We start from the raw sequence: 70322 nt of genomic DNA, 5'->3' as shown, positions 1-70322 counted from the left end.
GTCCCTGCAACCTTCCAAACAGATGAGGCAAGAGCTGAAGGAACCCCTGCAGACAAGAGAAGGTGGGTGCATTTCTCTCATGCTTCCCCTGGGACTCAGCAGCCGGGGGCTTTGGCTGCACATCTGGACACGCCGTGCCCGGCACAGCGGGAAGGAATCCATGGCAGCCTCGCTGCCCCGCTGCTGCTTTGACGCCCTGCAGAGCTGTTTCCCAGCCTGGCCTGGCTGCAATTCCTCCCCAGCCTCTGCAGGATGGAATTTGGCATTAGCTGACAGGGTGCCCCAACTGTACTGTGGGCCTGATATCCCCTGCCATTTCCCAGTCTCTGAGAAGATCAGGCGGTGCAGCTGTTTGCACAAGGGAGTGCACTGGCCTAGCCCCAATTACCTGGGCTTTTTCCTGATCTTTATCTGTGACTTAGACAAGCATTGCCTCCTGAAGGTGCCACCTCCCCAGTGGGGAATATTTCCATTTGATCCAGTTGTCCCTTTTTTCCTTTTTCAAGTGATGGACCAAAAGGCTGTTCAGGAGGAGGAACACTCAGGGAGAAGCAGTGGCTCATTGGCAGCCCCTGCTGCGGGAAGGAAGGCGATGCCAGACACGGGCACAGGCACAGCAGGTAGTTGCTGTGCCGGGCTCAGCCCTGGCCGGGGCTGTGTGGCAGCAGCTCTTCCCCCAGGGCCTGCCCTTGCCCGGCCCGGCAGCAGCCAAAGCTGGAGGCGCCTGGGCTTCCAGGCCTCTGGAGCTGGTTCAGAGCCCCGGGGAAACGGGACTGGTGCAGCAACGTCCCTGGCGCTGCAGCTACTGCGGAGCTGGCCCTAAGTGCCCAGAGGCCCAAGGCACAGGAGCAGCCCCGAGCGAGAGCCCTGCCACCAGCCCAGGGCCAGAGCCAGTCCTGGCTCCCGACTGAGCAGGGGCTGCGCTGGGTCCTGACAGGGCCTGAGCCTGTCCCCTGGGGCTGGGGGTGCTGTCCCGGGGCAGGGAGGGCCAGGGCTGGCAGTGGCTGCTCAGGGTTGGCTTTGGCCTGTGTCCCTGGCAGCAGCCACTGCCCAAGCAGCTGCGCTGCCCCCGGGCTCTCCTCCCGGCCTGCTGGGCTTTGTTGGCTGGCACAGCCTTTTCCCAGGGCCGGCAAGGTGCCTGCAGGCCCCAGCTCTGGGGGAAACAGAGAACGTCCTGCCCGTATCCACCGTGCTGCCAGCTCAGCAGTGCAGCAGAGCATGGGCTCACGCTCCCCATCACTCCCACAGATGCAGCCGGCACCACAAGACCTGTTACCGATGCCCAGGATGGCCTCGGAAGGGGTTTCTGTCAGGGAACAGTCTGCTGGCTAGGGTTACTGGGAGGCGTGCTTTCTTTGGTGCCTGTCTTCATGTTGGGCTGCTTTGGAATCGGGTATTCCTGGAATAGAAAACAGTGAGTGTTTTGTTGCTCTCCCCCTCAAACAGCTTCTTTTGAAAGTCTAACGTGGTCAGGGAACATTCCCATTGAGACTGCAGTGGGGTTGTGGCCAGTCCATGATTGTCCAAATAACTCTGCTGAGGGTTCTGCTGCTGCCCAGTGCTTCCATTGGCCTCTCAATTGCTGGGCCTTGTCCTGGGGGCCCCGCTGGGGCTGCAGCCAGAGCTGGCTCCCACTGAGGCTGCCTGGCCAAGAGCAGCCCCAGGGGCACGGGGCAGAGGCAGAGGGAGGTGGGGAGGAGAAAGAGCAGGGCCGAGGTTGCCCTTGAAAGGCAGAGGCGCTCTGGGGCCCGCTCCTGGCCAGGGAGCCTGCCCAGAGCCGTGCCCTTCTGGCCGGGGCCTTGAGGGGCAGCTGTCCAGCTGGGCCCAGCTGTGCCAGCAGCTCCAGCCGTGCTGGGGAGCCTTGCCAGCTCTGGGCCCTGCTGTGCACGAGGGTCCCTGTGTGCCACTGGCAGCTGGGGCCTCAGCCACCTCCTCTCTCCACAGGTGTTTCTGTGCATCCTCAGCAGATGGGCCAAACAACGCAGGCAGTGGGAACTTGACAGTTTATCCCAGCTATCCACTTCTGCCTGTATCTGCCCTGCCATGGCTGCAGCAGCGTCATGAGGCCGTCCCAAAACCCACCCCTCCACAACGAGACCCTCTGCCCCCGAGCCCCCTTGTCCTGTTCCCTGGCCAGGACTGAAGTTCGGCAGCCCCTGTCTGCCAGGGCAGGGCTTGGCCCACATTTTATGTTTAAGTAAAGAAATGGAGTTTTCACAGTTGTGTCCACGTGGTAGCAGCAGCAAAGCCCACCCGGCACCAGCACTGCCTGAGCTCCATGCCCAGGAGCAGCTGTGGATGGCCACGGTGTGGGCAGGCAGGAGCCAGGCAGGGGCTGCTGTGCCCAGCGGCGGGGCCCCGAGGGGATGGGGGAGCCCATGCTGAGCGTCCCTGGGCTGACGGCACATTTCCTTCTGTGGCATCATCTGGGCCTGGACCTGAAGAGGCACAAAGGGATATTTTGGGGTCCCTGCTGAGGGGTGCAGGGATCCCTCATGAAATAAATGGGCAGGAGATCTTTCTCCTTTTTAATGCCTTTATTAAGAAGAATCAGCTCAGGTGGGAAGAAATCGACGGGTTGCGCCCTCGCCGCCCCTGCTCCCAGGCGTGGCACGAAGGAGGAGGACGATGCAGTTTTGTCCGCTGGTCTGCAGACAGAACTGGGGACTCTGTCCTCACGGGAGAGTCGTTGAGTCCTTGGTTTGTTGGTTTAGAAACCCGGGGGGGTCTCTTTAATCAGTTTCTTTTCAGGTTAGGGTGAGAAATAAAAAGATACAAGCAGGTACGGGACAATGCTCCCATCCTTAGACGTCACTTTAAGTCACTTGTTGGCTCGTGATTTTAGGGGTTTTTCTTATAAAAACTGTAAAACTGTAAAAACCCAGGTTGCACTGCATTTCTCATTTGCATGTTGTCTCTGGTGTCACTGCCCATCTCTTTACCCTGGAGGGTTTCCCTTGGTATCTTCTTGGCATGCGGCCAGCATCAGGGAAACAATCAGTTAATCACCGGCCATCAATGAGTGATTAAGGGCTTTTCTTCCACAGGGAACCTAAAGGAGTCTGACTTGGTCTGGCTTGTTTTTTTTAACTCTGAAACTTAAAAAAAATACAACTTTCTATTCATAACACCTCATGAGGCACAAAGGAGTATTGATGGCCTCTCCTAAGGTGTGCAGGGATCCCTCATGCGGTGGGCAGCAGGGTTAAATTTGATAGGGTATTTTACTCTTCTCAGCAAAGCACAGGGACACTTGGCCGAGGTTTTGCCAAGCTGGGAGAAAGCCTCTTGCAAAGCCTTGGGCCCAGCCTGTGGGCACAGCGGGCGGGCGCAGCCCATCCCCTGAGCCAGTCCGGGCTGCTCAGGCCGGGCCGGGCCGGGCCAGGCTCGGGCCCCGGCAGGGAAGGGCTGCGGCCCTGGGCTCTGCTGAGGCTGCTGAGCTCCGGCCTGCCCTGTGCTGCAGCCCAGCACATTGACAGCCATGGCCGTGCCCTGGGCCACCGCAGGCACCCGGGGCTACAGCTGAGGCCGCGCCTTCTCCCACTGAAGGGAGGCTGGCTCTGTTCCCTCGGAGGGCACAGCTTAGCTCCCAGCACCTTTGGGAACCTGCCTGCCGGGGAACTGCTGGGAGCCAGAGAGTTCCAACCCTTCTCACTGGGAAGTGTGTCTGGTGGTGTAGGGATTTTAAATTTTTTTCCCTCTAAATTTGTGTCCTGGCAGAGGGTTAAGTTTGCTTGCTCTCAGTAGGGTGCTTTTCTTCTTGGCAGTCAGTGGGGCTTCAAAGCAGCCAGGGTTGAAGGAGGATCTCTGGCTGCTTGGGCTGTGGTTGTGGGACACCTTGGCTTCAACCTTCCTTTAGGTGTGATTTGCACTGGTGCTTGTGAAGGCATTTTACACTAAGTGCCTTCAGTTTGTTCCTTTTGGTACCAAAAACCGAGAATAAACCTCTTTAACACCACTGTAATATTAAGAGGCAGGCCTTACTTTCTTGACTTGCTGGATGCACAGGCCATTAGCATCACAGGGCCTTCTTGGTGGGGTCTTCAGATACCCTGGTGGTCACTGAAGAAGGAAGCTGATTTTTCTGGGAAAAAGATTGTTTTCCATGTGTGGAAAAGAATAATCTGTCACTTCCCCATCCCTTTCTATACAAAGTTATACAGGCAAGTGCATTCATCTATCTCTATCTGCCTTGTCAATCCATTTATCTATCTATCTATCTATCTATCTATCTATCTGTCTGTATATCTATCTATCTATCTATCTATCTATCATCTATCTGTCATCTATCTATCTTATTAATCTATTGTGGTGTTGCATTTTATTCAAATGATATGCTCTGTCTCAAAAATGTACCTCTTGAAAATATATGGTTTATTGCAAGCTGTGTTCCTCCCCTGAAGTCCCATGAATCTGCAATCCCATTTGCCCAAATCTTCTTTCGCACCCACTTTGAATTTCCCTCTTAAGATGTGCGAGGAAGACCAGATTCTCTCATGGCCCATCTCTCCCCTTCCTTTCCCTTTCCCCCTTCTCCCTCTGAAACCATGTTACACCCGGGGCTGGGACCCCAATAAACCCTTATCTAATCAGCACCCTCAGAAGCCGTGTGGAGTCTCCTTGCGTGCCTGCTGCTGCCAGCGAACTCACAGACCTGGGGGCCCTCTGGGGACTCCCTGGGGAGCTCCCCTCAAAGGAACTGCTACAATCTGTGAAATATTTCTACGCATGATATTTTGTTTATTTGTAAATTATGACACATCTCTTGAGAGCTGGAAAAGAATACCATCCATCTTTGATACAGCAAAGCTTGGGTGGAGGAGCAGACATGAACTGTGATTTCCTTCTTGCTAGACATATGCTGGATTATTTAGATTGACTTTGAACCAAAATCCTGCAAAGCTGGAAAATGACTGGTGGCCATCACTCTGATATCCTTAAAAGCCCTTTTTTCCTTTTAATTTTTTTCATCTATGGTGGCTGGTAAATACCTTTCTTCCTTAATCTATGTGCTGGCAATATTGGAGGTAGAAAATAACATAACACTGCATATTTTAGATACTTGATAACTTTCTTGTGAAATTTTATGGCAGTATCTCCTGCCTCAAAACTAAAGCAGCAGGTCAGCTACTGAGCACAACTTACTGCATAGCAGCAGCTCATGTTTCTACAGTGGAATTGGCTTTTTGTTCTTCTGCATGGGTATGAAACACTACCAATTGAAAGGCTGCTTACAGAGCAAAGAGCCTTGTTTAGGGTAACCTGGACTTTGGGAAGGTGGTAGCTGTTAGATCAAGACCCAGCAAACTGCTGAAATTAATTTTTGTGACTACTTTCTCATGATTTTGGCCTGGCTTCTTTAGGAGGTTCAATTTTCATTTAGAAATGGCACAGTGGAGCCAGTGCTGCCTCAGGACAGGTGGAGCTGGGACAAATGGCTCATTGATTTTGATCTCAACAAAAAGCCACCTGAGCTCCTCATGACAGCAACCCCACAGACTGGTAATGGGTCCATTAAAACTAACTCATCACAGAGGTTTTAACTCGAAGCTCTGACACATGGAGCTTGTTCAGTTCTGCCATGGAGGAAGGGAGTTTGAAGACAAAGAGGTTTAGCAAGGAGATCCATGTACAACAAAAGTGTTTGTATTTTAGCAAATGAAGTATCTTAGATGTAAAACTTCATCCGTACTCCAGTCTTATTCCTCCATTTTCCCAAATTCTTTGTCTTAATTCCTTTGTCAGTAGGAAAATATGACAGGGAAGTGTAGATCCTCCTTTCCTTCTTGAGCTGGGCAGCTTGTAATCTCGTCTTCTTCCACAAACAGGAGCAGAGAAACGGGAATCATGTCATGAAACCATACTTGGGAAAGTTTGCCCTGTGTTTGTTTTTGCCCTGAAGCAACTGAAATTCCCTGGAATATTGACAAGCCATAAAGGATGGATTTATTGGGGTTGCTAGAATCTTTCATATTTTATGACTTTTCTGCTGCACAAGAGCCTGGCACTTGCAGAATTCTTGCCCCATGCACTTCTCCAGTGCTTCTTGCAGAGAAGCTTTGGGAAGCACTCAGGAAAAGTGCCATGTTCATGTGTGGTTTATGGAGCCCACAGGACAGGGAAATGTCTTTGCAGTGGACACTGCCTTTGATTCCAAGGTGTAGAAGGATTCTTGGCTGAACAGGGCCATGATATTCCCCTGTGGGAATTGGACAGCCCTGGGCTGCAGATTACAGAGTTACTCTGAAAACCATGTAGCGTCCTCAAACAGGAACAAGATAGACCATGCACTGTCCTCAAATAGATGCAACAAGGAAGAATGAGCTTTGTGCCAGGATGAAACCAAATGCGCCAAGCTCATCGTGGGAACTGCTCATTTGGCACACCTTAGCTAAAGATGCTTATAGTGTGACAACCAATCAGTAATTAAGATGTATGTGTGAATATAGCTACTTAACCAATGAGCATTAAGCACCAGTGGTGTGAGACAGTATATAGAGAAGGATAAATATGTCAAAGTTGCTTAATAGAGGAGGATGACATGTAGCCACATTTGTTGTGAGTGTCGTTACTCAGCCGACTCTCCATGGGACCCTCCTCACCAAGGAATTGGCATTGCTGTGGGAAGTGGCTGTTATTCCAACACCCGTGTCATTTGTTCTACTGGAATCCTTGTGAGAAAGGTTGTTCTTCGCCATTGAGATTTTTAGGTGACATTTTTGATCTCAAACAGCCCAAAGTTTTCCATCTCACACGTTTCTGATGCTGGTTTTTCCTTTCCAGTCTGTTGTTGGCCAATGAAGATGCTGCTTACATTCTGCAGGACCCCATACATGGATACTGTTATAGGTAAAAATCGATCCAGCCAATTTAATAAAAATAAAATATAAATTTATTCACAACCGATATACAGTCCCGACAGCCAACAATCAAGGACAGCACCGACCCTGGGATGGAAGCTGGGTGAACACAGATCCGCCTTCTATCGCACCCAATCCCCGCTGTTCACCAATGCCGCTTGGCAGAATCCGTTCTTATACTCTTTTTCTAGCCCGTGGCAGAGTCCCTTTGTCTTTCCTCAGGGTTCTTCATATTCATGATGCCTCTATTCTCCGTCCTGTGCTGGACAGAACCTTGTCCGGGAACTGATGTGTATCCACTCTTCGGTTACCGGAATCCCGTATGCAGATGTATGTCCTTGATGGTCCCCTCTGTCTAAGATGAACATGTCCATGGGCCACCATCGCTGGGCCTCCTCCTGTTCACACCAGTGAGAACGACATTCTCCTGTGCCGGCGAGGTTCACTTCCTGTGTTAATGACACTCCTCCTACCCGACTGCCAGCTGCGGTTTCCTCACCCTGTGAAGCAATCCCCTCTTCCCTTGCTACTGTGATTTCAAGGTATGATATTTTATTCTTTTATATATATATATATTTGTGTTCTATCAGTACGAATTACCATAATATACATAACAGGAACCAAGCTGAAAGTTCTGCAGTGCTCCACAGCAGCCCAGTTATCCACAGGAGGGCCAAGAGCAGCTCCACAAGCTCCAAGGGATTCTAACAGATGAATTGCTGTCCCTCAGGAAAGCAGGGCTGTGTCTGAAGTTAAGGGTCTGACCCTGCACCCACATTTGCATAGCAGCAGCTTTCCCACTCTTTATGGAAGGCACATAATATGTGGCACTCTTAATTCAGCACTGGCTTAGTCAGTCTTATAAAGCTCTTTTAAAAAAACCAGACGGGTCAAAAAATTATTTGTATTTTAGTTGGTTGGGGTGTTTTTGGCTTTTTTTTTTCTTGGTCTTTGCTTTGGTGCTCAGAGATCATGATGTAAAAGAGATTTTCTGTTCAACTTGCCTGTGAGTGTGCAGGGGGCAAGAAAAGAAGATCAGTGTTTCACCATCTGGTTGATGAGCTCTAAAAGCAATTGTGCTGTCCCTAATCAGGGGGTGGGGGCACTGCTAACAGCCTGGATTGTCCCCACCTGTGTTCCCCTCCTTACCAAAGTGCTGTGTAGATCCAGAGCCTTGTACCTTGGCCTGATGGTGCAAAAATCCTCCCAACATCCCTCAGATTGCAAAAATAAAGGCTTCTTGCTCATTAATGTGAAAAGCTGTATTGGTGGCCTGCAGCTAATGTTCTTTTGTTGCCTGGACCCCAGTCAGTGCTCACATCTAAATGACTGACCAGCCCCAAGCTGCTCTTAAGACTGATTTGATCAAAGGCACTGAAGCTGTGTTGAGTGCAAATTCTCCAGGAAAACAAGCACAGGAACTTGGATAATGTTGGTGGCAAAAGCATATTACAGAATGGTACCAATTCCAGCCTTTATTTTGCCTTCTTTTGCTGCCATGCATCAAACTGTGTCAGACTCATCTCTGACATGGGCTCTTCCAGGATGGGGTGTGCAAGAATGATCCCTCAGCTCATGTGTAGATCTGGTGTGCACCAGGCCAGAGAGGTGACTGTCATCCATAGCCAGCCCCTGTCTGCCAAGAGAACAGGGAGCTGCAGCTCTGAGGAACTCAGGGGTTAGGCAGCAAACAGCCCAAATGCCTAGTTTATATCAGTTACTTGTCAGGAGAATTTACTGTGGAGAAATTTTTATCGTCCTACCCAGAGCTGGAAAAAAAGAACCCTGTCAGTTTGCTTTAGCTGGGAAGAGACTCTTTTCAACAGGTTCCAGCTCTGCTGCTTGTTTCAATTAAAAGCAGAGCCAAACTCTTCTGTCGGTCACATCAAACCAACATAAGTATCAGGAGTCTGTGAAAGACATAAGAGCGTCAACATTATTTTATTTTATAATACTTACAGTCTTCTAATTCAGCCATGGGATAATTAGGCCATCACTGACTATATCAAATAACTGGAAAAAGCACTGGAAAAAAGTTTTTTTACACCTAAGTTTTAAAAACTAATGAATGAATTTCATTAAGAAAACCATGTAGTAAGAATACAGTAATTTAAACTTCTCAAAGCCCTTTGATAATGGAGCCCTGAACCCCAGTCATGTGCAGTGCAGCCTCAGCTGTCCCTTTGAGGCCAGAGAACTCAGGGCTGGGATGAGCCTTTGTCCAAAAGTGGCTCCAGGACTGATTGGGAATCAATCCAGAGCAGGGCTCACACAAAGAGCAAAGTCTCAAGGCCAAAGCCGAACCTTCATCACGTTGGATTTGTTTTAACATTGATCTGGAGCAAATTTTGCTTCACTGCAACACCACTGTTACCATGAAATTTTACACAAGCTACTAAAAAAGCGCTGTCCTGTCCTGTCCTGAGCTGTGCTGCCCAAATGATGTACAGAAGTTTCTCTACCTCTGCCCTGTGCTCTTAGCCAGGCAGCCTCAGTGGGAGCTGATGTTAAAGGAAAGGGCACATGAGTGAGCTCTTGGCACATGGACCTCAATTATTTTGTCAGGAAATGCACACAGAGCATTTGCCTCCAGCATGCTGTAGAATCTTCAAACTGTCATTCACCAGCTTTCTGATATAAGCAATGTCACGATCCCAAAGCAGAAGGGAGCACAGACCAGACCCATTTTCATGGTGTGCTGGGATCCCCCTGTGTCTTGGGGAACTGGGCACTGCAAGGGGGTCAGGTAAGGCCTTGGCTGCCAGATGTCAGTGGACAAGGCCAAAGCTGCACAGGGGACTGGGGAGCTCTGGAATGGCTCTGGCCACTCTCCACCCTCTTTGCAGGCCTGTGCAACATCCTGGGAGGGGTGGCTGGAGGAACCCAGGGCCCGTGGGGGCTCTCTCCCTCCCACAGAGGAAACCCTCCCAAAAGCCCTGGGCAAAACCATCTCCAGCGCTTCCCAGGGAGCAGGGAGCGCTGTGCCAGGAAAGGGCAGCCAGGCTGCCGGCTCACCTGCTCGCCGCGCTTGCAGCGGAGCAGCCTGGGCAGCCCTGGCAGGCAGGGCCACGGCCAGGAGCAGCAGGAGGAAGAGGCACAGAGCAAGGGCCATGGTGCCTTGCCCTCTGCCAGTCCCGCAGTTCTTGCTGCCACCGCTGTCCCGACACCGCTGTCCCAACGTCAGCACCACTTGTTAAGGACGGATTTGTGGGACATTGTGGTGCTGTAGAACCACAGGGCTCTGTGACCCCAGAGCCTGCTGTGACCTCACAATCCTGCTGTGACCTCACAATCCTTCTGTCACTTCATGGCCTGGCTCGGGATGGATCTCAGGGCTGGACTTTTCCTTTCTGGGGAGGGAGCTTGTCCTGCCTGGCAGTTATGTCCAAGGGCTGGGCCAGTCCCCCCAGTCAAGCTCACTGCTCTGTGTTCTGCACACTGGCCCAGGAGATAACATCCAAGGATTTCTGAGCTCCTCAGGCACTGTCAGTCACAGCCCACAATGCTGAGGAGCAAATGATCTCTGGCTGGAGATGAGTGCCACATTCCCTCCTGTCAGCAGCTTCCCAGCTGGAAGTTTGGCACCTTGGGAGGACCCTGGCTCACACAGCCCTTTTGTTTCATAGGAAAGGTGAAGCCTTTCCTTCACCATTTGCTCTTCATGTGCTATTGAAGGCTCTGCTTCCTCTTGTGGCCCTCAAAGGACACAGTTAGTCAATAACACAGCGGGGGAAACCATCCGAGCTCTTCAATGCTTTGGTATGGCAAAGGAAACCTTGAGGAGCACACGGTGGGTCTGTGCTGCCTGACCAAGCCAGAGGCCTTCCATGATGGAGTGGCTTCCTCAGTGCACAAGGGAAGAGCTACAGATGCCACCACTCTGCACTTCTGTAATGCCCTGGACACATCAGCCCTGCCCAGCATCCTTGTCCCTCGTTTGGTGAGCTGTGGATCTGACGGAGACACTGTTTGGAGTATGAGGCATTGCCTGGCTGGTCACATCCACGGGGTTGTGGACAATGGCTCAGAGGCCCAATGGATGTCAGTGACCAGTGGTGTCCCTCAGGGCGACAGCAAAACCAGCCTGGACACTGGGAACTCAATGTCCTGATGGTGCTGCTGGACAAGAGAGCTGGAGGTGCCTCCCAAACAGAACTGTTCTCATTCCCCAAGTCTTTCAGCCTTGCTCAATTAATGAGCAGCTTTAAAAAATATATATTTTTTTATCCTTTTCCTGTGAAGTTTTGGTTAGAAAGAAATTTTATTTTACACAGTTACATTTAGCAAAGACATTAAATAGCAGATGCTTTTAAGATGCCAAATACTGGAACTGCAGCCAATTCCTCCCTGACTGACATTCATGAGTGCCTGCTCTCAGGGAGGAATCAGAAGGGCCTGTCCAGAGGGTGAGAGCAGATGTATGCCCTCTTCTCCAGGATCTGCTTTCCAGCTTTTTTAATGGAATGATCCAGGTTTTCATTGGCGTCTGTGGAGAAAGAGAGAAAAGTCAACTAAGGGACCACAAAGAACTGTTGTAAATTTCTTTCAAGAAGTGTTTTTGAACACAAATGAAAGAGTGTGAGGGCCAGGAAGAAACTGAACATTCTCTATTGAAAAAGATTGGTTATTACAGACTGAGCTTCAGAGAGCCAATGCCCAACTGGTCAGTACTTCCCAAAGAGTCCAAATCCCTCATTTCTATCAGCTACTTGTCAGGAGTATATACATGAAATATAGATATTATATTCCTCAATAAAGAACCCTGGCAGTTGGCTTTAGCTATGAAGTGAAGAGACTCTTTTCAACAGGTTCCAGCTCTGCTGCTTGTTTCAGTTAAAAACAGAGCCAAACTCTTCTGTTGGTCACATCAAACCAACGTAAGTTTCAGGAATCTGTGAAAGACCTAAGAGTGTCAACATTATTTCATTTTATAATATTTACAGTCTTTTAATTCAGCCATGGGATAATTAGGCCATCACTGACTATATCAAATAACTGGAAAAAGCACTGGAAAAGAAGTTTTATTACAACGAAGTTTTAAAAAATATTGAATGAATTTCATCAAGAAAACCATGTAGTAAGAATACAGTAATTTAAACTTCTCAAAGCTCTTTGATAATGGAGCCCTGAACCCCAGTCATGTGCAGTGCAGCCTCAGCTCTCCATTTGAGGCCAGAGAACTGCCAAGGCTCAGGGCTGGGATGAGCCTTTGTCCAAAAGCGGCTCCAAGACTGATTGGGAATCAATCCAGAGCAGGGCTCACACAAAGAGCAAAGTCTCAAGTCGAAAGCCAAACCTTCATCACATTGGATTTGTTTAACACTGATCTGGAGCAAATTTTGCTTCACTGCAACACCACTGTTACCATGAAACTTTACACAAGCTACTAACTAAGCACTGTCCTGTCCTGTCCTGAGCTGTGCTGCCCAAATACTGTTGAGAACTTGCTCTGCCCCTACACTGTGCCCCTGGAGCTGCTCTTGGCCAGGCAGCCTCAGTGGAAGCCAGCACTGGCTGCAGCCCCAGCGGGGCCCCAGGACAAGGCCCAGCAATTAAGAGGCCAGTGGAAGCACTGGGCAGCAGCAGAACCCTCAGCAGACCATTTTGAAAATCATGGAAAATCCCACAGCAGCATGATTCCCAGTCAGGCTACCAGTGCCAAGAGCAGAATTATAAGAAAACTGTGGAGAAAAATCAACAACTGACCGTCTGAGCTCGTACAGCTTGCGAATGCCAAGGTAGCAGCCTATCAGCACAAGTGGCACAGTGAACACTGTCACCACCGTGCCTAACATGCAGGACCTGCGCGCATCCTGGGGACAAATAATTCTTGGGAGGCGCACTGGATCCGGGGCATATATTCCTGTTTCATTGATAACGTCTGTGGGAGCAATGGGGAGCGTGAGCCCGTGCTGTGCTGCACTGCTGAGCTGGCAGCACGGTGGATACGGGCAGGACGTTCTCTGTTTCCCCCAGAGCTGGGGCCTGCAGGCACCTTGCCGGCCCTGGGCACAGGCTGTGCCAGCCAAGAAAGCCCAGCAGGCCGGGAGGAGAGCCCAGGGGCAGCGCAGCTGCTTGGGCAGTGGCTGCTGCCAGGGACACGGGCCAAAGCCATCCCTGAGCAGCCACTGCCACCCCTGGCCCTCCCTAACAAATTCTAGGTTACATCTGTGAATTGCATGCTACACTTTCCTTCATGTTTTTCCCAATACCAGGAAGTTTCTATATATAGTAATGCCCTTGAGAATCTCTGATTATTTTCAGGTTTTATTTTCTTTTTTTTTTTTTTTTTTTTTTAATTGAGACAGATGAAACAGCCTTATTGGTTTTAGTTTTGGCAGGTCTGGTTTTTTTCTCTGCATGATGGTTTACTTATTATCTACATTTAAGCTTCTTTTTATTTATGGGTTTTTTGTTCCCCAAGCAATTATTTTGACAGTCTTTTGTTCACTTCTTACTTAATGTTCCATAGATGAATAGTTTGGACTCTCTTTTTATAGGAATATAAAGATCTCAGAAAGCTGTATTTCTAATTTTGATAACATTCTCTCTAGTAATATGTGTCCAACCCTTTTCTTGAGTCAGTATCGCCGTGTGAGTGGTCAGCAACACCTGAAAGGGACCTTCAAACTTAGGCATTAGAAGCGTATTGTTCCATGATTTAATTAGTACGCAATCCCCAGGATGAATATCATGAACATTTATATCATGAGGAGAGGTTTGAGGTATATATCCCTTTTTTCTGAGGGCTTCTAACGTTTTCCCAATTGCTCCTAAATACTTCCATGTAGCTTCTTCTCCATCTAGATAATTTCCAGTACTGTAGGGGGACAATAAGAAGGGAAGCCCAAACATCATCTCACAGGGGGAGACCCCTATGTCTGCTCGGGGTCTTGTTCTAATACGTAATAAGGCTAAGGGCAAGCACTTTAGCCAATTTAATTTGGTCTCAGATATTAACTTTGTCAACACATTTTTAAGTGTTTTATTCATCCTTTCAACTCTGCCCGGGCTCTGGGGATGCCATGGAGTATGTAGTCTCCATTTCATCTCCAAGGCTTCAATTATTCGTTGTAAGGCCTGAGCAGCAAAGTGAGGCCCTCTATCAGAATCAATCGTGTTTACTAAACCATACCGGGGAATGATTTCTTCCAGGATTATCTTTGCAACCACTTCTGCAGTTTCCTTTTTGGTGGGGAAAGCTTCCACCCAATGGGTGAGGTGATCTACTATTACCAATAGATGCTTATATCCCTGTGCTAGGGGCATTTCAGTGAAATCTGTCTGTATGTTTTGGAATGGTCTTAAAGCCAATTCTCTTCCCCCAGGTTCTATTCTTCTCATTACTTTTTGATTAACTTTTTGACAGATTACACACCCTTTGGTTATTGTCCTAGCTAATTCATACACTCCGATGCATATGTTTTCTCTCAAGAAGTGGTTGCATAGTCCCTGGATTCCCCAATGTGTTAATTCGTGGATTTCTGTTAATACCTTCCGTGCTAATGCCTGGTTTAGAAACCTCCTCCCATCTTGAGTTAACCATTCACCACGTTCCCCTTGGTGTAATTTCAATTCCTCTATCGCCTTTCGTTCCTTCTCACTAAAGATTGGCCTTACTTCGTCTTCTTGTTGTCTGGCTTTCCTTTCTAGCTTGAAGATCTTAATTGGTTCTCCTATTTCTAAGGCTGCCTCCTTAGCCTTTTGGTCAGCAAGTTTGTTTCCTTTTATTTCAAAATTATCTCCTTTCTGGTGTCCTTTTATGTGCACTATTGCTATTTCTGTTGGCTTTTGTAAAGATTTTAATACTAACTTTATTAGTTCTGTATGTACTAGATTTTTCCCTTTAGAATTTAAATATCCACGCTCTTCCCAGATTTTGCCAAATGTGTGTACGATGCCAAATGCATATTGCGAGTCAGTATATATAGTGCCTCTATCTTTTTCTAACAGATCTAGTCCTCTTTTTAATGCAAATACTTCGCAGCACTGTGCTGACCAATTCAAAGACAGCTTCCACTTTTCTACAACTTCCATATTTTTACCATCTATTATCGCATACCCAGAAGCTCTTTTCCCAGAGACTACTCTAGAGGAGCCATCTGTGAACAAGACTCTCCCATAAGGTAAGGGTACATCCCCAAGATCTTCTCTCACCTTTGTTTGCATGTGTATTAACTCTAGGCAATCATGCTCTAAATTGTCCACGGGTTCTCCCAAAAGAAATTGGGCAGGATTAAGGCACTTAGAGGTAGCAAGGTCCAGATTCTTAGTATCTATCAGGATGATCTCATATTTTAAAATCCTAGAATCCGTGAGCCACTGTTGGGCCCTTTGGCTAAGAACAGTTCTGATATCATGCGGTGTATGCACTTTAATTTTTCCTTGTAATGTTAATTTCTGGGCCTCTTCAATCAAGACTGCTGCAGCTGCAATCACTTGCAGGCAAGTTGGCCACCCCAGGGCTACAGGATCTAGTAATTTGGACAGAAATGCTACAGGTTTTCGTGATCCTCCCCATTCTTGGGTAAGTACCCCATAGGCGATTCCTTCTTCTGCACTTACAAATAGATCAAATTCCTTACTAAGATCGGGCAAACTTAGTACAGGGGCTGAAGATAATTTATTCTTTAGGTCTTGTAATTGCCGGTCATCATCTATTGTCCATTTGATTGGTTCTTGATCTATTTATTATACAAAAATTTTACTCTCTGCGTGTAATTATCTATCCACAATTTACAATACCCAAATAATCCCAGGAGTTTTCTCACATCCCTCTTAGTTTTTGGAGCTGGGATAGAAAGAATTCCTGTAATTCTTTCAGAACTTAATTTCTTATACCCCCTTCCAATCACATGTCCTAAATAGGTGACTTCCGATTCTACAAATTGCAACTTATCTCGCGATACCTTCAGCCCCTTTTCCCCTAGAAAATTTAATAGTTGTATACTGGCAATTCTGACTTCGCTTTCCTGTTCCCCAGAGATTAATAAATCATCTACATATTGCAACAATTTTATTTCTCTGTTAAGATGGAATTGATTTAATAGTTCTTCTAGTGCCTGCCCAAACAGGTTAGGGCGCGTCCACCTTAACTGCATTTTCCGGTTTCTATCTGGATGTTCCCACTCAAATGCAAACCAATCCCGGCAATCCTCTGCCAAGGGACAAGACCAAAAAGCATCCTTTAGGTCTATGATAGTAAACCAAGCATGTTCTCTCGGGGTTTGACTTAGCAACGTGTAAGGATTAGGCACTACTGGGTATCTTGCAATAGTCTTCTTATTTACCTCTCTCAGATCTTGGACTAACCTATATTTTCCTTCGGTCTTTTTAATGGCTAGTATGGGGGTATTATGAGGGGACATGCAGGGTTCGAGGATGCCTTCCTTTAATAGGTGTTCAACCACGGGTGCCAGTCCCTTCCTTCCTTCTGATGATATAGTGTATTGCTTTACCCGTATGGGAGGAATGTCTTTTTGCATTTCTACCTTTATTGGTGGAATGTTTAAATATCCATATTTTCCCTCTTCAGCCCACACCGCGGGGTGAATCTCCTCTAAGTCCTTTTGAGTTAACCTCATGAGTCTAACGACCATCTTTCCATTATCTGGTACAATGCCCACTCCCAACAGGACATGTAAATCTCTTCCCAACAAATTGGTTTCTAGTCTTGGCAAATAGATAATATCCACTATACCTTGTCTCGAATTTCCTTTTATTTCTACATTTTCAACAACTGGTGCTGAAAACGGTCTCCCTTCTGCTCCTAATATTTCGCAGATCTTATTTCCAGGAGTCATCCCCATTGGCAGCTTATTAATACTTGATCTATCAGCTCCTGTATCCACAAGGAACTCAAAGTCTTCATCTTGGGGACCCACATTAAAATTTACCAGGGGCTCTTCCTGGTGTCTTATTGGATCCCCTAATAGATAAAGCCCCTGACACCCCTAGTCATCACCCCTCAAAACCCGTTCTAATGCTTCCTGTTCTTGCGCAATTGCTTCATCTAGTCGCAATTTCTTGCAGTATCTCCTAAAGTGTCCAACCTCCCCGCAATAATAGCATGTTCTATCACTGGGTACTCCTTCTATCTTCCTTGGTCTTTCCCCATCCTTTCTAAATCCTGGCTTTTCCCAATATCATCCCACTGACGGAAGTGGCTTGTTTTCGTCTATTCCCGGGGACCGTACCGGTGGATTACTATCCGCCCCGACGCTTTCCCGAGCCACCGCTACCATTATTTTAGCTTTTGACTTGGCCTTTTCCTCTTCCTTCCTTAAGTAAACCTTCAGAGCCTCTTTTAGCAAGTCATTTATACATTTGTCTTGCCAATCCTCAATTTTTTCCAACTTTCTTCTAATGTCGGGCCAAGGTTTGGTAACGAACTGCACTTTTAAAAGTACTTGTCCTTCTGGACTATCGGGATCTATATTAGAGTATAGCTGAAAATTCCTCCTCAGTCTAGTAAGCCAACTTGCTGGAGTCTCATCTTTCTCTTGAGCACCCTCAAAAGCCAATTTGGTGTTACTACTACGAGGGACAGACTCCTTTATACCTTTAATTATCAGAGACCTGTAATCTCTCATATTCCTCCTGCCCTCCTCTCGATTTGGATCCCATCCTGGATGTACTAATGGCATCTTAAGGTCTCCAAGGGGTCCAACTCTATTCTCCTTCTCCCAAATCCTTATTCCCGCTGCTCTGATCATCCTGACCTCCTCAGGACAAAACAAGATATTGAGTATAGAATTGAGTTCTCCCCAGGTGTAAATACCAAGTGGACCAAGGAACTGGTCCACTTGGTTTGAAATGCCCACTGGGTCTTCTACTAAATTTCCTAACTCTTTCTTGAAACCTCTGACTTCCGAAGCTGTGAGTGGTGCATTTACAAATCCTACCCCTCCTATCATCCCACTCATTGGGACTTCCCTGAGAGGCATCATTTTTTCAGGTTTCGATGTCTTTGACCTAGTGTTACACCAAGGGCCTTCAATACTATGGTCAGTTTGGGTGGTCACCTGGGAAACAAGAGTCTTGTTCGTTACTGGACAAAGGGGACGAACTCAGTTTCCAATTGGCGGGTGATAAAGGAATAGATATGGGTGAGGAGGAAGGAGGTAAATTCATGGTATTAACATCAGGAGCTATATTTGGGGATAATAATGGAGGATGTACAGAGGGTGGCATACATGTATCACGACTGGGGGAGGATGAAAGAATAACCATAGGGACAGATGAGGGCTCAGGTCTAGGGTTAGGAATGTTGGAAGGAGGTGAAGTTAAAGGAGCGTTTGAGGATGAGGGATAGATTGTAGGAGGGACTAAATTTGCTGCTGGAAGAGTAGGTACCGGATTGGGATCTGGCCTAGAAGCGTTAGGAGGAGGTGGCAGTGGAATTACTGTTGGGGGAGCAGGTATGGAATTGGGGTTTAGGACTGGGTAAATTGGAGGAGGAGGTGGTAGGTGATCTAGGGGATCCCAGGTCTTAGTGACTCTTTGTTCCCCTTCACTTTCCTCCTTATCTTCTTCTCTTTTTTTAATTTACAGATCTTCATGCTCCCTTCACTCACAACCCCACCCTGCCAACAGGCAGCATATGTTAGTTGTTCTATATCGGGATTCTCCTGAGTTCGCAAAAACTGGTTCAGTTGGGAACACATCCATGGATCATGAGTTCCATACCATGGCCACCTTCCTTGTAATTTCAGCTTTGGCCAAATCTCTGTACAATAATAAATCATTCTAACTTGGTCAAGGGTTTTAGTGGCTTCTTGAGAATCCCAATGGTCTAATAACTGTCCAAGTGGACTATCTAACAGAATACTCTTTATCTTCCTCTTTCCTTTGAAAGGGATCCCTGTTTTACTAACACACTGACCCATCCTTAAATAAATAAACTAAGATCCCAAATGTGCCCCTACCCAAACGGAAATTTACTGACGGGCAACACAAATCTACAAGTAAATCAAGTATTTTTCGGTTTTTTTTTCAACTGAATAAATAACTTTAACTTAAACCTTTCTTCCCCTCTTTTTATAACTTATACCCTTTCTCGATCACTCTCCCTCTCACTCTCTCTCTCTCTTTTACCCAGGTAAACTAACTGCATTCACACCACCTAAATGTACCCCCGCGCCTCGCCTCTACCCTAGAGACTCTTGAGCACCCTTTTCAACGCAGCCAGGGTCCCTAGTATTAGAATCCCCTCCCTGGGCACCAGGACCTTCCCTTGTCTAGCCACCTGCCAAGCTGGACCTCAAGTCCTAACCCCGGACTAGACTGTCCTGTTCTAATACCGTATCTGCCTTCCTCACTTTTTTGAACGGAGGTAGGAAGGTTCCAGGAGACTCCATGGGGTTACCCGGGGGTATCCCTTCCCAGAATCTGGGATCAACCCAAGCGGGGCCTGACCCCTTTGCCGTCCACCATCCAGCTTGGCTATCCCTCCCCAGCAGAATAGCCTAGGCGAAAGGGATGTGTGCAAGAATGTGTGGTGCCTGTCCTTGCCTTAACCTGAAGACTCCCCACCCCAGTGCTCTAGGGCCGTGGGTTCACGATTTCCTCCCTGAAATCGCGGCAGCACACCACCTACAGTACATCCGGCCCGGTCCTGGGAAGCGAGGACCCTCGTGGGCACCTGGTACTGGCAGTGCCTGGGGGCACCCTGTGATGCGTGTGATTCACTCAATATCTAGGCACTCCACATGTCCGGACCTACCTAGACTGCAGTGGTCTTACCAAGGGAGACCAGGCCCTGATGCCTGCCACTCACACCTGGCTATCTCCTGCACGCCCAGGAGGGAGCCCACACTATCCCCAGGAGATGCCTCACTCAGCAGTACCTCTCGCTTCCCCCCGTTCCTGGCCGGCCCCCTGGCGGGAGTCCGGAACTGCGGTACTAGGGGGTCCTCACTCGCTTCGAGGGTCCGGGCTGCCGGCCCTCGTCTCACTCACACACCAATCGCACGCCTCCTACGCCCGCCGCCGGGATTGCTTACTCCTCCAGCGCTCCTTGATGTCGCTGGTCCCAGACTGATCTTTTGGGTCCGAGTAGCCAGCTGTCCTGGAGGTCCAGGGCGGGCGGCCGTCCCGTTCCTGGTGTCCTCTTCAGGCGTGGCTATCCCGGACAAGTCCCCAACTGAAATGAATCAGGCAGGAGATCTTTCTCCTTTTTAGTGCCTTTATTAAATGATCAGCTCTGGGTGGGGGCCGGAGGGGTCGCGCACACCCCCACTGCTCCCGGTAGCGACGCAGAGGAGGAGGTGACGCAGTTTTGCTGCACAGCAGAACTGGGGCTTCCGTCCTCACAAGCGTGCCTAGGAAGTCTACTGCCTCGCTCAAAGTCTAGGGTTCTCACTCTGACTCTGTTCTGTTGAGGTTACAGTGATTTTTAAAACCTCACTAATTGAATAGGAGTACTTTTTGCCAGCAGAACCATTCACTTAGTTTCTTGAATTTTGGTTTAGTTTGTCGGTTTCAGGGTCTTTAGTCAGATTCCCTTGACTTGCCCTTGATTTGCATATTTCCCAGGGAGGTTTCCTCGGCGCCATTTTAGAGAGCAGTGGAGGCAGCACTTGACAGAGGTAACAATGGTAGGTGTGAAATGCAGGGATTAACAGTGGAGGTAACTAACAGGTTTAACCTTGTAACAATAACTTTGCTTATTCCAACTTCAGGTCAACAGTAACATGAAAGGTTTTACATTTTAACAACAACATAATTAACACACTTAATTTATTACAACTTCACATTAACAGTAACACTTTCAATGGCCTTAACTTATAAAATTGTCCATCACAACTTCATTCATCTGTTCCTTTGATTCCCACAGGAGTTTTTGGACTACCTGGACAGCGTGTACATACTTTCTGTGTTTGTTCCCCCTGGAGTTATTGACTCTGACTCATAGTGTGGACCCTCCAGCTGCCCTGTGTAGTCCCAGCCAGGAGCCATGTAGCCCAACTCACCTTCTCCCCAGCAGCACCCTTATCTGCACAGCTGATAGCAGAAAAGAGGAGGTGGTTTTTGTTCTACAGGAATCCCACAGATTTTGTGGACACAATGTATTATAGCTGAGCGTCCAGCATACCAGTGCGAAGTGCCTCTGAAAGGTGAGGACATAGTCCTGATGGGACTTATTGATACTGGAGCTGATGTGACTGTTGTCTCAAAAAGCCAATGGCCCAGTGAGTGGCCACTAATGACTGTGCCTCAGGTACTCCCAGGCATGGGTGGGAGTCATGAAAGCCTGCAAAGCCAACACAGTGCACGTTATAGGGCGGGATGGGTGGATCGCCACAGTTGCACTTTGTGTGCTGTCTGTCCCCATGGTTTTGTGGGGGAGGGATGTGTTAACACAGTGGGGAATTTTTAGGCATTCAGGTTTCGTACAGGAGTCATTTGGGACATTCAACACCCCCACAATGGTCCCTGGCTGAAGTGCCCCAGGCACTTTGAAGCATTGGAAGGAGCAGCCCAGCTATCAAAAGCCACAGTTCAGACAGATCTAAAGCCCTGAGGGACACCTAGCCCTGGTCAAATTTCCAGTTACTTGCCTTGTTTTTTAGCAATGTCTTTTGTTGTGAATTTTTTGGTACAACTATTCAGTACTATGTAACTACACCTCTTTTCGGTTTAGCCTTCAGTGTTTATATGCCATTGCTCTTACTAAGCCAAACTTAAACCTATCCTACAAGCAATCTTTAAAGCTGCTGCAGGGCATGTACCCCCCCCCACCCCCCGCCCCACCTGGCACCAGCCAGTGTTGAGATTTATCTTCTAATTTTAGTAACTTGTGATTTGTGATTTTTAATAGGATTGTTACTAGAAGAATTCAAAGGTGTTGGTATAGAGGTGGAGGTTTCTCTACATATTAGTAACATAGCAAAACTACATAGTTCACTAAGAGGAATTAGAGAATTTTAAAGTCAAGATTCTTTAGCTCATATTCAAGACAAACCTTGAATTTTACCTGTAGTGATTTTTCCAGACTTAACTCCATTGTCAGCTTTACTAAGTGCTTGCTTTTTACTCCATATTTCTAACAAGGTAATTTTATTATAAAGATATCAGTACAGTTGTTTATTTGAATGTTGTTTATTTTGATGTTTAACTGTTAGATGAGAAATTTTCACTAACCTTTGTATAATAATAGAGTTTAAATAAGTTAATTCTTGTTAAGATTGATCTTTGTTTAGTCTCGGTGATGTTAACTTTAAGTTCTTTTAGAGATACTTTATTAAGGTTAAGTTTTAGTGAAGCTGATTTTAAGTTTTGTTGAAGCATACCTGTTTGAGCCATAAGATATAATTCCTTTGCTATACAAGTGAATGACATAAAGTCTGAATGAATTTTTGTCAACATTTGCTCATTTAAACTACAAGATAACGCTATTTTGTTATAGAAATAAGAACAATTTTTGCTATTTTATTTTTTATAAGTAATACTAAAGAATGATAAACAATTCCATATTATGACCATTATTAGTTATGAGTTATTGAATGCTTTCTTTTTTACTTTTTTGCTTTAATGTCATATATGCAAAAATGTCTAGGAAAATATAACCTCAATTTCATAAGACAGTTTCTCTTGATCTATTAGTCACCCTGATTATGTTATTAATCTTATGGTGTGAATTCACTGTCTTTTTATAGCAATCATTACTTTTTTCATTTGCTATTTGTCTGTGGTACCATTGACTAAGTAACCATAAATCAGAAAGCCAGCTACTTCACAAACCTTCATTTATGGCTATACAGCTATTTATAAGACATATAGTACTTTTCTAACTACTAGTACTAAGAGGTTATTAAAATATATTAAAAAGACTCTTCCAGTTAAAAGCCTGGACCCTGGCCAAGTCCTGATCTTAACTAGTAGAGAAAATTTTCTCCACCAAAATTATATTCAAATAATTTTGACTTAACAAATTTGGGCTTATAACAGCTACACCTCCTTTTAAGGTGAACTTAGAAATCTTACCCGGGAATGATTTTCCAAGCCATCACTTTAAAAAATAAAGCTTGCCAATTACTACAGACTCTAAGTAATAGTACAATACTTAAGAAATTGATAATGTATTGTTTGAAATCACCATTTATTTTTCATCTATTTATCAACAGATACTGATTGTATCTATTCTCTGATTTATTTTTACTTAGTATAAGTTTATTGCTTTATTACATATTGTTATGCTTTTGTGTGATCTTCATGCTCATAATGAGAAGCACATGTGTTGTTAAAAACCAAAATATTAGGGAGGAATATAGCCTCTCCAGAATTTTATGCTAACATTTACACTAAAAATTTTTGAAAGAAACCAAATCATATCAAATTGGATCCCTTGCCCTCCTGAAACACCCTTGGTGGAGCCCCAAGAATTAGAATTCCTGGGTTCTGTGAAACTGGATTTTTGTGTTAATTTTAAATACACAGGAGGGAATGAGTCTAAACATCTTTCTCCCAATCACCCTGTGTATAAGAATCAAACTTTTGATACAATTACACTTCTGGCAGCCTTTCTAAATCCAGTAGTCCGGCTGCCATCAGGAATGTTTTTAGTTTTTAAAGATAAAGCGTGATGAGCCTTTAAGTGGCTGGAGTTTTTAAACTAAAAGATTCCTTTTAGGATAGGTATGTATGTGGTAATTTTAATAATTATTGTATCAATCATCATACTTTTCAATGTGTGCAGAGATTAATTAACAAGGCCACTAAAATAGTATTTTTGGTCGAAAGGAAAGGGGGAGATATTGCAATGTTGGGGGACACAAGACAAATTATAGACTTTGGGCCTGGTTAACAAAAGAGATTTGATAACAGGATGCCTTGGCAAAAGCAAACGGAACTTTGAAAGTTAGACTTAGATTGCAAGAAGATTAAATCAAACAGGTTTATCAGAAAAAGAAAATCCCATTAAACTCTGCAAGCAAGAGATGTTGTGACATGTAAAAGTTTGTGTATGTGATTTTAACCTAATCATTGTAGTACCCATTACTAGTCTCCCTGCAATAATATGTAAGTGTTTGTATCCCACAATAGAATTGGATTCTGATCACCAAGTCAGTCTTCCCCGTCTCTCTCCATCACTGACAGGTGTCAGGTTGTATTCTGACTCCGGCAGTGTTGTTTTGTATTATCACATTATTTATTTGATTTTTATTTTCTTCCCTAATAAAGAACTGTTATTTCTGCTCCCATATCTTTGCCTGAGAGGCCCCCTTAATTTCAAAACTATAACAATTTGTAAGGAGGGGTTTTACATTTTCCATTTCAGAGGAGGCTCTTGCCTTCCTTAGCAGACACCTGTCTTTTCAAACCAAGACACATTTTAAAAGTTAAAAGTCATCTATTAAATCACTAACTAAATGTCTATCTTTTACAAGGGGAAAAGGGTGAATTGCTTGCACTGTTATTCATGTCTAAAATTTCCGTGCACTAGATATTAGTAAAAGTTTGTTTTTAAAGTATAATTACAAAAAGCCTCCTCCAACCAAGCTCATGATCCTGATCAAGCCATGAACTTGGCTGGTAAAGAAAACTATATTATTAAACCTAGGTGCTCTTTTTCCATTGAGAGAAATTAAAAAAGCCTCATCCAGAAGAGGTTTTTTTCAAGTTCTCATCATGAAGAAGAGACCCAAGCAGAGCTCAAAACCCATGTTTTGTCCTTATTTTTATTTATAATACAAAGAAAAAGGGGGAAACGGGTTTTCATGAAGGTACACTGGCATCTTTGAATCTTAAGTAAATAATATAACAGTAAAATAACCCTATGATATTCATCTGCCTAAAATACACTTCAGTAGACACTGGAAACCACAGACAAGCATCCTGAAGTCTACCTACCTCATGGACAGCTCACATAAGAACTTCATTTGTTTACAATCTATTCCTAAAAATATTAGACCACATCCTATTGTAACTGGTCCTGTTAAAAAAGCTGTCTCCCACTTTCTTCAAAGCCACTCTGAAATTTTGGAAAGTGGAGCTAAAGTCTTCCTGGGGCCTGCTCTTCACAAAGCTGAATAACTCCATGTCCCTCCACATTTCCTGAGAGGACAGCATTGCTGGCTGGGGGTCTGTGTCAATCCATGAACTGGACAGGAATGCTGAGGAACGTGCCTCGAGCTGTTTGTTTTCCAGCTGTTTGGTTTCCACTCTCATTACATGGTTATGAAAATGGAAAGATGCCAGCAGCTCACATCCCTGGCAGCACACAAACACCTAATGTTACCTTACCTTAAAAAGGTAAACTTTTTTGACCAATCCCACAAAGCAAAAGCATATTAACAGTAGTTCTATCCAACCCCTAGAAGCACAGGTACCTTCGGTTAAAACAATGCTTGCTTATTTGGAATACAATACCTGTTTGCAAGCCTTAAGGTAGAATGGACTGAGCTCCATTATTAAGCTTAGAAGTTCCTAATATCTCACTAGATATACTTTTCTCTAGCTTAGGGAGTTTTTCTAGCCAAGCGTTAATACAAAGACCATTGTTCTATTTGTCCTTACTTTTTTACATCTTATGTAATTTTGCTGTTGACTTATCTTATGGCTGCTGCTTAGCTCTAATCACAGTTCTGATGTCTTTGAACCCTGTCTTTTGCAGCTTTCCCCAAACCTTCTGATTTTAAGGATTCCCACAATTCTCCCTCTCTGTCTGACTAAAAAAACCCTTCCATAACCGTGTCGTTTATTAACTACCTTGCATTTCATAGCTTTACTATAGTATATCTGCTTATTACTTGCTTAAAACATCCTTTTTGCTCACCTTAAGCCTTGCTATTTTTCAACACAGCAATTTTAATGCTGTGGAAGTCCAGTCAGTTCAAAGGGCATAAATCATGTCTCATTGCAATTACAAGTCATTGTTCAAAAAAGTCTCACCTGTTCCAAGGTCTTAATTCAAAACTTTTGTCCATGTCAATACCTTCATCCACCATCTCTGTGAGATTTCAAGAACTCTCTGTGAATCCTATGTCTCTTACATGCTAAACACTTCTTTGATAGTTTTATCCATCATTTGTGACACACACTGAGGCGTGCAAGTTATTACTCCAGTATCACTACCAAAACACCCAACACATATAGACCTATCTTACAAAGTTCTCTTTGCCAAGGTGCAAAGCTCCATCCTAGGAACAAATCATCTAACCAGGACCCACCATCTTCTTTAATTTCAGCTGTCAAATCTTTCAGCTTTTGTATACTTTTGTGGATGGATTCAGAATGATGAGACAGGTTCATGCAAGACAATCCACAAATTCCTCACAACCATGTCCATGTGCCAGGAAAAAAAAAATCAACAGCTGCTCTATTTCAAAGGGTAGCATGCCCAACACTGTTATCATCTGTTAGCATATCACTGATTGCAGTGGATGTGGCATTAGTTTGTTAAATGTTTGTTAAACAATTAAAACCAACCAACATCAGTGTATCATTCAATTTTGCTCCATTCTTTTCGTGAGCTAATTTTTGACAAAAGATCCTCCCATATCCTCCTCAATTAAAAAACTTTGCTTTTGACCTTTAATAAAAATTTCACCTTTGAAAACCCAGTAGAGGGGATCTATAACATCACAAAACAAAAACCACACTTTTGCCAAAAGAGCTCTACAAAACCAACAATTGACACATTTATAAACAGCATAAAATCAGAGTTTGCAGGTCACAGCAAGGAACAAGGAATGTCAGGTGTGACCCGTGATCCCTCTGTTCGGCTCACGTCTGCGTACTTGCTTCTACGGTCTTGGACTCATCAACACCTTCTGGGGTGTGATATGGTTTGATGCTTTTCACTGGGACCCACTTAATTCCTGCACCTGTAGAGACAGAAGCATACCCTTTGCCCCAAGTGGTTAATCAGAAAGGACCTTCAATTTGTCCTGTCCCAGGGTTTCTAATTAAAAGAGGGGGATTTTATTTCCATTTTTTCCATTGTGTTATTTGAAAAATGCCTAAAAATTGGTGGATCAGGTTCTGCAACAGAGCAGTTCAAGCAATTAAAAATATATAAAGCTTTGTTCAACCTCATCTGTGATATGACCTCTACTCCCCGCTTTTGCTGATCAACAATACGTTTTAATGTCTGATGTGTCATCTCAACAATTGCTTGACTTGTGGGAGAATGAGGGATAACAAAGATGTGACGAACAGTCCAATCCTTTAAAAATGTGGCCAATTTTTGAGATATATATGCGGGACCATCACCGTTTTTTACTTCCTGGGGCACACCCAAGGAAGCAAAAGCTTGCAAAAAATGTTGACAAGCACGATTACCTGTTTCACCGGTGTGAAGAGAAGCAAAAACTGCACCAGACAACATGCCCACTGAAACATGAGTATTTTTAAATTTACCAAAGGAAAGGTATTTAGTGATATCCATTTGCCACAACTGCAGGCTCTGCAAACACCGCGGGTTGACCTCTCCTGTAGAAACAGGAGGCTGCACAAGCTGGCAGTCAGGGCAAGTACTGATGATAGCTTTAGCCTGACTTTTAGAAATTTGAAACGTTTGCACAAGTGCTGGTGCATTACAGTGAAAAAAGGCATGACTCAGTTTTGCTTGTTCAAAGATGTTTGCAAAGTGTTTGAAATAACCATTCCCAGTTTGTCTGCTCTCACGTTTCCTTCTACTAAAAATGCAGGAAGTGAAGAATGAGCCCTGATGTGAGAAACAAAATATGGATTAGTTCTATATTGCAATGATGTATAAAGACAGGAAAGCCAACAATATAAAGTGTCATTACTAACATCCTTTAGAACTGATCTTTCTAATCTTTTAACCACATTAGCAACAGAATCTCTGATTAAATTAAAAGGTTGTGGGAAGAGCTGAAAAGCCTGAATCACAGCAGCAAGCTCAATAATCTGAGGAGATCCTTCTATTATTTGAAAAATTGATTCCCAAGTTTTAGATGTTTGGTTCAACCAAATTACAACTTGTGACTTTTTCCAGATCCATCAGTGAAGAGAGTTATTGCGTTTAAAGTTTCCTCACTTAACATAGGTTCCTATCCAAAACTCAATTTTGCTTGCAATAATTTGTGAGCCACGTAAGGAACAGAACAAATACCTGGAAAATTTAACAATGCATATTGTAAACCATCAGAATTTTCCATTGCCCAATCAAGAGAATCTTTTTTTCAGTCGCAAATAGATAACTGCAAATTTTTGACTTGCTAAACTGAACAATCTTGTTCTGGTCTTAATTACAATTTGTGCTATCATCCCTAACATTGTAAAACTAGTCTTTGGAAACCTGTAGGGAAGAAAAACCCATTCTATTCTCAACAAAGGATATCTCTCAGAAAGGTCCCATTGAAAAATGAGACCATAAAGTCACATTTTTTAACGTGATATTTTTAAAGAAAGATGTCCAGGCCGGAGAGGTCCCATGTCTTCAGTCACTGCATTCATCTTCCTCAGGTCATGAAGCAACCTCCAGGAGCCCGATGTCTTCTTGTGGATGACAAATACTGGTGAATTCCAGGGACTATTCACAGGTGTGATGTGACCTTGGTCCTGTGATTGCTCCTTTACCAATTCTTAATTTAATTTTTTCTGTTAAAGGCCATTGATCAATCCTTATAGGATTATTGTGGCAGGGGGCCCCCAAACAGGGGGAATAATGTGCATTGACTCCCTGATTGCAGAAGGCTGAGCAATTGCTTTATCGAGCTATACTATATTATAGTATAGTATAGGCTGAAGAATTGCTTTATTAAGCTATGCTGTATTATATTACACTACTGCACTATACTACTAGGAAAAACCCATCTCCATTGCCAGGCAGTCCAACACACTGGATCCAATTGGGCAAGGAATCCAACACCAGCACCAGAGTCCAATTAGGAAACTACCTTTTGGTAAACAACCTCCAGAACACATTCCACATGTGCACAACAACAGGTGCAGAGATTAAGAGAAGAATTGTTTTCTCTGAGCTTTCTCACAGCTTCTCAGGAAAATCCTGGCAGAGAATGAAGTCTCTTTCTGTCCACAGAATATGTGAATACCACAAGAGGACCATTGGGTTTCCAGTTCAGGTTTAAAGTGGTAGGTTTTGATGTGGTTTGCTTCCTTCCCTGACGGTGAGAAGCTTCTGAACAACAAAAGGACACACTGTGGCTGTCCCTTCTTCAGGAGCTCTGCTTTAGACTGTGTTTTCTTTTTTTCTCTCATCACTCCTGTATCTGACACAGAAGAACAGGTAGTGTTGGCATAGTAACCAGCTGCCCAAGGAGCCCTGCTTTAGACTGTGTTTTCTTTTTTTCTCTCATCACTCCTGTATCTGATACAGAAGAACAGGTAGTGTTGGCACAGTAACCAGCTGCCCCAGGAGCCCTGCCAAGAGAGGCGCAGGAACAGAGCTCCAAATTCTTGGCAGTAGGGTTATAAATAAAGTTAGCTTTTGTAGGCGGGGTCATGAATTGTTAATTAATGCAATCAATTGTTATACTTAATTTAGGTAATAAGTTATAGAGTAATAAGTTACGGAATTAAATGTGCTGAAATAGGAATGCATGCCCACTAGAGAGGGGGTGGTGAGATCTGGGTGAGGGAATTTGCTAGAAAACTGCCTCAGGAGATGATGACATTAATATGAAACATGATTGCAAGAGCAGCGAGCCAATGAAGCCTCGGAACTCTGGAATGATTGGCCAGAGATGCACCATCTTATGGAGCAACCAACAACCAAGACAAGGAGCATGCAACAGGTGGATTGAGAGCGCATCACTCCTGTGGCTTTAAGAGACTTTAAAAGCCCCGGGTGCTGAGCACCTGGGTCTTTCTGCCCAGCCCGTGCCCAAGGAAACACCCTGTGCAGCACGCAGCATTGTTAGCTTGGAACTCGGACTTGCCGCCCAGGTCCCAGGCTCACCCTGGGCTCTCCTCTGCGCTTGTCTTGACTTTCAATAAACAGGCCCGAGCCTTTGGAAAGATCTTGGCTTCATTTTGCCAATTTCACTCAGGAGTGAGGCTCTTAAGACAGGGTGGCCAAACAAACTTTCTGCTTGTGTTGGGTTTTCACCAGCTATCAGTCATGCGAGTTTTTCAAATAGAAAATATTTTCTGCTGAATCATGACTCCTGTCACAAAGTGTTAACTATCCAAATCTAGCACACAAATTCCACACTGAGAGGAGCTAGAAATAAATTTATACTTCTTGTATTAGAGGAATTACTTTCATCTATACTACAACACTTATCTTTCAGCCAAACAAGGCTGCCACATCAAGGAAGGAGGTCAAGGGCTTATCTTTTCTTGGCTACTTTTTTCCTATTCTTTTTGCTTTGTTTTGCCCTGTGGCCTCATCACAAACTAATATGGAATGAGATTGGTTTGCCAGAGAGCAAGCTGGCACCTGATGAAAATAAACTAAATAAATGTGGAAAGCGGAAAATGGAGTGAAATTTCTTACATGGAGAAATAATTCAACTGTGTTAACTGTGCTATTAGACCTCTTTAAAAAAAAAAAAACAAACCAACAAAAACCCAGCAGATGAAAAAGTCACTATGGCTTTCAGAATCCATTATGATACAGAGTTGGATATATATAAACAAATAATGTAAAGAAAAAACCCTTTTCTTTGATTGCATTAAACAAATGTTAGTGGTGGAACATCAGTTACTACATTCACCTGCTACATGAAGAGAGCTGTCACATGCATGTGATATAGAAAACACCCACCCACTCAGCCTGAAATACCCACAGGCCCACTTTTGAGCAACTAGTGACATGTGCTCTGTATGCATGACCACTCTGCAGTCAGGTTTCTTGTGTGCCATCAGGATGCCTATTAAAGATGGATATCATAAAAGAATTAAGGAGTCTGTCACATGCATTGTTTTCTGTTCTATTTCCTAGCCTGAGGGATTAGTCAGTGTAAACAGCTCAGGATCTTCACATTTTCCAGATGAGTCTGTGAACAGAAAACAGTCATGAGAGCATCCAGTATGAAACTTGGAAAGAAACGTGATTGAAGGCTGTCCTGACTTGCAAAATGATTGGTGCTGGTTTGCACTGTTGGAAACTCCTTGCTCTATGCAACCTCTTGTTTTCCTGACAATGAAGTCTGTCATTCCGGAGTAACAGCAGGCTCACACTTCCATAGCAAAAAGGAACCATTACAGCACCTAGGTGTATTTCCAGTCAATCACAGTCCATTTATACCTCACTAAGCCATTCTGAAAGCTTCCTTATACATTTTACATCTTATTAAAAACCTATAGTATTTGTTTAAATAATTTAACCTTGGAGACAGGAAGTTTTAGAAGTGACTCTCACAGCTGATGTTCTTTAAGTTGCTTGCAGCTGGTTACTGCATAAAGCAAGCTGCCAAGATGGATATCAGGTCTCAATATCCCTAAAGATTAATAGATGATCTGGGTCCCAAATGCAAAATCAGCATTCAAATGTCATGTATTATTCAAAGCATCAGATATTTCAAGTATGAAGAGACAGGGTTAGCTGCTTCTCTAACAAAAAGAGTTTCCTATCTTATAGGCTGGAGATGATTTAAACAATTTAGAAGTGATTTAGAAATCACTTGGGGTGATTTAAACAGAACTCTCCACAGCTCTCCCACAGCTTTCTGAAATATAGAAATAGTATTTAATTTATGCAAACATTTGTAAAGAAAAAAAGAATTTGTTTTGTTCAATAAACATAAAATCTTGTATTCATAAAAGTCATCCTAATTTTACAGAACAATGAAAGTAAAATCAGAAAAATATGCTTCTATTTACAATGCAATTTTTAGAAATCCTTTCTCTGCTAAGTCATATTTGATGGGATTTTTTAACTCTTTCACCTGCACTTTCAGAATGCAGTCTGCTCAGAATAGTGAGCAAGTTTCTCCTAATTCAAGAAGCTGTTCAACTGCAGAGCATTGACAACTGCCTTTGTGAAATCCAGTATGAATTCACTTGTGAAAGTCAATTAGAATTTGGTATTTGGTTAGAGATTTTTATGCACACAACATCCAGACACCTCGCCAGTCAGAGTGTCTCAACATGGATGTGCGCAGATTTATTTTACCCACAATTTGTTTATTTACTTTATCACACAATGAGATCCCTACCAACTTAGGGACAAATTAAATCCCTTGCCCTTCAGCACTAGGGATATTCAGCTCTCTGCTGTAGTTCTTTCAGCAGCCTGCTGATTTCCTGCTTGTAGATAATTGTATTACAATATGCCAGAAATCCATCGCAGAAGTAGTGTAAAGCCATCTCAGTACTTCTGTTTCTCTTCTTTCTAAGGAATGCAAATTGATTCCTCCACCCCTCCTTGCACTCCTTTGACATCCACTACAGCTGCTCCTTGTCACACCTTATGGGCACACAAAGAGCATGACACAGCTGACACAGGTTCCAGCAGTGCAAACACAAAGTGCATAAAGTTTTTGTTGTCTGGTAGTAACTTACCATGGCAGTCATGATGTAAATAACAAACAAACAAACAAAACAAACAAACAACAACAACAAAAAAAAAGCTGAGAAGATATTATAGATTTCCGTAGATCAGAAAAACAAATAACCGAAAAAAAGAAATGTAAAAAATAGATAGACTGGAACTCTTAAGCTATCAAGAGACGAGAAAATTTTAAAAAACAAACAACAAACAAATCAATGCTAGTCAAGACTTTTTATTTTCTGTTCCTCCCTTTTCCAGCCCTTCAAGCCCTGAGCGAATATGAGTGCCCCTCCTTCACAAAGCAATTTGTCCAGCTGATGTTCAGCACAGGATCTGCCAAACTTCATCTGCAGGCTCAGAAGATCCAGTGTCCTTTGGTCACTCCCAGTTCCCACTGAAGATGGGACCACCTGCAGAGCAGAGGGGACCAGCTGCAGCTCCAAGCCCAGCTCCTGCTGGTCACAGCTGAGCCTGTGGCAAGCTCCAGGAGCTCCTGCCATCTCCCTCCCTTTTCGCAGCTCCCTCCTTCCAGCCCCCACACCCTGCCCATCCACGTTTTTCCCTCCCAGTTCACCCCTTTGCTTTGCCTTCCCTTAATAAACATTTTGGCTTTTTCACTTCACCCGTGGTTCCCTCCGTGGAGCTGAAGCAGCACAAATCCTGAGCCCGGGGACACGCAGGGCCCTGCTGCCGTTCTCTTCCACGCCATCGTCTCTGCACGGGCAGAGAGGAACAAGGGCAGCTCAGGCTGCAGAGGTCCCTGTCCTGCCGCTCCAGTTGCACAGCACCGTGGAGTTGAGGGTCGTGCTGAGCACACTGAAGGGAGCAAGGACCCTGGGATTTAGAAGAGCCAGCTTGAGTATGCTCTTCCATGGCAAACATCCACCGAGGGCAAAGGAGCTTGCGGTGCCTTTCACTACGCCCATCCTGTACTGAAGTGGCTGTTGTAAAAAATACAGCCACCCCCATGAAACTTAGCAGTGTGAAGAAACTGCTGCACAGCAACAGCTGAACTTCAGTGTGTCTGAGCCAGTGCTGCAGGCTCAAATGCTGCCAGCATTATCTCTGCACCCTGGGACACTTCCCAGTTCCTGTGCCTTGACACTGCTTTCCCATGGGGCTGGGGAAGGAGTTTGGCTCTATGAACTGCCTGGTGCTGTGAAACAGGTTCATTTTTGTCAGATGAGGTGATGGTGTGCACGTGTCCACGTCTCCCTGCCTTAGTGCCCTTTGTGAGCTTCTTACTTGAGCTGGAATTTGTGGAGTGGTTAAAGCTTGCTGCCTTTTATTTCTTTGCTCCTATTCAGAGAAATGAGTTGTTGAAGTCTTTGAAATGTTCCGTTTTCATCCTTATGCAAGATAGTGAGGAATGCCTTCTTTTCATCCCTTAGGTAATTCTTTGCTTTATTATTGCATGCATTGAGATAGGATTAATGTAGGTTACAAGCAGTAAGAGAATATGGAATAAGACAACAATAAGCAAAAGAGCAAAAGATAAAAATAGTCTCAGGAATTAACCTAGTAGTTTGATATTTCTATGAATATATAAAACACTTGCAACAACGCTTAAATCTCTTTTTCTTTCTGATAAAAAATGTGTTTTCAAGTATTTTGCATACAGGATTCCCCTGGGATGGAAGAACTTGAAGCATTTCAAGTCTGCAGCTTCAGGAATGAAATAAACTTTTGACTCAAGTTGTCAACCTGAATAAACTCTTAATTACCCCACAGCAATTGCAAGTTATAGCTAATAAGGATGGAATAAAAACACAATTGCTCTTTTTCCTCTTATCATTTTCTCCCTGGCCCTATAAAATTTGGGTTTGTGCCTTGTTCCTTAGTTTGCTTTCCAAACCATTCCATGTCCTCAGTAGATCTGGAGAACTGTCTCATGCGTAGATCTGAAGAATCAGTTTTGAATCTAGGAAATTAAAGGAAGAATCACATTTCATAAGCTTGGGCTTGGATTGAAAGCTTGAGATCATTGAAGTAGACATTGCTGAATGTTCAACCTGGTCTGGCAGGCTCCTCTCTCTGAAAGATGGGCAACTGAAAATTCTGTGCTTGCACAGAAAGGCAAGTTATGGGATAGCTGGGAATTGGCTCTGGCCAGCTGGTGTCCCAGGTGTCATCTTTAATAGTTGTTTTCTTATGTTATCAGTAACCAGGCCTTTAGGCCAAGCACCTGTAGTGTTTGGGTTTTTGGTTGTTGGTTTGTTGTTTTTTTTTAATTTTTAAAAATTATTTGAGGGTTGGTCTGTTTGGTTTTGCTTCTGTTTGCTTGTTTTAGTTTTGGCCAGCTGCGTTGGCAGGTGGCTGTGAGTGCACTGTAGTACCCCCAACTGCTGCCCAGCTCTGCTCTATTATGTTTCTTTTTCTTAGCCAGGTCTCATAAGCCCTCAAAAGAAAGATAATACACCCAAGGACAGCTTATCTATTACTCTGGGGGCATAAAATTAGCAGGATGACTTCTGCTGCAGTGTTAGAAACAAAAAGGTTTAATAAAAGGCATAATAACAAAGAGAAAAACTCGAGCCAGGTGCAGCAGTCCGCTCCTGGTAAAAACACTTCACAAAAGCACTTAGCTCTTTTCTTCTCTTCTTTTTCTCCCTGATGGATCAAGCGGCACTTTTTGGCTTCTATCCAATTAGATGTCCTCAAGTATTTGGTGAAGTCCCTGAGGTCCCATGAGGTGGCTTTTCACCTAATCCTTGAGAGAAACTTCTGGCCTTCTTTCCTTTTCTGGGGGACAAAGGCTAGTTTTGCCACTCTGCCATTAGGGTGCACACTCCTACAGACATGGCTCTCTTTTCTTTCTTGGTCTCTTACCCCTCTGGCACTCAAAGCCATACTTGCTATTGTAGTCATTAGGTACACGGTCTTGCTAGGATGGTTGACTAATTCAGGAACAAACAGCCTTGCTGCCATACCAGGGACACTGCTCTGGAAATGGGCAGAAAGAGAAACCATTTAATGTTTTTCACTTTAGAAATGTCCATTGCAGCTTTATTTGCAGCAGAGTTACATTTACTGGACTGTCCAATACAATTCCATGTGTCCAGAGCTAACTTTAATCACATAATTTAGGAATGTCCAGCTGTAAATCTCACAGCCATGGGATCAAAAGTCCTTTCCACTTCTGGTTAAGTGGCTCTCCATTCCGGGTCTGGATGTACACCCAGTCTCCTGACTAGTGAGGACATTCTTGAACATTCAGGCTTATTAGTGAGACCAAAACAACAAACTTGCACGATGATAAAATCATTTTCTCCTAAGGGTTATGCTCTAGCAGCAGCATTTTGGCTTCCAGCCTTTGGTGGCAGACAAGGCTCAATAGCCAGGGCTGCCAGAAGGAGGCAGGGCAGGAGCAGTTTGCAAAGCTTCATTAAGAATCCAGGGAAACTGAGTCCCCATTTAATCCCCATTTTCTTTCCAGAGAGCCTCTAGGGATATTTCAATCCACCACCTTCTATCAACAACCATAACTTTTTGGAGGTGGTGCCAAGATTTTGTTTTCTCAGTTTTGATCCTTGTATGTTGAAATAACTTACAATAACACAGAAGAAGGTCAACAGGCATCAGCTGTTTCTCATGCATGGTATGGGGTTCCCCCCTCTGCAAGGGGTCCAAACTTTTCATACCACAAGTTGTTCCCTGAGCAAAAGACCAGCGCTTTTCACCATGTGCTTCCTTCTCCAAAAGTTCTATTTCATTCCCCCAAATCCAAATTCGCAAAACATTCTCCATTTCCCTTTCTTTGCGATCATTGCTTATTTTCCCGTGTAGTTCAACCACTTCTGTTGCAGAATGAGGTATCACTGCAGACACTGCATCCTGGTAAGTGAATTCCTTCTTTATCAGTGAGCAGGCCTTGGGATGAGGAGGGAAGAAGATTGGCTTTGCAGAGCTGAACCTCTCCTCCAGGGAGCAGAGGAAGGTGACATCATCTTCGGGGCATCCTGCCTCTGTATTTTATAGGGGTGGGCAGAGTTTAGGGTGAGGGGCGGGGTTGGACTTTGAGGCAGTAAAGCCCTCCCAAGGGCTGTGGGGCTGACCTTGCAGTCAGGAAGGCCTGGCTGTTCCTGGACTATGGAAAACACTGCTTCCAGGCCTTCCCCAGCAGTGTTAAATTGCAACTCTAAAGCTCTTTGGCTTTGGAAGAGCGTGTTTCACTGGTTTCTCATGGTTTGGGGGCTGGCTTCATCCTGGCATTCAATTCCTACTCTGGTCTGAGGCTGGCTATTGTTTCAGGCTCAGCAATTTGCAGCTGATGCAGCTCCTTTTCCAGCTGATGGGCACCATACAGCTCTGAGTCAAACCTCCATGCATATGGATACCAGGCATGGTCCTTTACTTGGAGTTTTTAATTTTCTTCTACCAAATTTCATGTTTCTCCACAAGTAACTGTGGATGGTGCTAGTTTCTCTCCATCCCCATCTCTCTTTAGGGCTGGACAAGCTTTCTATATAAGCTTTTAGCAAGTGCGTCACTGGAGAGCAGTTCAGATCAGTTTCTGCCTGGGATTCTATTACTTTTCTGCCAGAAAAGAGCAGCTTTGACTGAAAATTTATTTCTCCTTTATTATGTCATGAACAGTTAATGCTGTATAAAAGGCCCATATCACCTCAAGAGTACCCTGCTTGCTGTGCCAATTAAAATGCAAGCCTCCAAAAACGTTGGTCTATGAGATACTTTAAAAGAATTTAAACTTGTTCATGTACTCTAAGTTAGAAAAGCAGGAGAAATACTGACGAGATGTTCTCAAGAGTTCGGAACAACATCAAAACCCTTCACTGGCAACATTTGAAAATCAGAGAACTTGAAAGGCAAAAATAATTTAGAGCAGGATTCAATCAACATAAAACATTCTATGAAGCATTAATTTAGCCCATTCAACTTATAATCTTAGTAAGTTAATTTTCATTTAGATTACTAAACCTGTTACATTTTAAGTTATTTTCAAAAATCTGAGAGGAGGGAAAAGGGAGAAGAAAGAGAAAAAGAGAATGACAGAAAAGAACCAACACAGCTATCACTCCAGGTTCCAGTGGTGTTCAGCCGATAGAAATTCCAAGAAGAGGTAGGGTCAAGACATATGGTGGCCACATATCCCAAGGTAAATAGCCTTTGGCTCTCCTGGGGCCTTCCCCCTCATGGGGCTCCCACTCACCTGGCCATTTAGGAGCTGGGTTAGGGGCTCCAGACACAGGTGTGGGGCATTGCCTCTGGTGTGCCAGGGATCAGTGGCCGCTGCTGGGCTGGGATACAGGCCTGGGGGTGTGGGGCATGCCGAGTGGGGCATGGCCTCACCAGAGCAAGGCTTGATCTGCCCCTTCCCCACATACAAGCCCCTGAAAAGTGTTGAGCCAGCAATCTCCTCTAGTCTCTCACAACAAGGTGTCCAGGTTCCTGTGCTTCTTGGCTGTCAAGACTCCACAGATTTGTGGCTGGATATTAAGAAACCTGGATATTTATTCCTTGCAAAAGCGGCAGCATGAAGGTTGTTTATTCTTTCGAAGGCCTTCCCTCCATTCTATGTCCTCTTCTTGAGGTAGTCCTTGTAAAGCCTCTCCTCTCTCTCCTTCTCCATGACAATGGAAAGGGACAATGGAGAAAACAATAAATGAGAGGTTAAAACTATTAGAGTTATAATGTAGTGAGGAAATAAAAAGCAGTGCACAACAATAAGAAGAAAATAGTGCAAAAGGAGGAATGGCTTAAGCAACAAAGGTGAAGTGTCACATGGGGCCCCTGGAACAAAGACAGGATGGCGAGGGCTTACAGAATGGTTCTGATGGTAGATGGGGGCTGCTGGTGCTGCCTGGAGCAGCTGTGCACCTGCAGTGGCAGTTTCCTGCTCCCTCTCTGCAGCAGGGATGGTGGCAGTGGCGATGGTGATGGGTGTCTCTCTGTCCCTGCAGAGCTCTGTTTGGCACTGCCACTGCCATCAGTCTGCCATGCTGGGCATGTGTGTGGGAATGGGATCTGCCGCTTTGCTGCCTCTTCCTACCACCCTGCTGGGCTCCACTTGGCTTGGCTGGACTCACTTGGGATCAGTGTCACCACTCTGGCTTGCCTGGTTCTGCTGCAGTGGAAAAACAGTCCCACATGCCACCCTGGCCCTGATAGTTTCAGCTGAGTGTCAAAGCTGTCACTTCCGTGCCCCCCATCTCCGCCCCGCCTCCTGAGCAATATTGTGGAAGGAGAAAAATGGGGGAAAAAATGGTGGTGGTGCTTTGGTCCCAAGGCCTCCCTGCTAGAGTGAGTCAGACAGAACGATCCTCCTTGCATTTTCTGTCATGGCATTTCCCTGCTGTGGGAATGCCATTTCCCATGGCTATGATGTAAAATGTTTTGAATATATAGTATTCAATAATATAATACACATACATATATATATATATATATATATATATATGTATATATGTATATGTATATGTATATGTATATGTATGTATATGTATGTATGTATGTATATATATATATGTGTGTGTGTGTATATATATATATGTACATATATATATGTGTGTATATATATATATGTATATATAAATAAAATATATATACAGAAAGATCCATGACCATGTCTCTGTACCTAGGAAAAACCTCTAAATGTAATTAAAGCAGTGCTTCTCCTTGTTTGCTGCTTTCTAGAACAAAGGAACAAGCTTTCTGGTTTTTGCTCAGCAGAAATAGTGGCCAAAGACCACTACTGCGGCTCCTCACATCCTGGTCCCTTCTCAGTGCTCAACTTCTCTGTGTGGGCTTAGGGGCTCAGTGTGTTTCTACTCTTACATGCCTTGAGCAACAGGTGATGGACTAGGAGGGCTTTTTGTGTTGCTTTGTAGCAGAGGAGAACTTTGCAGGCTTTTTTGGCATTAGGTGTAGAGCAGGTCTGGTTCTATGCATGAATTCACAATCCAGCCTAGGGCGGCTGCTATTGTGATGTCAGCGGCCGCATCCCAGCGTTGTCAAGGCAAAGTTGCTGTGCCAAGGCCTGGAAGGGCTCAGTGTGCAGAGCAGCTCTGTGGCACGCTCCCTGCAGGTGAACCTGCTGATTGACGAGGTCTCTGCCAGCAGGACTCACAGTATTTTTGATTTTCCCACAGGCGTTGTCTGGTGCAGACTTGAGCAGCGCTGCTCGAGCCATGGAGGGAGTGTGTGCTGCAGTTTGCACGGCTCTTTCCGTGGCTTATTCTGGGTACTTTCTCACCCACCTGGCACGTAAGTAGATGTTGCAGCATATGGAAACCAAAATGCCACAAAGAGGCCTTTGGTTGGGTAAAGCCGCTGTCAACAGCTCCAGCTAAGAGAGGGGTGTCTCTAGCCAGTGGGGAGTGGGCAGCATTTGTAATGTGGCCTGCAGGGATTCCACTCCTCCCATGGCACAGCCTGTGGCTATGGAGTTTAGAGTCTCCTCAGTTTGCTGGCTCAAGGAAGACAACTTCCAGGACAGGAAGAGTGGGAGAGCTTGTCAACAGTCCTTGTAAAAGCTGTGCACTGCTCTCCAGGACTGAGGGAAAGTCCCTCAGTTCAAGTCTTCTTGTCTATATTCCCTCATCCCAGCATGTGCCTGTGGACCTTGACACTTCCTGCACGCTAAAAGAGCCATGTGTTCTGTGATGAAGTCACAGAATCAGCTTGGAAAAGGCCTCTGAGATAGACAATTCAGAGGAGTTCTTGTATGCTCCCGAACCCTGGAGCTGTTCCTGTGCTGTGTCACGATAGAACTGCCACCCTGGCTAAGGGGCACTTGGGTGGAGCTTTTCTGGGGAAAGGCTCCAGTGAGCTCATGGCAATTGCTGCATGCAATCTCTTGAGAAAACTGAAGCACAGGAAAGGGAGGAGCTGTAGCTCCTGCTGGGTGGGGTGGGGCAGAAGCAATGGTTGTTACAGAACCACTGGGCCTTGCTGAGTCTCAAGTTTCTATGGGTTGAGTGGCCACAGAGGACAGAAGGTAGACACCAGGCAATATTTTGTGCTGTTGCCTTGCTTGCTATGTGACACAGGGGTTGCAGCTGGAGTGATGTAGTGAAAGCAGAATGCTCTGTCTTTGGGCTGACTTTTTGTGGGCTTGCCCAGCACAGGCAGTTTTCTTACAGCATCTGGTTGTTTTTCCCTTGTGTGTTGCAGGTCACATCACCCATGCCTGGAGAGAATCCGGTCTTTGGGTGAGTGGGAAAGGAGCCTCTGGCCTTGGTAGCATTTGACAATTGCGGAGCAAGCTGTGAGCTGGGCCTGTTGCAGTCCAGTGCCAGCCTGGTTGGATGAATGAAACTACAGTCCAGACCCTTTGCAGCAAGAGCAGCAGCAGCAAGAGGAGCCCAGGCTGTTTTCTCCAGTTTCTTTTCAGAGCTTTTAAGCAGCTGGAAGTGGGGTTGCTTGCTGCTTTAAGCCATGACAGAATTTCTCCTGCACAAGAAAGTGCAGTCCCCTCTAATTGTCCCATTTTACTTGAGCTGGAACAACTTAGAATCCCATTTCTCTGCAGATGATTTCTCCTTAGTGCATCTGGGTCTAGAATATAAAGAAGGTCACTTGTCCCTCACGCTGCTGTCTGTCTGCAGAGCCCAGCACCAACCTCGGAGGATCCTCTGGCTGCGTGTCTTCCTGCAGAAGAGGCCAAAGAAGAGGAAGATGCTCCCCAAACTGCACCTGCTGCCACTGCAGGGCCTGAGCATCCAGCATCAGTAAGTGGCAGCTCTGGGTCGTGCTGTGCCTGGAGCAAAGCATAGCTGCAAGTTTCTGATCAGACAGCACCTCCTGTGCCTGGCTGAAGATGCTGTGGGCCAAAACCTTTCCAGTCCTTCCCACAGTCCAAGTGGGGCTTGGAAAAGGGGAGTGGAACTTGGATTGTTTAGGCAGCAGGTTCCTACTGTTCTGAAAGGGGCTGTGAATTTGTCTTAGCAAGAGACAAGAGGTAGCATTAGGATGTCTTTGGATGCTCCTGGGGTACAAGTGAGGCCCTTGGTGGCCAGTGGCTGTGCAGGCTCCCTGTCCCCTGTGAGGAGAGCAGTGCAAAGATGCAGTTCACAAGCTTGCAGGACATGAGGTGGCACTGTCCCCAGCAGGGACCTGGCCCTCCCCACAGAGCAGCTAAAGTCAGTAGCTAAAGGAAGAGCTGAGCTGCAGCAGGGCCTGTAGCTGAATATAGGTAAGGTGGTGAATGACAGGTTCTTCCTGTCCCTCATGCTGCTGTCTGTCCACAGAGCACAAGGGCAGCGTCAGCACCTACTCTGGCTGCCTCTGAACCCGAGGAAGAGGCTGAAGAGGAGGAAGGTGCCAATGAACCTGGCCCTGCTGTCAGCCCACAGCCAGAGCAAACAACACCAGTAAGTGCCTGCTTTGGATAGCAGCGTCTTTGGTGTCATTTTGTCCGTCATGTAAAAGCAGCCTTTGGATTTTGTGCCTTGAGCTGTTGAAACGGGCTGCACAGGCTGAGAGGTGAAGAGCCCTGGGTGTGGCCAGCAGCATCTTCCTAGGGGCTTGCATTTGAAATAAGATGGGAGGGGCATCTCTGCCAGGCACATTTGTAACCCAAATTCATTTCTTGTCCCAGAGCTCCATCTCCTCTGTCCTGGCACCTGCACGAGCTGCAGCTGAAGGCTCGGGAGAAGGCTCCAGTGCCCAGGCTGGAAGCTCAAGCACGAGCAGCTCGTGCACCTGGAGCACGACCAGCTCGTCTGGCAGCAGAGAGCAGCAGCGAGAGAGGACAGAGGACAAGTGCCTGGCCATGCTGAGTAGGTCCTTTGTGATCCTTGTGTGCAGGAGCAGTGCCTTGTGTGCGCGTGTGTCGGCATGAGCTGTCCCACCTCCTGCTCCTGCTCAGCTGAGTGCCAGGTCCTGAGGCCTCCTCCACACAGGCCCTGTTGTTGTGCTCTGAGGTGGTGAGGGATCAGCGGGGTGTTGCTCCTGCCTCTGAGAGCAGCTCGGCCTGGTTTGGCTTTGCCTGAGCTTCCCTGTAGGCAAAAGGCCAGGCAGAGATTGTTTCTGGCTGAGCAGGAGGCCGTGACCTCGCGAATGAGTAGGCCTCAAGGAGCTCCTGCGGGGCCCAGCTGCTGTGGGCACGGCCAAGGTCATCTCCAGCACTCAGCCTGTCCTAAAGGCTGAGGGACCTCATTCCTGAGGCCATCACAGTAGCTTATAACATGAGCTGCTGCTCCTGAAAGGCTGAAGGGCATTGTTTAGGCAAAGCCCTGCTTAAAGCTGGAGATCTGGACTCTGCTGGAAGCACTTTGCAAATATTCTTCCTGTTCTGGAGAAGGCAGCTGATGACAAAAATTGATTCCAGAACCCAAGATGCCTTTGATGTTTGCAAGGATGAAAGCTTGTGTTGAATGTTGCAGAGTGTTCATTGCCAAGAACAGGAAGGCTTTGTTTTTCCTGCTGCCCTTAATGTTTATAGACACCAACCACTTCTCTTGGTTAGAGTTTTCTGATCCCTGTCTCCTCTGACTGTTGCTCTGTGTGCTTAGATTTTACTTCAGACTTTTAGTTTTGTGCAGGCCATCTGTGCTGCAGGGCTGCTTGTCTTGCTGCTGTTGTTTTTGAGGTGGTGCTGGTGCGGTGGTGTTGTTGTTTCCCGACTGACTGAGTTGAAAGGGCCCAGTGTCCCGGAGAGTGGGGCTGCCTTTGTGACCTGCTGCAGGGTAGGATTTCTTTTGAAGTGAGCATCTTTCCTTGGGATTTTTACAGAGATGCTGGTGAGTGAGGGAGATCCTGAGACTAAAAATACACAGAACTGGAAACTATTGGCAAAGGGTGAGTGCAGCCACAGTTCCTTCTTCAAAGGGAGGGGCAGTGTGTTTTGCTGGTGTCCCATCTCCCCAGAGTGACATCAGGCAAGCTCCAAAGCTGTTCAGACACTGCGTTAAGATGATGCCAGGTGATCTCTCAGTGCTGGCCAGCATTTATAGCTGTGGTCCAAAGGCACATCAGAGACACCTGGATGCTGGCAATGTCTTGTCTGCGGCAAAGAGCAGCACCTGGCAGCTCTCCTGTCCCTCAAGTGTGTTCGCACCTGTTTGCCACTTTTTGTAGGAGAAATAATTTTGGCATGTCATAAAAGAATACAGAGTACATGGGAATGAAATTAGGAGAAACTTCATTGCCTCAAAGGTCAAGTTAGCAGCAGAGAGCTGTCAGGGAACAGCTCTCAGTAACATTTCTTTCCAATATTTTGCTGCAAATAAAATTCAGTGGTCAGGATGACCACCACCTAGTCTAGGAAGCCAAAAGCAGAAATGAAAGGAGCTGCTCTCTTTTGTGGCTGAGGTTGCAGAAGGCAAAGATTCAGGGGCATGCCCAGTGGCAATGCACTCTAGAGGAAAAGGCATCATCTGCCTGAAGGCAGACCCCTCGTGGATCCTGTGGATCCTTTAGGACTTTGCTGCAAAGAATCCACCAAGCTGTTCCCTTTGAAAGCCAGCTCTGGTGACTGTAGATGGGATTGACTTGCAGCATTTTCTCTGTACAAGGTGTTCCAGTTTAGGGCGAATTTTGGAGGAAACCTCCAGAAAGGGCCCCTCCCAAAAGCAAACCCACATGGCCACTGCCTCCAGCTGGTTTGGGAATTTCCTTGGAGAGAAGTGGAAAGGAATTGTTTGTTTAACAGGCCAAGCAATCCCCAGCACACAAAATGAACAATACTGCATGACAGAACTCATTTGCTGCTCTGAAGAGATGGCAAGTTCAGAAAGTCTCTCCTGGGTGTTGTCACTCTGTTATTTGTCCCTCCAGTGCTGGGAAAGGCTGCAGAGTAGGCCCTGGTGGGCTACAAAGTGTGAGCTCTCGGTGTTTTGCCGGGTCCCAGTCTGGAGCAGGTTCAAATGGTTCCAAGAAAAGGGAAAGAAAAACAGTAAAGGGAAAACTCAGACTGCCTTAGCTAGCTAAACTAACTAAAAAGCAAAAGGAGTATGGTGTTTGGCCCCGTCTGTGCCCAGACCACAACACTGGAGTTCTGTGTTCCAGCAGACTGCGAGGGAGAATGCAGCTGATAACAAAACTGTACTCCCTCTTCTCCCGGCCCCTACTGTCTGATACAGTCTTGGAGGCACAGAATATAACATCCAGCATAAACAGAACAGGTGACTGGGGAAACAAGCATCATAACGTCACCCTAGAACAGAAGCCAAATGTAGAAGAAGTCGCCAGAAAAGTGGAGTCCTTCCAGTGTCTGGTGCACTGAAGAGAAGCAGCTGCCAATGGCTCTGGACCCAGAACACAGCTGCCTAAGGATCCTGTGTTTTGAGGACTTCTCCATTTGTGTATGCAGCAATGGAAGCCTTTGCCTGCTCTGGCTGTGCCTGGACACTATTGTCCTTGCAAGCTGGAGAAGGGATCTGTGTCTAGAGGCTTTCCTCCAATGGCTGTTACATGGCTTGAGGCTTCTCAGAAAGCCTGAGTGGTGGTGCTTGAGTTTGGCAGAGAGACTCCAAGGAGAGGTGTAAGAACACCCAACCGGCAAATTCCTGGAAAAATCCAACACATGCACAGCTAGAGAAAGAGAAAAGGGAGAAAAGACCCAGAGAAGAATCTGTCATGTTCCATTTACTCTTTGCTCTGTGACATTTTTCCTGTTGGACTGCAGTGTTTTGCACTAGCAGGGACTAAAGGACTTCTTCTTTCTCCGCTGCTGTTTTGTTTCTAGGGGTTTCGGCACTGTGTGCATAGCAGTGGAGACTGCCACAGGAGAAGAGGTAAGCCTCAAGCAGCGCCGCAGCTTCTGCAGCTCTCGAGTGCCCTCCCCTCTGCTGTGAGCACTGGCTGAGCTTTGGCTCGCCAGCAGAGCTTTGCTGCAAAGGCAAATGGAGTGCAGAGCAGTGTCTGCCTGCCAAATACAGTGGGGACAGGTTTTGTCCTTCTCAGCTGCCCCAGGGGATGCAAGGAGGCCAAGCGGTATCATTCAGAGGAGGACACAGGGCTGGGTCTAAGTGCCCAGGTGGTGTCTCAGAGCATGGCACTGCTCTTTGGGGCTGCAGGGTTCCTGAATTCTCATTTCTGGCTGTTAGCCCATACATGGGAATGGTAGTCTTGTAGTCACCTGCAGTGCTGCCTTTGGAATGTGTGCTTAGAGAGAGAAAGGTCTGCAAGGATTGTCTCAAGGGCCTGAGTCCTGCTCAGAGCCTGGTGTACATCCCTAGAGGATCGAGGCATAGGTTATTTCTTTTTACAATCAGGCAGTAATTGCAAATATCAGTGGTGTGAAGTAAAGTATTTTAGTGGAACGAAATGCAAATACCTGAAGTGAAGAATTGCTAGGATTGTCTTTTTTAGAGGTGTCCTTAATGATGTTTTCATCATCACGGCATTTTTTCCGTGAAATATGTAGGGTTGTATTTCTTATGGGGAATAACCCTCAGGATGATTTTAGGACAAACAGCATTTTATCAGTCATGTCAGTAAGAGTTTGCTTTGTAGTTGTGCAATGCAGAGTGCCAGTGGTTGCTGGAGTAATGATCAAGCCCCCTAGAAGTGCCCAAGGTTTCCCAGCAGTTTTGCTGCATTTTTACTGGCACAAAATGGCTTCCTGCTTGCAAGAGGTGTGTCAATGACAATGGGAATGATAAAGGAAGGCCCTGGGGGAAGACAGTGGGCACAGTGAGTGTTGTTAGAGCTTTGAGGTGGAGAGCTTAGACCGTGTTTCTCTCAGGTTTACAAGGCAACGGGTATTTGTCTCTCTGTCCTGGGAGGTGCCCAAGCACGGGGTCTGATGTCCAGTCACAAGGCAGTTTGGCCCAGCCCAGCTGGGGCTACTGTCATCCCATAATCACTGTCTGCATGTTCCCATTGTGCTCCTGTGCCACAGACTTCTTTGGTTCATGGCTTTCCACGTTGTTTTAGGTGGCCATCAAGAAAATTAGTCTCCTGCAAGAGAGCAGCAGCGAGCTGTGCCTGAATGAAATCCAGGTCATGCGTGGCACTAAGAATGCCAACCTTGTGAACTATGTAGACAGGTGAGTGGTTCTGCTGTCCTGCCATGAAAGGTCATTCACATCCTGCAAGCCAGAGGTTCAACCACTCCTTTGGGCACTGGCAAAAGAGGATGGAGCTGTTAATTCCTGTTTCTGGGCTGATCTACAGCATCTTGGGAGGAGATTGCATTGGGGCTGCATTCATCTTTCCTGGCATACCTAGTGTGAAGGGCGCTTTCAAAGACAGGACTTGGCCCTGTCTTACTGAGCCAACAGCCTCCAAGTTCCTGTCCTCTCTCCACATTGTTTTGTTGGGTTTGGGGTTTGATTTTTTCCATGGGTCTGAAGTGCTGACAAAGCACTGTCTATTGTATTTCCCTTGGCCTGTTGCATTGGTGTGGATACCAAGCAGTCTTTTAAACTGCACAGAGTTCAAGCCCTGCAGAGCGTAGTGAATGACTACTCACTTCCTCCTGTGTTCCTCTGAGAGAGACACAGAAACAAGAATCCATCAGGTTGTGTAAGTGCATGCATTCATCTCCAGGCTGTTGTTTCCTCCTTTCAGCTACCTGGTGGACGAGGAACTCTGGCTGGTGATGGAATACATGGATGGAGGTTCTTTACATGATATCATAAGGGAGACTCACATGGCAGAAGGAGAGATAGCAGCTGTCTCTCGGGAGGTAAGGGATGGCACTTGTGCTTCCCATGGCTTGGTCGGAATGGTCCTTCCAAATGGTTGATAAGGAGAGGAGAGATTTCATCTTCCAAGCCTTTCTCTTATGTCCTTGGCAGTAGCAAGAGCATCAGAAGTGCCTGCCAGTGTCCCTGCCCTTCTTCTAGTGTGTTTGTCTTTGCCTCTCTAAACACTTGCCTGGAGCCTGTGTGTGCTGCATTCCTTCCCTGTAAGGGCAAAGGCACTGGTGGCGCAAAGTGAAGCAAGGAGCAAAGACAAAGAGATACTGACAGGACTCTCCCAGAGCTCAGCCTCAAAGGAGAGCCTTGCATCCAAAGTGGTGTTTGCAAAAGCATCCACTGCTGTCTGGCTGCAGAGAGCACAGCCACTGCAGCGGGGCTCCTTCAGCCTGTGTTTGCAGGGCACTGGCCAGAGGAAAAATTGCCCTTTCTCTTTCAGAAGCAAACACACCCTCACTTAGAAAGGCACTGCTGTTCTCGTGGTGGAGCAGCAGGCTCTTGCCCTTGCCAGCAGCCTGTCCTGCCATGGCTCACCATCGCCCAGGAAGTCAGTGTTGCAGATGTGCCACTTTGCTGCCTGTGGGATGAAGTCCACTTAGGCTCGTGTTTCTTTTTCCTCTCTCAGTGCCTGCAAGGCCTGGATTTCCTTCACTCCAATCAAGTGATCCACCGAGATATCAAAAGCCACAACATTCTCCTGGGCTTGGATGGATCAGTCAAGTTGGGTGGGTGTTGCTGGCCAGGCTCAGCCGTGGTGGGCTGCGGTGTGGGGCTGCCTTTGGGTGGCTCCAGTTCCCTGCAGAGGGGCCTGTGGCAGTGCAGGCTGCCCTGCTGCAAGCACAGAGCACAGCCACAAGGTGCAGGGAGGTGTTGCTGGGAAAAAGGGCCCAGGGGGGGCTTTGGGTTGTGTGTGTCCCTTCCCAAGCAAGGCAGTTACAGTCTAATAGCTTCAGGGGACTATAATCCACTGCCTGAAACTGGGGGCTTTGGCTAAGTGGCCAATTCCATATTTCCTCGGTTGCAGTCCCGAGGAATGGCAGCATGGCCCCTTTACAGCTGGGTTCCACACTGCCTTCTTGGACATTGGTACAGTGGGGATTTCTTTTGTTTGCTTTCCTAAGTCACACTGGCTTGATCAGAGTGGTTTTTCCTCCTCAGCTGATTTTGGCCTTGCTGCTCAGCTGACCACTGAGCAGAGCAAACGGAGATCAGCTGTTGGGACTACTTACTGGATGGCGCCAGAAATTTTCACCAGGAAGCCCTACGGCCCCAAAGTGGACATCTGGTCCTTTGGCATTGTGGGGATCGAGATGGTGGAAGGAGCGCCTCCGTACCTGATGAAAACCTCCCGCACGGTACGCTGCAGCTGCTCTCAGACACTGCTGTCACCCTAACAAAATCTGCTCCCATCCTTCTGCCTGGGAAGCTTGCCAACACCTGAAAATGATAGGTTCCAGGCTGCACAGTTTCTCGTGCTTCTTGGCCAGATCATCCCCTTGCCATTTTTGTGCATGAACAGGACCTAAAAATCAGGATGCCTTTTGCTTGGCAGAAGCTTTGCCTAAGGGAGCAGTGAGCAGTGCTGAGCTGCATTTTATGGAATAATCCTTGGAAATAGAAGAGTTAGATGAAAGTCAGTCTTCCATGTCACTTGTAGAGGCTGTGTCAGTGCTCAGAGAAGCAAAGTGTGCTTTAGCTGAAGGAGTTGCTGCTGATTCCATTATCCAGTGAAATCAGGGGTCAAGGCAAGAGCCTTTGCATACTGGACTGGCTATGGCTGCCTCTGGCTTTGGGTTGTTTTAGTAGGGGTAGGAAAAGTATCTGCCACCCTGTGGCAGGGAGTAAAGTGCCACTGGAGAGTGGAGCTTGTCCAGTGGGGTCTGTGTGAGGAGTTTGGCATGCGAAGGAGACAGGTAGAGTGTGGCAATTCCTTCTTCTCTAGGTTCAACAGCTGATAAGCACCGGGGCCCCCCCGAAGCTGCAGAAGCCCAGGCAGCAGTCGGCGTGGCTGCGAGACTTTCTGCACTGCTGCCTGGAGAGGGACGAGGACAGGCGCTGGTCTGCCCAGGAACTTCTGCAGGTAAAAGGCAAAGCGGCTGCAGGTCCTGGATGTGGAGAGAGAGGTGCACAGAATGCCCTCCTTTCTGTATCTTTCTGGTAGCCAGAGAAAGCCTGCTTCAGGCTGTGGGGAAAGTAGAAGTTCATTGCTTCTTTTTCTCTTTGGGCAGCATCCGTTTGTAACATCAGCCAAACCAGCCTCCACCCTGACACCTCTGATCATGGCCACGCAGCAGTTCATGGCTGACAGGAGATTCTAGCCCTGGAGGAGGCCTTTGTTGTTGTTTGTAGTTTGTAGTTTGTAGTTTATAGCTTGTAGTTTGTAGTTTGTTTTGAGCGATAGTCAGAATAAATACTATAATAAACAAACCCTTCGCTGTGTTGGAAGCTTCCCTTTGTTCTCACCCTGTGAATAAGCTCTAAATTTGCTTCTGAATGGTCAGGTGTTTCTTCTGTGTGGGAAGACCCATGGATGGGGTTTGTGGCACGGTTTGTTTGTGAGCAAAGGTCATCTTCCTTCATTGCCTCCAGGCCACAGCCTGGAGATACAGGCTTGCAGCCTGTATGTGAGAGATTTGTGGAGATACAGGCTTGCAGCTGTGACTAGAGGAGCAGGGCAGGGCAGAATGGAGCAGAGCAGTGGTGTCACTGCTGGGGATGCTGCTGTGCCTGTGGTTGTGTTGCAGCTCTTGGGAAAGGTTGGGAGTGTCTGTGTTGCTGTGGACAGAGGGGGAGGGAGCCGGGCTTCTCCACAGGCTCAGGTGCAGGTGAGTGTCCAGTGGGAAGGCAAGTTCTGCCACAGGAACTGATGCCAACACAAGGGAGTACTACACATACTTGCCTTGGTGGAGTAATTTCATGCTTTGCTCCGAGGAGCTGGCAAAGAAGTCTGAAAATTTGCTGAATGTGATAAAAAGATACAGCTTTGGCAATTTGAACAAAAATAGGGTGTTTATTTAAAGGGGAAAAACAAAGGGGAGGTAAGAAAAAAGACGAAAGGAAAGAAAGAAAAAAGGATAAAGTCCCAGGCCCAAGGATTGAGGAAATCTCTAGCTGAACTGGCGTCTGGCCCCAAGGCAAGAACCCAAGGGCATTTCAGTGAATGCACTTAGTCTGCCCTCAAATCTGGAATAAGGTCTCTAAAAAGAGATATTGACCAAAATCTGCAGTGTGGGGTCCCCTGCTGTAGCTAAGTCACAGTCCCAGGAACAGTAAAAGACAGCAAAGACAGCTCTTCAGGCCAGGCTGCCCCTTTGATGTTCCCAGTCCCCTCAGTCTGTACTTGCAGTTCTGCCCCCATAGTCTCTGGTGATTTGTGCTAGTAGATGATGAGGTAAGATCTTCTTTCCCAGAGTGTGCTGTCATTGGGGTGGGATGATATCTCTGAGGTTTTTGATGGGAAGCTCTCTCATTAGTATGCACCATTGCTGTGGCATCAAGTAACCAGTTCAACCTGGAGTGGGTTAGAAATTGTCTGTAAAATGCTGCATGCTGTTGGTGAGAGGAAACTGCACTGGGACCTTTGAAAGTATAAGGCTACTTAGAAGAGATCATTAAATTTACAAATAATGTAAATAGGTTAAGAACAAAGGATTATGAAAATAATATGGTTCTTATTTTGCTACCTATTTTAACAGGACTGTTAAACATTCAATTGGAATGTACTGAATAACTAGTATAACTTTATAATGATTTTAAAATATTTACTTCATTAACTTGAACACTTTTATTTGATCAAATTAGTAACTTTAAACAGTTATAAATGCAAAAGCTAATTAACGGTTACAAATGTAAAACAGTCACTAATGCAGAAGCCATTTAAGGGGTTTTATAAATTGCAATGTCTCCCTTTTCCCCTTATGTTAATAATTGGCTTTTGCATTTACACAAAGGTGGATAGTTTTTCGTTGATAGTGTTTAATTGTTTAGAATTAACCTAAACTTGCTGGGCCTTTTTACTCTTTTTTCTATCTCTTTCGATTGGGTTGAGATTCATGATTCTCTTGACAGGTGGGGTAGAATGTTGGCTCGTTTGAAGATTTTGAATAGCGAACATGCTTTGTACTACTGAGGTAATTAGATGAATGAAACATGGGATTAAGCAGGGGAGAAAGAGAAGGCTGACTAAGGAAACTCCAAAAATAATTAAGGCTTTCTTCCACCACTCCCCAGAGAACATGTTTTTCCACTATTCAGGTGTAGTGAGGGAAAACCGGACTGGAACATGTGTAAGCTTTCTGATGTTTTGGGTAATTTTAGTAATAGTTTCACCATGGTCATCAATATGCAGACAACAGTCTGATGTGTTGAAATTGCCACATATTCCACCCTCTTTGGCTAATAAATAATCTAGGGCTAAAGAGTTTTGATATACAGCTGTTTTCATTTGCTTCTGATGGGCGTTGAAAAGATCAATTGCACTCTTGGCCTGATTAGATATGACTTGAATCAGGGCTTGTAGTCTAATAATGTGATTTAGCATGTAAATGGGGGTTTGATAGCCCCAGCTCCTGTCCTGAGCCCAAGTGGCAGGTCCGTAAGTTTCTAAAATTCTCTCTGGTGGCCACTCTTCCTCGCCCCATTGTTGCATTCCCCCTATTTCACATCTTTTTTGTCTCTTTAATTCATCATCTAGGGGAACTCCTAGCTGGTTTCCAGCTGCTTCTGATAGTAGAAAGGGGCTATGTCGTATTGCTCCTAAGGTACAATTGCCACACCAGTGAGAAGGGAGTTTAGAATATGCTCTTTGCCCACAATTCCAGTATAAACCTTGGGGGGCCTCCCAAAATTGTGAAGGAGCGATGAAAGTGGAGGTCCAATGCTTAGAAACTTGGGGTAATACTGAATAAAGGCTGACTTTTAGGGTCCCAGCACTGATAAAGTTGTTCATTGGAATGTAATATGCAGTTCTTGTTTCTGATTTTCTTCTTTGACCAAAACGTATCTGGTTCGTTCAATATCCATCACATCTTGTGATTCTCAGTTAGTAAATATCTTTTACAGGTAGTTTCTCCGACTTCCTCAATATATCTTTTTCTCTTTCTCCAGATGCATTCTTCTTGGAGAACTGTTTCCTCAATAGCCAATTGTCTTGATCTCTTGGAGCATGAGAGGGGAAATAATTTAGTTGAAGTAATTTGAGGGGTCCAATACTGACTCCTCACCAAGGTCAGGCTTCTGATCTGAAGGTGCCTCGACAAACCCAACAATTGGTTATATTTTGATTTTTACTAATTTTTTTCTGCTAAAACAATAAGTAAGTTTTTATTGGTAGCTAGTGGATTGTCCTCTTTTTGTTTCTCCCTTTCAGTTATTAGAACTTCTCGAACCAAAACAACTTGATAAGCTTTAACCTTTTTTCTTTTTTAAAAAAAATCTTCCTTTTAGGCTATATAATTAAAATTGAAACATAGCCAATTCTCTTGACCAGGACACTCTCCATTCCTTTTCTGGTTTGCATTTCCAATATTTCTACCAATCCACTGTTTTTTGCCTGATTCTCAGCATGTATTCAGTGTCATCATATTATAACAAAAGTGATTTACATAAGTATGTGCCTGGAATGAGTGTTTTATGCGGCAGGAGTTTCCTTTGGTCAGGTACACTGTATGTTAGCATTGGTGGCAGCAGACGCAGGCTCTGACAAGGGGGATCTACTGGATCCAGAGGGAGAGTATGAGGAGTAGGGCGCACCTTCCCTTCCCTCGCTCAGGGGTCAATGGGAAGATTGAAGTGCTGTGGTACTCTCTGATAGGTGGTGCAGACCTTTCAAGCTCTCTGTTTTTTCTCCTGGGTTCGAACCCCTTGGTTGTCATGGGAGTGTACCTGGATGCAGGAAGGGACCTAAATGCAGGAACGTCCTACCTGGAACTGGCCTTGGTTCTATTCATGTTGTTTCTCCTAAGGAAATTTAAAAAAACAAAACAAAACAAAACAAAACAAAAAAAAAAAAAAAACAACAAAAAAACCAACAAAACTTAGTTATTGAGAGGAAAGGTCATTTCTCAGGGAAATGATACTCTTCACTGGTGGAGAAATGGAATCGAAAATTTGTAATAACTTGTTAAATAGTAACTACAACATCCATTAGATTCTCTTCTGTAAAACAGTGAGAGAATAACAATTGATATAATAATTTCAGGGATCACACCAGGGAGGACTGTTGTAGAGAGTAGTTCCTGGAGGTTTCTCATCATCTTGTGGTGGTGTTACTGGACCTTTTACTCGGCTGACGGAAGTGCACCCTTTTTCCTGTGCTCGGATGGCTGTTTCTGTGGTCAGTTGAACTTGGAAAGGACCTTCCCCTGATGGAGTCAGGGATTGTTCCTTCCTGCATTTAATAAGTACCTACTCTCCGGGGCATATCTTATGTAAATAGAAGTCTAAAGGAATGTTCTGGGGTACAAGACCTCTCTCCTTTAAGTCTTTTAGATTCTGGGCAATCTTTTGAATATACCTTTGCACATTTCTATTTCCTCACTCTTTGGCAGTTGCTTGATGCGGGGTGGCTAAATAGGGAAGCCCATATAACATTTCACATGGGGAACAACCTAAGTCAGCTCTGGGTTGGCTCTGGATTCTGAGAAGTGCAAGGGGTAGGCACTTTATCCAAGTCCACTTCATTTCTAACATCAGTTTGGTCCGGGTTGTTCTAATAGTCTGATTCATGCGTTCTACCCTTCCTGAACCTTGAGGGTGCCAGGGGTATGTAATTTCCAAGTTATTCCAAATTGAGCCAATTGTTGCAATACTAATGATGTAAAATGGGTACCTTGGTCTGAATCAATGTAATTTATAATTCCATATCTTGGGACTATCTGTTCTAGGATTACCTTACTTACTGTTTGAGCAGTGGCATTAACAGTTGGAAATGCTTCAACCCCATTGGTAAGGTGATCTACAATCACTAAGAAATACTTCCATCTTTGGACATGGGACATTTCTGTGAAATCAATTTGAATACTTTGGAAGGGTCTAATTGCAATTTCAATTCCTCCAGGTCTTGTTCTCCTCGTTAATTTTCTATTGAATTTTTGGCAAATTATACAACCTATGGTAATTTGATTAGCTAATTCATCAATTCCCTGACATCCAAAATTTTGAAGAAAGTTACCTGCTAAAGCTTTAGGTCCCCAGTGCATGGATTGTGGAGGTTCTGTAAAATTTCTCGAATGAGCTCTTTATTTAACATTTGGTGGCCATCAGGAAGATGCCACCGTCCCTCGGAATCTTCCTTTCCACCTAGTGATATGAGTTTCTGTTTTTCATTGTCTTTAAAAATAGGGATAGGAAGGGTGTTGTCCAGTGTACTCTCGGGTGTGTCTCTTGGATAAAATCTGTATACCTTTACTTCCCCCTCAAAAGCAGCCTCCTTTGCAGCATGGTCTGCTAGGATGTTTCCTCTGGTTTCTCCAGAGATCCCTTTTGATGACCTGGAACACGTACCATTGCAATTTCTTTCGGTAACTTAAGTGCCTCTAATTTTTAATATAAGTTCTTTGTGTAAAATGTCTTTGCCCTTAGATCTGAGAAACCCTCTTTCAGCCCAGCTTTTCCCGAACGTGTGGACTACTCCATATGCATATTTAGAGTCAGTATAAATGGTTCCAATAGCTCTGTCTAGTCTGTGCAATGCTTTTTCCAAAGCATCTAATTCACATACCTGGGTAGACCAGGAAGGTGGTAGTTTTCCTTTTCTAACATGTACAGTTGTTTTCCATCTCTGATGGAGTATCCAGAGCACCTCTTTCCATTTACTACTCTACATGATCCATCGATGAACAGGATTTCTCCTTCATCTAATGGGCTCTCTAGGAGGTCTTCTTGAATTTTTGTTTGCAGGTTTATAAAAACTATGCAGTTGTGCATGAGATCTTGTTTTTGGGGATTCAGCATAGGAACTGTGTGGGATTGGTGTGGGTGGTTGTTTTCAGGGTTACATTTGTGGAATGGATGAGGGTGCTCCCATATTGTGTAATATGAGAGTCTGTTAGCCATTCGGCTGCTCGTTGTTTAAGAATGGTTTGGATGGAGTGTGGTATGTATTCTATCAGATTTCTCTCAAATGTAAGTTTTTGCCTGGCTGTTACTAGGATGGCTGCTGCAGCGATTGATTGGATGCATGTTTGCCATCCTTGGGACACAGGGACCAACAATATGGACAAGTAGGCTACAGGTTTATGAAATCCTGACCACTCTTGGGCCAAGACCCCGTAAGTAATTCCTATATAGGTTTAATATATAGGTGAAAATCTTCTTCTAGTGAAGGAAGAAAGAGAACTGGGGTCTGAATCATGTTTTGCTTTAAATTGTCTAAGTTTTTATTATCCTCTTGGGTCCAATTAATAGGTTCTGATGTAGTTAGTTTTTCATATAAAATTGTGACACTTTGTGTGTGTTAATCAATCCATATTCTACAATACCTCCTTAAGCCTAATAATTGTCTAACCTCGCTCTTTTTTTGTGGAGGTTGTAAATTTAAAATTCCTTCTATCCTTTCAGTACTCAATTTTCTGGTACCATGACCAATTACATGTCCGAAATATTTTACTTCGGTTTAACAAATTGTAATTTGGATTTAGATACTCTTAGTCCATTCTCTCCTAGAAGGTTCAGTAATTGATTGGTGCCTAATTTTACAGTGGATTCTTGCTCTCTGGAGAGTAGTATGTCGTCTACATACTGTGTTACTTGTGTTCCTGAGGGTGGAGAAAAGGAAATGAACAGCCTCTCCAAGGCCTGACCGAAGAGTGTGGGAGACTCCATGTACCCTTGCAGTCGCCAGGTCCAGGTGAGCTGCTGTTTCCTTCCAGTGTCTGGATCTTCCCAGGTGAAGGCAAACAGGTGTCTAGAAGGAGAATCTACAGGGCATGACCAAAATGCATCCTTCAGGTCAGTTACTGAGAACCAAGAGTGCGTAGGTGATAACTTAACAAGGTGTAAGGGTTTTGTACTAACAGGCACACAGCTTGCACTCTTTTATTTACTTCACGTAGGTCTTGAACTAGCCTGTAGCCATTGTCAGGCTTTTTAATAGCAAGAATGCTGTGATGTATGTGGAAGTACATGGCTCTAGTATGTTATCATGTCACAGTTCGGTTATTATGGGTTTTAGCCCATACCTTTTGGTCTTTGTAAGGGGGTGCTGGGGTACTTTTGCTGGTTTAATATCTGGAAGGAGATTAATTACAATGGGTGTAATGTCCATTTTATCCCAGTTACCTGGTCGGGCCTACACTGTAGGATTAATCAGTTGTTCATCTTGTGTGGATAAAGTAAACAATTTGACCTTCATCCTTCCTTCTTGTGGAACTACTCCAACTTTCAAAGGTATCTGGAGATCCCGGCCAAGTAAGTTGTTACCTGCTGGAGGTAGAAAAACAAATCTCCATTTCTGGTTAGTCCATTACCCTTTATAGTGACATTCATAATGATGGGGATGGGGAAGGATTCCCCTTTAGCAGCACAAATATTGAAAGTGTCTTTGCTTATGGCACATCTATTTCGTTTTTCACTTACACAAGTTCTCTCTGCTCCTGTGTCTACTAAAAATTCCATTAATTGTACTTGGGGTCCTATTCTTGATTTTATCAAGGGCTCTTGAAGATGGTTTTTGTGCCCCAAGAAGAAGAGCCCCTGACCCCCTCAGTTCTCTGAGGGTTGATTCTCCACTTAGAGAATCTCTTAAGTCCCTCAATGTCTTAAAACAGCAGGATTGCATATGGTCTTCTTTCTTACAATAAAAGCAAATAGGTTTCTTCAATTGAATATTCTCCCCATCCTGCCTAATTGGTTTAGGAATTTGGACAGCAGCCATCATCTTAGCTTTAGTCTTCATTTTCTCTTCATTTCACCTGGCATAAACTTACTGTGCTTCAGCTAATAACTCATCTAAACTCCTTTCTGGCCATCTAATTTCTCTAATTTCCATTTTATGTCAGGCCAAGAATGTAACACAAAGTGGACCTAGAACATTGTCTTCCCTCCTTCACTATCTAAATATCTTTCTAAAGATAATTGGATATTATTCTTTAGGCGAGTTATACAGTCAGTTGGGCTCTCATCTTTTTCTTGTTCGCTACCAAAGGCTTTCTTCATGTTATTAACTCTGGGGACTGCCTCTTTTATTCCCCTTACAATTCGGGTTCTGTATTCTGCTATACATTTTCTTCCCTCATCTGAGATAGGGTTCCATTCTGGATCTGTTAACGGTAATTTCTTCTCTCCAGTTGTTCCTAAATTATGTTCTCTGTCCCATATATTGATCCCTGCAGTCTAAATAACTTTTCTCTTCTCTGGAGAGAAAAGGGTTTGCATTTTTGAATTTCATTTGCCCCTAGGGTAAATCCTAGGGCCTAAGAACTGGTAAACTTTTTCTGACAAACCTACTGGATCACTGAATGATATCTCCATTTCCTTTTTAAAATGCCTCACTTCTGAAGAGGTGAGGGGTTCATTTCCATGTCCTATTCCACCTTGTACACCCCCCCCCCCCTCATTGTGACCTCTCTGAGGGGTGGCACCTTTGTTTTATCTTTACTGCTGGAGCAGGAGGAACATTTTTGTACTGCCAGGGTTCTCCTTCAAGTGAAGAAGCCTGGACCTTCTTGATTGGATGGAACTTCCTGCATGGCTGAATTTGTAATTTGCCTGGAGGATGATGATAGAATATACGTTTCTTCTGATGTCCCACTGCTACTTTCAACTTCTTCAGCCCTCTCAGTTACATGAGTCGTTGAAGCCTCCAATGACTCACCTGCAGTTGCAACTGGTTCGTTAGGAGGTGCAGTAGGGGGCAGGAAATTTAATGGGTCCCACCTTGGTTGATTGGTTTTCCTTGTTGTGTCTTTATCATTGATCATTACAGAGAGAATTTGGTATGTTTTATCTGTTTCTACTTCCTTTTCGCTGTTCCAATATTTAAATCAGACCTCCACATACTGCAATCCAAGTCTGCATTTAATTTATTTTGGACGTAATTGTAAAGTACTTTGCAAATCCACATCCTGGTAGACCCATGCTTCAGCCAGCGCAGACCTTATTTTAATTTCTTCTTTGGCCATTCAAACATGCAATGCACAATCTTGAGCCATGGGTCTTTATCTTTAGTAAGTTGATGTCCTTCCCATTGTTTTAACATGGTTCCCAAGGGATTCTCAGGGAAGATTCTGTATTTCTGTAATTGCTTGTTGTTCTTCCTATGCTTTTGTCCTATGCTTTTGTCTGATATTATGGGGGGAAAATAAATTAATAAATATTTAATTAACCAAGGTGAGTATAATGATTTGAATAGAGATGCTGTATTACAATGTTGAGAAAAATGAAACCTTGGGAATTAAAAAGAAATGAAAACTAAACCACTCAATATGGCTGTTGTCCATCTGTGGGAAAAGGTATGATCCCTCCCTGTGGGTATGATCCTGTGTGGGTGGATCATTGGGCCTTTCCAAATGACAAATTAGAAGCACTCCACGCCCTAGTGTGACAACAATTATTAAAAGGACACATTGTACCATCAACTAGCCCCTGACCCCTGTCTTTTTATAAAAAACCTGGCAAAGACAGATGGAGGTTATTACAAGACTTTTGGAAAGTAAATGATGTTTTAGAAGACATGGGCCCCTTGCAACCAGGCCTCTCCTCACCTTCTGTGCTTCCCAGGGACTGGCAGCTCACAATCCTTGATATCAAAGACTGTTTATTCAACATCCCTCTCCGTCCCGCACTCCCAAATTCACATTTTCCATACCAATCATCAACTGTCAAGAACCCTTTAAAAGATATCATTAGGTCACATTGCCACAGGGAATGAAAACTTACCCTGTTTTATGTCAAATGTTTGTGGCTGGGATTCTATCTCCAATCAGGAAAGCCTTCCCTGAAGCTATAATTCGGCAAAATATGGACGACATTTTAATTTGCTCCCAAGCCAAGACTTACCTTAACACAGTGATCAGAAAGACTATGACAGCAGTTGAAGATGCAGGTTTTGATATTGCTCCTGAAAAACCCAGTAGACCTCCCCATGGAAATACCTTGGATTCCTAATCAGTGAGCCAGCCATTATTTCCCAAAGTATCTCCATCAAAGATAAGGCTCAAGCGCTAAGGGACTTACAGCCGTTGTGTGGCTCCATCACCTGGATCCGACCACTGCTTGGACTCACGAGAGAAGAGCTGTGCCCTTTGTTCAGCCTACTGAAGGGGAGCCATGACCTGACTTCCCAGCGCATCTTAACTCCCGATGCCCACGACACGCTGCGAAAGGTAGCACCTGCTATCTCATCTCGAAAAGCACACCGCGTTGACCGCTCTCTAACCTCCCAGTTTGCTATTCTTGGTAAATCCCCACATTTCCAGGCACTGCTTTTTCAGTGGGACCCGTCTTCTACAGAACAATTGTTAATTGTAGAATGGGTATTTTTGCCACACCAAAAAAACTATTACAATCCCTGAAGAGCTTTTAGCTCAATTAATCATTAAGGCAGGAACCGCCTCCGAATCCCTGCAGCATGTGACCCAACATACATTTGTCTAGCATTTCAGCTACACAAATTAGAATCCCTATTACAGACAAATGAACACCTTCAGTTTGCTTTAGACAGCTATCCCGAACAAGTCTCTATTCATTATCCAAAACACAAGCTACTAAAAGATACATTCAATCTCGTCCCAAATTCTCTAAAAGGTAAGGTTCCTCTTAAAGCCCTCACAGTTTTTACAGATGGCTCTGGAAAATCAAACGAATTGGTTATCACTTGGAAGGATCCGAAAACTCAGAAGTGGGAGTAGGATGTTCAAGTCGTTGAAGGAACCCCGCAAATTCCTGAGTTGGTTACTGATGTCAGAGCATTTAAAAAATTCCAACAACCTTTTAATCTAGTAACTGATTTGGCCTATATTGCCAGGACAGCTAAAAGGGCAGAAAACACCATGCTAAAAGAAGTGTCTAATCAACAATTATTTGGCTTCCTCTGCAAGTTGGTATGGCTTGTCTCCCACTGGGGAATCAGAAGGCAGATCTTCTAGCTGTGACTGGTAACACAAATCACAGTCCCATGTACTGGGAAAGGTGCAGCAGATGCTGCCCGGGGCTTTCTTGTGCTGCTGCCCTAAAATACGGAATTCTGGAGTATAACGTTGACCCAACAAAGCAGCAGCACCGCCACCAAAATGGGCTTTGACTCTCTACAAATCGGTTTCTCAAGGGCTGGCACCCTCAGATTCCTATCAGACCCTTCATTCCCCACTGCTTGCTAACATCAGCCATCCGGGCTGCCTTCATGGAGATGCTGCCGAATTTTAGAGATTTTTTGTAGCACCCCAGCGTATCCCCAAGAAGGAGCTGCCACTGCTATGGCACCTTTAATACTTTCCTTACCGGCAAAGAGCAATTTGCTTCACAGAGAGAGACAGAGAGAGGGAGAGAGAGAGATTATTTTGGGTAGCAGAAAATGTGTAATCATGTGTCTTCACTAGTTTGACTGAATGTAAAAGCCATGCCCTAGACATGTGAGGAGGAAAACCAGAGATAAATAGATGTTAGGCATAGAGGTAGAAATAAGACATGTACAACTAGAGACAGCCACATATTTATCCCACCCCCTTAGAGCTGTGGTAAAGAGGAGTATTTTCCTCCAAGTGCTGGGTTGGCAGCCTGCCGCAGCCCACTGCAATATCCAGCCCTTTTCTCAGCTCCGCGGGGTTTGGAAGAATTTGCTTAGGCCAATAGACTTTTCGGGTGGACGCTGCGAATTCCAGCTTTCTGAGAGGAAGGAAGCACTGATAAGGATTCTTTGATTTCCAGACTGCGGGCAAACGGAAGAGGAGGAAAAGCCCTCCCAGGAAGGAGACTGGGGAGACAGGGAAGAGAAGCCGCAAGCGGGCTGGCAGCGCGGAGTGTCCCTGCGGCCAGCCGCGCCAGCCGCGCCAGCCAGCGGGAGGCCCCTTTCCGTGCGGGCAGTGCCAACGGTGCGCAAGCTCCTCCTCCTTCTGCTCCCAGCTGCCCCTTTGGCCTAAAGCACGCTGACCCTTTCCAAAGGCACCACAGGGCAAGCTGAGGCCACTTGCAGGATGGCCCCTGGCAGCCCTGCTCAAGCTTACAGCCCACTTGGAACCCAAACAGCTTCGTTCAAACCCAGCATTCCCAGTGAAACCTTGCCATGCCCCAACAAGACACAGTTCATACAAGCAGGAACACATGCATCAAAGCTTGCTTTGCTGCTGCTGATCCAATTAAACCTAGGATGAAGCAAAAGGAGGAAGACATTTCAAAGAATTGAAACCAGAAAGATCAGACTCATGGTGCTGATCAATTTAATAAATACGTAACAGCCTGAAAAGATGGAAATTCTTCCAAAAAGGGAGATCTCGGCGCTTGGCTTAATGGTGTGTATGAAGTTAACAATGGATGGTTTGTTTCCTGTCTTCCAGGGAGTTTGAATCCATCAAGGAAAGGAACAAGCACAGGAGAAGACATCGCCCACGCAAGGATGCACAGCCTCTCCCCAAGAAGAAAAGGCCAAATTAGCCCTGCATTTGCCCCAGGCTAGCAAGAGTTAGGCGTCAAGAGGACCAGATAGAAATAAGATTGTTTTTCAAGGTTTTAGGATTCTTTATTCTTCTTTTAGTTTACCTGTTAGGAATCTCTCTGTTTATTAGTTAAGATACATTAGAATTTTAAAGATGTATTAGTAGTGTTAGATTTAGCAATAAATGTAAAAGGTACGGTGTATGTTATGCTTCAACTTTCCCCTTTTTGTCTTTGTTGAGGCACGATCTGTCTATATCATTAAACCAAAGTTTGTTCCATTTTGCCTTCTTGTCTGTATTACATTCCTGGAGGCAGTATTCCTTACATTTTCTTGGTGTTGCACGCACGGCATTTGCCCTGAGAGAGCAATGGGGGCACATGAGTCCCCCCCAGGCCCAGCCCCTGGCTCAGCTGGCAGCACTTCCAGAGGCGTGTCCCCATTACTGCCAATGAAATCATGGTGGAGCTTCCTCCTTTGACTCCTGAACATCTCAGCTGGGAGTGGCTGGGGAGGCTTTGCTGAATTCAGTGCACAGGATCTAAAGGAGTGCTCTTGTCTCACTGTACTTGCTGGGATAAAAGTAGCGGGTTGAGGCCTTTTTGTTGCCCAGCAACATAACTTTGTTTCATTTCTGGGGACAGATGGACTTGAGCACCCTGGAGGACTTTTCTAACCTCTCTGATTCTAGAAAAGAAATATCCACATGCACCACAAAGACACCAGGAGTTCAGATTCAGTTTCCCTTTAAAGGACCAGGCTCTGAGCCTCCAGTAATGTCCTTAGCTAAAGCAGAGCGGCTGTGAACCTGATCCTCTCACTTCTCACAGCTTTGGTATTTGCGCCAAAGAAGAATCCAAGTCACTCTTTTACCGAGCCCAGCAAATGGCTCTGCCTAGCAAGGCTTTGGCAGCAGGGGCTGTGGAGGATGGCGAGGGGGCGAGGCAGGGGGGAATGGCCAGGCTGCTTCTGGGAAGTGACCAAAGCTTGCCCTTGCCTGCTGGAGCCAGTGCAGGTGGGATCTGGAGCCTACAAAGTATCTGCCTTGCAGTGGGCCTCGTTCCAGATGTTTTCCCAGCAGGTGGCTGGCGTGGGTGTAACATGCAGGCTGGGAAGGAAGCAAGATTTGCTTTTGCTTAAACCTTAGGCAGGAAAGCAGTACAAGTGTCTGGGTTTTGCCATATCTGGCACCTAAGTATTCAAACAAAGGTGAAGGCCATTAGTGTGGAAAAGAAATTCTCTTGGTGTTACTTCCTTAGAGGAATGCCAGAGTAGTAGAGATGAACATTCCCCCTTCTTCAAGGGAGCTGGAAGAGAGACCTAGAAATTCTGCATGACCTGTTGACTACAGCAATGCTGGTGCACTGCCCCAGTGTGTGTGTCCCCATCAGCTCCCCTGAGAAACATCCCGTTTCTCCAAGTTTCAGGGAAGGAGTGTTGAGGTGAGAGACCAGCTCAGCTGGCCAAAGGAGGGAAAACATCAAGTGACATTATTGGGCACCAGACAATTGAGAAAGGGGGCAGGATGAATGCCGCCACTTGGAGAGAAAGCTTTGCACTTGGTTCTGCATGGAACAATTTGCAAGCTCTAGCTCCTCTCAGAGCCAGAGGAGAGGCAGCAGCAGGAGTCCTCCTGGTTCTGCAGTGCAGGAAATGTGGAATGGACCCTTGGACAGAGCCAGCTCCTGTGCCTGTTCAGCTGCAGGCACCTTACAGAGAAGCACAGAGGAGAGCCAGAGCTGTCCCGGCTCTGCTTTTCCATGTCCAGAGGACTGAGGGGAAAAGCCCCAGTGGGGAGCTCCTCAGAGCAAACTTGCAGCAGAAGAAGTAGAAGGGGCAAAGGTGGCCTGTCCCTGTTTCTGTCCCATGGTTCCCCTGGGGTTCTGCATGGAATGTTGGGCTGTGCCCATAGCAACTGCCCTTGTCTGCTGCTCCTGCAGCCGTTGGTGGAACACTGGTGGAGCAGCGCTGGAGCAGCAGCTGCAGCATCTGCTCCTGGGCTGTCCCTCAGCAGCCACCTTCTGCACTCGGCGCCACAGCTGGCCTCTGCAGCGACATCCTCATCTCCTCGTCTGCCGCCAGGCATCCCCACAGCACTTTGGCACTGAGCAAGGTAAGAAAATCCCCGTGGGCCCCCAAAGCACTCACAGAACAGCAGGAGGCTCCAGCTGGCTCTGCCACCAACCACCACAGACACGGCGTATGGTCACTTTCCCCAGACGAGGTTGCACATGAAAGCAGGCTGCAACTTCTCCAGGAATAATGCTGCCTCCAGGGGAAATACAGACCTTTCCATAGAGGACGTAGGGAGCTGTCACGGTGCACTTGTAGATTCTCCTTTACTGATCGCCTGATTAGAAGTTCTTGGCACCCATTTAAGTCCTAAAACTACGTTGTGGTGACCCCAAAACCAACTGGTCATTCCGAAGGAATTCAGGGGTTCAGTGTCCACAAATCCTGTTACGCCCTCACTCTGGTCACACCTGCTGCAAAGCTTCAAAAACCAGAAGGACGGGACTTCTCCTCTGGGATGCCTGCCCATCAGAGCATGCAAGGAGTTTGCTGGGCTTGTCCTGCAATACTGGCTTTCATCCTCCAAAATGATCTGGTTGCAGCAATTCTTTTGTACTCACATACTTACATCACTTCCAGACACTGGAACAATATTCTATTTTCATAGCTTTTTTGATTTTTTTCCACCTGCCTTGCATCTCTTTTCCAGAGAGATATTGCTCTAGATTTGTCTGTGTTGTTCAATGTGTGTAGGGCTGGCTCTGCCTCACGGTCAGAGGCAGCTGTGAGATGCCCTCTTGAGTGGTGCTTCTCAGGAACACAATCACAGTATCACAGCATTTTCTGGGCTGGAAGGGACTCCCAAAGATTGTGGAGCCCAGCACCTGGGCCTGCTCAGGACAGCCTTAAGAATCCCAGCCTGTGCCCAAGAGCAGTGTCCAAAGACTTTTGGAGCTCTCTCAGCCTTGGTGCTGGGAGCCCTTCCCTGGGGAGGCAGTTCCAGTGCCCAAGCCCCCTCTGGCTGAAGAACCTTTTCCTTCCATCCAACCCAAGCCTGCAGTAGTGCATCTTCCATGCCTTTCTCTTGGCTCTTCTCACTGGCCCCAAGACTCACGGCACTCTAGTGCCTGCCCTTCAGCTTTCCTTCTTCAGGAAGCTGCAGACTGCTAGAGGGACCTGCCTCAGACATTCCAAGTGAAAAACACAGCAATGACACCTAATGGAGAGGAGCTGGGACAGAGGAGCTTGGGGTTTTCAGTGGTGAGGATGAGAAGCAAGGCTACCGACACATCTTGGCAGAATGAGTTTCATCTGGAGCGTTGTTTTGGTCTCTTTCAGGTGGAAAGGAGAGGCACAATGAAAAGGAAAGCAAGAGTCCTCACTAAGCCGTGAGTTTTGGCCTAGGGTTAAAGGACAGCAAACTTGAGGAATGGCGAACAGGACAACTGCTCTTTCAGAGTCAGGGTGGGATTGGTCCAAGGCTGTGGCTGCACACCAGGTGTCTCTTGACCACTTGCCTTTCTTACGTCCATCTCCTTCTTCCTCTAGACACATCAATGTTGGCAGTGACTTTCAGGCCGAGCTCCCCGAGCTGCAGACCGGGCCGCCAAGTGAGGATGAAGAGCCTGCAACCCTGGTCTGGAAGCCCTTGGAGGAAGACGACCCTGACATGGAAAAACCGGACAGAGGTAGCTGTCTAGCTTTCCTTCCACTCCTGAGATAGTCAGGCATGTAAAATGCTGGTTTTTGGGTAAAAAGGCAGCTTTTGGCAGGCTCTGCTTCTCTCCTTGTCATGCCCATCTTCCCTTGTGGAAGTGGTAGGCGTAAGGACAATGCTCTGCTTCTGCAGCAGAGCAGGAAAAAGAGCAGCTGTGCTGCTCTCCAAATGGGTCAGAGGCATGTGCCACTGGAAGAGGGGAGATTGGCCCCCACTCCTTATGACAAAAGCTGCTTGGAAGGGAGAGGCAGCACTAGGTGGGCCCTTGCTTCAGCTGCCCCTTGCTTTGCTCTCCCTTTCGTGCTCTCCAAGCTGCAGGCTTTAGCTCCTGTGCTTTCCTTCTGCCTTGTATGGCAAGCCTTCCACTTTGTTGGCTCAAGGCTGACTTTGGGTGGGTTTTTGTTGTGCTTGCAGTCAGAGAACTGTTGGACATGGCCAGCTCCCGTGGCCTTCCCGGGGCAGCAGCTCAGCTGGAGCTCGCCCTGCACTGCCTGCACCAGGCTCGCGGCAGCGTTCCGGTAGGAAGCGGCTGTTTGGGCGCGGGCAAGAGTGGGCAGGGAATTGATAAGGCCCGGGCAGCGGGACAGCCTTTCCTGCCTGCTCCTTGAAGAAGGGAGTTCACAAGCAGCAGAGCACTCGCTGCCTGCTGTGTCTCGTCCAGCTGCGGCAGAGCTGAGCCCAAATGGCTCCAGCAGGGACAAGATCTCTCCTGGAGGCAGCGGCGCAGGGTCCTGCAGCCTGCTGCCTTGAAAACCTCCTGGAGATCTGTGTTCTCGAAGACGTTTTGAGGGGCAATTCCCAGAAGCCTCAGTCAGCTGAGGCAATTTGGGGTGCAGGAGGAGCAAAATCATGGAGTTGGAGAGGAAAATGCTACCCTTGGGGAGCAGGAGCCACGGGCTGGGCAGCAGAAATGAGGGACTGGGAGCAAAGCACAATCTTTGACCCATATGAGAGCCAGTGGCCTGAATCCTCAGCTGAAGAGGCAAAGCGGCTGAAGGGCAGCATGGGTGGGGTTTGGCTCCTTTTTTGTGTTGTGGGGCAGCTCAAGACTTTTTCCCTTGCATCTTGCAGGAGGCTCTGGAGATGTTGCTCTCAGGGGGGCCTCCAACAGCTCAAGGCCATCCCTTGGCTGATTATCATTACGCAGGTAACCAAAGCCCAGCTTCTTACTTCACTGACACGTGCTGCCGTGCCCTTAATGGCCGTGTCAAGCATTTCTGCTTCAATTAGTTGTGCTTTAAACTAGCACAAGATCTCGCCTTCTCTGGGGATGGGGAAAGTACCAGCATCTACTCCTTCAGCTTGACTCGTTTTCCATGCTTTTTTCCCTGGGGAATGCCTGCTCTCGTCTTCATCACCTTCTGAGGGAGCAGACATGCACACACGTGAATGATGGCTGGTGCCAGCTTGCTTTCAGCAGCCAGTGGGATCTGCTTCAAGTGGCTAGAGGGATCAATTCAGCTGCTGCTTTTTCTTGCCAGGCTCTGATAGATGGACACCTGAGGAGAAGGAGGCCTTCCAAAAGGCTTTCCACACCTACGGCAAGGATTTCCATCTCGTCCAGAAGCAGGTAAAGCCACATGACATTCCTCACCTTGGCAGATCATCAGAAGGGACATGTTAATTATTGCTGGTACCAAATACTGCACCTATGTCCCTCTCTTCTCAAGTACCAAAACTGTTAAAGTAGTCACAGAACAGGACATGGAAGGCCTGCATGAAAATGATGATCCTGCCTCTGCAGCCCTTCTCTCCAGGCTCTTTTGGAAGACAAAGCTCTGTTCTGTCAGACTTGTCTCCCAGGTGTGCTGTTGCTTCCACAACACCTTGTGCTGGGATAACTGCAGTGAACAGGGCAAAGAAGAACTCTGCTAGGGGGACTTGGTGTTGATCTGTGCATTATATGTGTTACCACGTAGCATAAGACTCGGTTTATTACATTGCATAATGCCTCTCTGACTCCTGCATATTGATTTCATTTTACACCCTCCTCAATTTTCTCCATGACTTTAATTCCTACTTTACTCTGTATTCTCATTGTTCTCCAATGCACCCTACAGGATGGCCATTTCAGATTCCTTCTTTTGCTTTTCACAACAGATCCCAAGTAAGACCGTGGCACAGTGTGTGGAGTACTACTACTGCTGGAAAAAAGAGCAGAAACTTGCCAGCAGCACTCTTGCTCAGGTGAGTGGGAAGAAAATCCAGACATGCCAGCAGGGTCAAGAAACTGGCAGAAGGGCACAAACCCTGCTGCAAGCCATGCCAGACACCGCTTTGCCTGGCTCCCTTGGTCCCACGCAGCAGGAGAGGCGCAGCAGGTGCTGCCCGGGGCTTTCTTGTGCTGCTGCCCTGAAATACAGAATTGTGGAGCATAACCTTGACCAAACGAAGCAGCACTGCCACCAAAATGGGCTTTGACTCTCTACAAATCGGTTTCTCAAGGGCTGGCACCCTCAGATTCCTATCAGACCCTTCATTCCCCACTGCTTGCTAACATCAGCCATCTGGGCCGCCTTCATGGAGATGCTGCCAAATTTTAGAGATCTTTTGTAGCACCCCAGCGTATCCTCAAGAAGGAGCTGCTGGTGCTATGGCACCTTTAATACTTTCCTTACCAGCAAACAGCAATTTGCTTCACAGAGAGAGACAGAGAGAGGGAGAGAGAGAGATTATTTTGGGTAGGAGAAAATGGGTAATCATGTGTCTTCACTAGTGTGACTGAATGTAAAAGACATGCCCTAGACATGTGAGGAGGAAAACCAGAGATAAATAGATGTTAGGCAGAGAGGTAGAAATAAGACATGTAGAACTATGGATAGCCACGTATTTATCCCACCCCCTTAGAGCTGTAGGAAAGGGGAGTATTTTCCTCCAAGTGCTGGGTTGGCAGCCTGCCGCAGCCCACTGCCATATCCAGCCCTTTTCTCAGCTCTTCGGGGTTTGGAAGAATTTGCTTAGGCCGATAGATTTTTGGGGTGGATGCTGTGAATTCCAGCTTTCTGAGAGGAAGGAAGCACTGATAAGGATTCTTTGATTTCCAGACTGCGGGCAAACGGAAGAGGAGGAAAAGCCCTCCCAGGAAGGAGACTGGGGAGACCGGGAAGAGAAGCCGCAAGCGGGCTGGCAGCGCGGAGTGTCCCTGCTGCCAACCGCGCCAGCCGCCCCAGCCGGCGGGAGGCCCCTTTCCGTGCGGGCAGTGCCAACGGTGCGCAAGCTCCTCCTCCTCCTTCTGCTCCCAGCTGCCCCTTTGGCCTAAAGCACGCTGACCCTTTCCAAAGGCACCACAGGGCAAGCTGAGGCCACTTGCAGGATCGCCCCTGGCAGCCCTGCTCAAGCTTACAGCCCACTTGAAACCCAAACAGCTTCGTTCAAACCCAGCATTCCCAGTGAAACCTTGCCATGCCCCAACACGACACAGTTCATACAAGCAGGAACACATGCATCAAAGCTTGCTTTGCTGCTGCTGATCCAATTAAACCTAGGATGAAGCAAAAGGAGGAAGACATTTCAAAGAATTGTAACCAGCAAGATCAGAGTCATGGTGCTGATCAATTTATAAATGTATCACAGCCTGAAAAGACAGAAATTAATTCAAAAATGGAGATCTCGGCGCTTGGCTTAATGGTGTGTATGAAGTTAACAATGGATGGTTTGTTTCCTGTCTTCCAGGGAGTTTGAAACCATCAAGGAGAGGAATACGCACAGGAGAAGACATCGCCCACGCAAGGATGCACAGCCTCTCCCCAAGAAGAAAAGGCCAAATTAGCCCTGCATTTGCCCCAGGCTAGCAAGAGTGAGGGGTCAACAGGATTAGATAGAAATAAGATTGTTTTTCAAGTTTTTAGGATTCCTTATTCTTCTATTAGTTTACATGATAGGAATCTCTCTTTTTATTAGCTACGATATATTCGTATTATTCAAGATGTATTAGTAGTGTTAGATTTAGCAATAAATGTAAGAGGTTTTGTGTTTGCTATGCTTCAACTTTCCCCTTTTTGTCTTTGTTGAGACATGATCTGTGTTTATCATTAAACCAAGTTTGTTCCATTTTGCCTTTTTGTCTGTATGAAATCCCTGAGGCAGTGTTTGTTCCATTTCCTTGGTGTTGCACGCCTGGCATTTGCCCTGAGAGAGCAATGGGGACACATGAGTCCCCCCCAGGCCCAGCCCCTGGCTCAGCTGGCAGCACTTCCAGAGGCGTGTCCCCGTTACTGCCAATGAAATCATGGTGGAGCTTCCTCCTTTGACTCCTGAACATCTCAGCTGGGAGTGGCTGGGGAGGCTTTGCTGAATTTAGTGCACAGGATCTAAAGGAGTGCTCTTGTCTCACTGTACTTGCTGGGATAAAAGTAGTGGGTTGAGGTCTTTTTGTTGCCCAGCAACATAACTTTGTTTAGTTTTGGGGGACAGATGGACTTGAGCACCTTGGAGGACTTTTCTAACCTCTCTGATCCTAGAAAAGAAATATCCACATGCACCACAAAGACACCAGGAGTTCAGATTCAGTTTCTCTTTAAAGGACCAGGCTCTGAGCCTCCAGTAATGTCCTTAGCTAAAGCAGAGCAGCTGTGAACCTGATCCTCTCACTTCTCACAGCTTTGGTATTTGCGCCAAAGAAGAATCCAAGTCACTCTTTTACCGAGCCCAGCAAATGGCTCTGCCTAGCAAGGCTTTGGCAGCAGGGGCTGTGGAGGATGGCGAGGGGGCGAGGCAGGGGGGAATGGCCAGGCTGCTTCTGGGAAGCCGACCAAAGCTTGCCCTTGCCTGCTGGAGCCAGTGCAGGTGGGATCTGGAGCCTACAAAGTATCTGCCTTGCAGTGGGCCTTGTTCCAGATGTTTTCCCAGCAGGTGGCTGGCGTGGGTGTAACATGCAGGCTGGGAAGGAAGCAAGATTTGCTTTTGCTTAAACCTTAGGCAGGAAAGCAGTACAAGTGTCTGGGTTTTGCCATATCTGGCACCTAAGTATTCAAACAAAGGTGAAGGCCATTAGTGTGGAAAAGAAATTCTCTTGGTGTTCCTTCCTTAGAGGAATGCCAGAGTAGTAGAGATGAACATTCCCCCTTCTTCAAGGGAGCTGGAAGAGAGACCTAGAAATTCTGCATGA

At 45.9% G+C, this 70322-nt stretch overlaps 2 protein-coding genes and 4 long non-coding RNA genes across 9 annotated transcripts in view; 4 read left to right on the top strand and 2 right to left on the bottom strand.

Moving 5' to 3' along the window:
- The window catches only part of LOC135293253 (uncharacterized), a 432-nt gene extending 366 nt beyond the window's left edge, over window positions 1-66 (top strand). The window contains exon 3 of the long non-coding RNA XR_010355351.1: window positions 1-66. This exon is cut by the window's left edge and continues 40 nt beyond it. This is a non-coding gene — a long non-coding RNA (uncharacterized LOC135293253).
- Window positions 67-34764: 34698 nt separating this feature from the next.
- LOC135293266 (uncharacterized) lies at window positions 34765-39406 on the bottom strand. Its single transcript, XR_010355360.1, has 2 exons — window positions 39089-39406; window positions 34765-37870 (listed from the first exon to the last, which is right to left on the bottom strand). It is a non-coding gene; the product is annotated as an uncharacterized LOC135293266 (long non-coding RNA).
- Window positions 39407-42113: 2707 nt separating this feature from the next.
- Window positions 42114-49385, top strand: LOC135293265 (serine/threonine-protein kinase PAK 3-like). The gene is given in 9 exon segments (XM_064407255.1): window positions 42114-43016; window positions 43019-43050; window positions 44939-44987; window positions 46132-46244; window positions 46768-46885; window positions 47524-47623; window positions 48057-48253; window positions 48841-48978; window positions 49127-49385. Coding segments are annotated over 9 exon segments (867 nt in total). The 5' UTR covers window positions 42114-42986; the 3' UTR covers window positions 49217-49385.
- Window positions 49386-49704: 319 nt separating this feature from the next.
- On the top strand, window positions 49705-58491 carry LOC135293263 (uncharacterized). The gene is made up of 2 exons (XR_010355358.1): window positions 49705-51028; window positions 53098-58491. It is a non-coding gene; the product is annotated as an uncharacterized LOC135293263 (long non-coding RNA).
- LOC135293262 (uncharacterized) lies at window positions 49853-56318 on the bottom strand. 4 transcript variants are annotated; one of them, XR_010355355.1, is made up of 4 exons: window positions 56178-56318; window positions 54301-55816; window positions 52650-52856; window positions 49853-50409 (listed from the first exon to the last, which is right to left on the bottom strand). It is a non-coding gene; the product is annotated as an uncharacterized LOC135293262 (long non-coding RNA). The 4 variants fall into 4 exon arrangements; XR_010355357.1 differs by having other exon boundaries at window positions 52782-52856; XR_010355354.1 differs by having other exon boundaries at window positions 49853-52856.
- Window positions 58492-66278: 7787 nt separating the features above from the next.
- Window positions 66279-68346, top strand: LOC135293257 (zinc finger protein 541-like; the record flags this gene model as incomplete). The annotated part of the gene is made up of 4 exons (XM_064407250.1): window positions 66279-66362; window positions 66697-66785; window positions 67316-67402; window positions 68260-68346. Coding segments are annotated over exons 1-4 (327 nt in total), but the record flags the coding sequence as incomplete, so codon positions are not given.
- Window positions 68347-70322: the final 1976 nt, after the last annotated feature.

This window comes from Passer domesticus, unplaced genomic scaffold (genome assembly GCF_036417665.1).
Source record: "Passer domesticus isolate bPasDom1 unplaced genomic scaffold, bPasDom1.hap1 HAP1_SCAFFOLD_96, whole genome shotgun sequence".
In the NCBI taxonomy this organism is placed as follows: Eukaryota; Metazoa; Chordata; class Aves; order Passeriformes; family Passeridae; genus Passer; species Passer domesticus.
Note: the sequence above shows the minus strand (reverse complement) of the source record. Positions and strands in the feature narration are given on the sequence as shown.